We start from the raw sequence: 72089 nt of genomic DNA on the forward strand, positions 1-72089 counted from the left end.
AGTTGCTTTTAATTATGAGTATGCAAAATAACTCCTATCCATGATATCCAATTGGTATATCTTTTATGTTTGCTATATTAAGGGGGAGTAAAACAATAAGCAATTAAGAAACAACCAATAAAGAAGGAAGCTAAAGAAGTAACATTAATCCCATCAAAAGGAAGGAATAGAGAAAATGTATTCAAAAAGGGGGAGTAAAGAATCTCAATTGATGCTGTCAAAAAGGGGGAGTAGAGAATCAAATGAGCAATATAAGTAAATTTTTAATATAAGTAAATTTCAATTATTAAGCAAATGAGCATAAGCAAATTATTAAGCAGATGAGCAATAAGCAAATTGTTAGGCAAATGAGCAACATAAGCAAATGGGCACATGTGTCATATGCCAAAGAATCAAAATCATCAGCCCTTCTTTCCAAGCAAATGCATTTATAAGCAATTTTCAAATTGGTAGCAAATTTCACATTTATCTTCAAACTATCTATGATGCATTTCATTCCAATGCATGGCTATAATACTTAAATGATGCATCTTCATAAATTTGAAATTCATGCTCAATGTCTTATATATGCTTTTGCTCAAGTATTTTATCATCATCAAAAAGGGAGAGATTGTTGCTCCTTGGATTGATTTTGATGATTACAAAGTATTTGAAGGTGTTACTAATGATTTTCATTTGAAAAAGATCTATTGCAGTTCAGGGGCAAAATCATAATTTTATCAAATCATAATTTGAAAGCATCAAGAGCAAGAACAAAAGATTTGTGATCCATTAGAGAAAATTTTATAGTTTTTGGATGTTATTTTGAAAGATATTCATGTTTGAAAAATTGAGTCGACCCCATGAGTCAACTCATGGCACAAAAGGGCTGATTGGCATGTAGAATTCTCTGACTAGCACAGTCTGTGAGTCGACCCCATGGGTCGACCCCCAGGCATGAGTCGACCCCTACTGTTTTTAGGCCAAAATTACAGAACATTATTTTCTGTTGTTTTCCACAGAGGTCGACCCCATGAGTCGACCCCATGAGTCGACCCCTGTGACGGAAAAGTTCCACAACGATTAGTTTTTAACCCATTTTAAGTATATTTAATGCTCATTTAATATGGTCTAACGGCTCTATTTCAGCCCAGATTGCACTCCACCATTCCTTAAAGATATAAAAGGGACTAAAAAGGTGGGAATCAAGCATAAGAGGATTTTTGAAAAGAGGATTTCAAGCATACTTTTCAGCCCTAAGCAAGAGCCCACTCAAAGCATTCAAGAAGCTTTTAATTCAAGCTCACCAACTCTTCAAGTGCTCATTCAAGTCTCCAACCACCTTGAAAAATCAGAAAGAGGGTTCTTCTATTTGAGTAAAGTGTATTTAAAATCTCATTCGCTCATTAAAGGAGCTTCTATTGTATTTTCTGTGCTATTAACTGTAACACTCCTTTTGAGTTATTATTTTTGTTTTGGAAGGGATCCAAAACATAGGAAGATTGATCCAAACCTTGAATGAATTGTATTGGATTTGCTTGTACCCAAAAATAAGTGGACTAGCTTGGGATAGCTAGAGTCGGAGGTTCCGACGTGTGTATTCAAGTTGAATACAAGTTAGTGGATTGAAATTCCCAAGTAGAAGCTTGGAGAGTGGATGTAGGTGCAAGGTTGGCACCGAACCACTATAAATCTCTTGTTTGTGCCGTGTTTAATTACTCTCCTTTTTAGACCTTCTTTATTCTCTTGCATTCTTGCATTTAATCATTAGCCTTGAATCAACTATCCTCTTCTTATTTATCTTGCTATTGCTAAACAATCTTCACAAGGTGTAAGCTAAGTTTTAAATTTTTAGAAACCTAATTCACCCCCCCTCTTGGGTTGCATAGCTGGGCAACACCTTGGATGGCATGAGGTGTTGATATGTGGTGGAGGAGGGCGCCACAAATTGATGCTACGCAACTCTTTGAAAACACCGATAAAAGACCGTGTAGACTCCTGCTTTAAGTCTCTTAGACACCACTTATATCAGATAATCTTTTGATTTTTATATATTTAAGGAAAGAGTTTCTACATGTAAAAATTTAAAAATAATCTGATTAACGAAAAGATGCTTATCGTATCTTTTATTGGGCGTGTGCGAAAGAAGAATAAAACATCGTATCTGATAAAAGAGTTTCACCTGCAGAAGGACTCTTATCAGATATGACTTTTCCTCTATTTAAGATGTGGAAAGACCTCTGAAATTTGATTTGGGGCATGTGGATTGGATAACACCCATTGATAGGCATCTCCACACTAATTATAAATAGCGTGGAGTCTCCAGTGTTTTGGTATTCAGAAGTCTATCTCTTCTTTCTTACATTCATCTCTAGTTTGTCCAATTTCTTTCTTCCTTCCCTTGTTAGGATAAGTTCAAATATAGTAAGGGCAAGTTTGAATTAGGACAAGAGCTTAGGAAGATAGTAAAGGAAGACAAAGAGATAAGAAAGGTAGAGAAAGATAAGCCAAGAGAGGAGGGTGTTCAAGAAAACACAAGAAGAGTGTTGTGCTACCCAAATTAGTGAAGAAAAGTCTTGAAGGAGCTTGTGTCTTGATCCAGTCTCTGTGTAGATCACCATTAGAGGGTGAACGCTTGGACACCTAGTGGAAGCTCTGTTAAAATTTTTTTGGATTTAGCGATACAGGTATTCTTCTATATCTTCTGTAGTGTCATGCATGTTTAGATATATGATTGTTAAACACCAAGGAGGTCTTGACTTAGGATTTGATAATTATAATTTCATTATGCAAAGTTATGAAATAAATACCTTCACTATACTATCATAACCCAATAGGTTATACAGCAGAAAATTAGAGAAGAAAAATTTTTCTCAAAGAGAGTTAGATCAAGGAAGAAGAAGGGTCTTCTTTCTTATACACGCCTTGAAGAAGGAGTCCTTCTTTCAAATTTTTTTTATTTTATTCTAAAATAAAAAAAATAGATTAAATTTAATTTTTAATATAAGAATTTTAAGAAGAAATATTAAAAAAATTTAGTTGGACGTTTGGGACTTTCTAGAGTTCTAAATCAAGAAAGAAGATGGATCTTCTTTCTTGTGCGCAGCCTTGAAGAAGGAGTTCTTCTTTCAAATTTTTTTTATTTTTTTAAGATAAAAGTTAAATTAGATCTGATTTTTAATATAAAAATTTAGAGGAGAGATGTCAAAAAAATTTGATTGGATGTTTGGGACTTCCTGAAGTTCTAGATCAAGGAGAAAAATGGAGAAGAAGAGAGAAGAACGATTCTTTTCTTGGATCTCTTCTTTAGATTCTTTTAGGACTCAAGATCTCTTATGATTTTTAATATAAAAAATTGGATTAGATCTAATTTTTATCATAAAAAATCAGAGAAGAAAAGTTCTTCTTAAGGGTGTGAAAGGAAGAGAGAAAGGTCTCTCTTATGCATGAAAAATTGAGAAGAAATGATTCTTCTCTTGATCTCTATTGTAGAGATTAGATGTATGAATTCAGGAAGAAAAAGAGAGGGACTCTTTATTTTTCATCTTCATTATGTTCCTTTTAGATCATCAAAGGATGGTGTCTTTGCGAGCTAGCACTCTCGAGGAGATCGATCAGCACAAAGACTTCGTATGGATTCCGTAGAGGTAGGATGCGTGTGCGGCTGCCAAGCATTATGAAGAACCAACTACCATGAATTTTGAATGCGGTGATCTACTATCCATGCTCAGATATGAGATTTTGATCTCAATTAATTTTTAGATGTGATCTAAATATGAATTAGATATGATCTAATTATACATAGATATAATCTATACTTGCTAAATTTTAGATTTCAGTTTTGAATACATGCATATTAGTTCATGTCATAGATCCTATATGATGATTTTAGATTTGATCTATGCATACATTATAGATTAAATTATTTAATCTATGTATATTTTGCTATAAAATTTTTAAAAATATATGCATCTCACCCACCACACTTTCCTTCAAATGGTATCAGAGCGAAGGTTCATTATGACATGAACATATATATATGTAGAGTTGAAATCTAGATTTAGAAATGTATGAGATGTATTATGAACTGATTTTAGATATGATCTAATATAAAATTAATCTAATATAATTTAGATTAGATCTATATTTTTACATATATAATATGTAAATTAGATTAGATGTTCTGAGTAGCAAAGTACTCAGATTGGGTAATCACCAGACCGTCCAATCATAGAAGCAAGTAGGGTTATATGACCCTCTCTTTCCATTCAATGGGGTGCTCTTCATGGCATGTAAGGGTGCCACTATGAGGTCCCATGAAGAAGAAAGCGAAAGGAGAAAATTTACTTTTCTGCAAAATCCTAGATGTTGAAACCCTAGAATTTGTTGTATATAATACAAAGCATGAATTGTATGAAAAGTAAAATATCTAATCTATATGATTAAAATTATTTTAATCATAAAAATAATTTTAAAATCATAAAATATTTAGATATGATCTAAAGTTTATTATGATTGATTTTATTTCAGTTTATACGAGAATTTTCAGATCTGAAACTATGTGATATCTATTAGCATACCAACTGAGCCGACTAGTTTTGAACTGAATCAACCCAATCTCCTGCTTTAATCGATTCAGTATTGACTAACTCGACCTAGTTGTCTCAGGCCAAATAGTAATGGTTACTGTTCATGATCAATTAGTCGATCGAATATCAGACTTAGTCGATCCACTGAAATGAGCCAACTCAGTTCAGGAGTGAGCCGATCTAGTTTTCAAATTATAAAAATTTTACATAAAATTGATGTAAAATTATTTTATAAAATTAAAATTATTTTAATTAATAACTTTAATCCATGTTAATGCTATAGTTAATTAAGAATTAAAAATATATTTTAGATCTATAATTATGATTAAAGATCTAATGATATTGCATAAAACATGGGGCATGGATTAGCTCAAATCAGGTCTTTTTAATTTGGTTAGACCTAAGATTAGAATCAAAGACTTAACGGGCTAAAAGGAGTAGTTGATTCAAATCTAACCAATAGTTGATTTAGATTAGATCAAGTGTACTCTAGATCAAACATAATAGTTGTAGATGGTCAAGTTCATATCTTTGATTAGACCAAATAGATCTTGATTGAGGCTTAAAGGTTGAACCAAGTCATTAGGCTGATTAGATCACTAAGTGACTCAAATTGACCTATGTCATTAAGGTCAATCAATACGACTGATTTAGGTGCCCTGGACCGACTTGTCTCTAATACTTCTCATGACTTGGTAAAGTCAGTGAGAGGAACTAGGACATGCCAGTTGGACCTACTAGTCACTAGTCCTTTTCATGACTTAATGAAGTTAGTGAAAAGATTTATGATTTGTAGATCGACTAATATTTTATAAAATAAATTAACCAAAATTTTTAAATTATTAGGTCTATAAAATGAGCTAGTTATAGGGATAACTAGATCATAGCCTCCCATTAAGGTGTGTGATAATGAGTCTAATATTCTAAATAGGTATTGGAGGCATTACATGTCTGGTGTCTATTACGTATTAGAATTATCATCCATTTTATGACCATCTTATTGCACCTTCAGATCAATGCTCAAGTTGGTCAAGCCACACTCGGATCTGGACATCCATTTTGTTGGATATACTTGATGTTGTCATGTTAATGGTTGGACCTAATCAAGATTTTTAGTGGATGTGCCACACGCCTACTGAAGGGATGCTTGGGGCAAAATCTGATTGTTAGAAATTATTTGAAAAAATAATTAGTTATGAATCTACCCATAGATGCACTAGGGTTGGCCAAGCCACACTTGGACCTGAATGCAATCTGTGTGGATTCTAGCACCTGCTAAGAAATTAAAGTAATTTTTTAGATTAGAGATAGAGGCTACCAATTCGTATAAAATAATGAGAAAATCTATAGACTAAAGTCTAAGTCTTTAGACTTAAAATAATTCATATACTGATAGGTCAATTATTCTCTCTTCAGAAATGGCTGAAAAATTATTGCTCTCTTCACTGTTAGACAGTAAAAATATTATCAGACCTAACTTTGATAGCCAGTATCATAACTTAAGTATAGTTTTTGGATAAATTGATCAAGAAGTCTCAGACTAACTCAAACAAGCTTAAAAAAAAATCAGCAAATGATTGCTGGTCAAGATAGTTATATGATAACTCCTTGAAGATTCTCTATTGGTAATCCTAGTATCAGGATATAGGATACCGACAGTATAAGTCATATTTGCAAATAGTTGTAAAAGACTTCAGGATAGTAGAAGATTTAAAAATGGTAAGAGAGTCCTAAGTACAAGACATGAAAGTCTATTTCAGTCTTAACATTGGGAATCATCAAGCTTGTTCTCAATCCTGAAGATGTCATTTTAAGTGATTGTCACTATTGTCCAATCTTATTGATGGTGTCAATAAGTATGATTATTGTAATATCATTATGAATGATACTACAATAATGAGTGGATAATTGAAAATTGCATAAACTTAGTATCATAGTCTGTTAGTGTAGTGTACATGTCTGACTAGCACCCTAGATTAGATAATATCACTAAAGCCTGCTTTTAGCATAGTTGACTGAGTCATCTTTTATTGGAAAGGGTGAATGAGCCAGTGATGTTCTGAGTTTAGTACATATTGATGCATTTACACTCATGAATATTAGTGCCAAAAGAGACTTTACTACTTCATTAAATCTCTGACAATCTATCTTGATATAGGTGCATCTTGCTTATGAAGCATAAATCCGAGTCGATTGAAATATTCAAATAATTCTATAATGAGGTAGGAAAATAAACTGCAAAGAGTATTAGAATTCATCGGTTTGACTGATGAAGTGAATATCTTTATAGTAAGTTTTGACATATCTTGAAGAAAAATAGATTCTCTCTTAATCGACTTCTCTTGGGATATTACTCTTTCAAAAGGATGTCTGAAAGGAGGAATTGAACATTGTTAAACATGATTCGATCCATTATGGGGTTTGCTAATCTGTTTGAGGTTATGTTTCAGAGTACTTGATATGTATTCGAGAACATTCTGAGCAAATCGATCACCAAAACTTCATATAGGATATGGATTTGGGTAATTCGATACTCTCTTACTTTGATGTTTGGAGTGTCGAGCTTATGTGAAATATTCACAAATCGACTAGCTTGCATCTTGGTCTGATAAATATTATTTTAGAGATATTTTTTTTACCTTTCAAATGGATATGAGATGTTCATGAATCTTAAGGCATTCTTTTTGAAAAAGAAGTTCCTCAGTGAAGGGACTGATACTGTTAAGAGCAAGCTTGGTAAAGCTTGATAGGTAGAGGAACCGACTTTGACATAAACCGACAGAACTGAAGTTGATTAGATCAAATCTAGAGTCCGATGTAAAGGCATCTCTGAGTAGATACAATAGAGTACCGTGTTAGCCGAACAGATACTTTGATTTCTAAGTTCAAAAAAGAGATTTGATCTTCCATACGGATGCTGTACAGGGATCTAACTTTAAGAAGTGGCTTGGAGTCATTAAATCTGAAATAAATTCCATCAAGATCGATGATGTATAGACATTCATTGATTCACCTAAAGGGATAAGACCCATAAGGTATGAGTGGATTTCAAATGGATAAGAGGTGCAAATGGAAAGATAGAGACCTATTAATTCTGTCCGATTGCCAAAGGATTTCATCAAAGTTATAGTGTTGACTATGACGAGATATTTTTTTTGCGGCAATCCTCAAATCCATTTGGATTAAATTAAACTTCTCGAAGTTGGAATATACATTTTGAACGTATGGTTTCATTGAAAATGAAATAAAATCCTATATGTACAAATGGACTGATAGTTCTGTAAAAATATTCTTTGTATTATTTGGATGAAATTCTCTTAATCGAGAATGACATCCCTACACCACAGATAATAAAAGTTTGGTTGTCATCTCTGTTCTCCATAAAGGTTTGAAAGGTTATTAAAATCATCCTTAAGTATTTATGAAATACTAAGGATCAATGACTCATTTATGAAGAATCTGACTTAAAATCTGTGGAATACTGATTTCAGTTTCTAATCAGATCGAAATGATAAAGTTGTATCATGTTATATTTTTATCCTAAAAGGAGAATGACATGCTGGAAAGGTTCCATGCAGTATTCAGTGACCAATTTTATTTACGATATGGAGTTTTTTATGATATTTGATACTGGTAAAAAAGTTATTTGATTATGGAAGTTCATCAACGAGCATAGAGTGGCACCCTCCATTGATGGTCCAGTCTTTCTGTATCGACAGCAATACTGGAACCATAGCTCAAGCTAAATAATTGATGTTCTATCTAAGAACCAAATACTTTCTACATTACAATCACCTTATTCAATAAGATCGAAATAAAATCAACCTTAGGAAGATCGATCGAAAGGAGAACTTGATCGATCCATTGACTAGAGCAATCGAATCTAAAGAGTTCGATAATCACAAATAAAAGATAGGTATTTGATACCAATCTGATTGACTTTAGTCCAAGTGGGAGTTATTAGGAATTATGTCCTAAAGTCAATCATCTAAGTTGTAGATGATTATACTCTACGTATGTAAATGAATTATAAAATGATAAATATTATCTGACAGATTCATCATAAAGAATATATCTTTCAAAATAGAACTCATATGTTATGATGAAGTTCTTAGAACTACTACCAAAATGATAAAGGAGAATTTATCATGTGGTTCTTAAATCCTGCTCACTACCAAATGATACAATTGTTACAAGGATGATAATTGTATTGAGCATAGGTCATTGTGTGCCATATTAGTTGGCTATCCTCTTAACCAAGATGTGTGGTGACACGGGTATAGCATATGGATGATTTGTAAGAGTATATTTCACTGAGCGTGATCACTTTCAGAGCACCCTATTATCAAGGGTTGCTCTGATGGGATATGGGTATAAGTATCTCTCTGATCTGAGACTGCCTCGGTGACTTGGAAGCAACTCACTGTGCTTTGATGCCGGACTATCCAAATTTTTAATTTGATGATAAAAATTTTTAGGCACACTCAAGTACTTGTAAAGTCTGAGTGCGAGTCAAAATAGGATTGATCGCTCCAAGTAAAATTGAAGATGATGCATCACTATGTCTTAATTTAGCAAAATTTTGGTCAAAATAGTCCTAGTGAGGAGTCACAAAATTTTTGAAGTTGAGACACAATATGGATCTCTCATCTTGGGTTGACAGTTTAACCCAAAGTCATCCTTGAGCATCGAGTATCAAAGGGATAAATTATACAGTAACTATATCCATATGGGTTCTAGAGTGTTGCTGGGCATACATTCGGCCTATCTGAATGTCGGATCCCATTGCTAGATGGTTACATCAATTAGTACAGAAATTATTCTTGTGCTACCGACTTAGGTTTGAACTTATGGGATCACACACATAGAAGTACCTGTCTGATCAAATGGCTGATTGACGATTATGAATCATTGAAGGATTTAATTATCAACTTGATTGATGATTAATCCTATATAAAAATTATAATAAATTATTTATTAATAATTAATAAATTAAAAAATAATTAATTAATAATATAATTATTAATTGACTCAAGTTGATTGAGCAATGGAGATTAGATTAGATCTAATTGAATTAGATTTAATTAGATTGGCTTTGGATTGATTGGATGCATCCTTGTTGAATAATAAGACTTGTTCCAATTAATCTCAGGACTGCATGAATATGATTCAATTATTTTTATATAGACTTAGATTGGATCTAATCTTATTAGATAATAGGCTTGATTGGATCAAGCTCTATTATCACATAATTTCTCTGATATCCATCAAGAATCAATCCTTGGATCAATGAGATTTTAATCTAACTAATTATAAATTCAATTGGAGCCTAATAATTGGGCTAGGACCTAATTAGTTAGTTTGTTATAACTAATTCCTATGTTAGTTAGGATTTGATCCAAGAATTAGTTAGAATTTGACTAAGATCTTGAATCCAATTTGGAATAGGACTAAACCCAAAACATCCCATGTGATTTATTCCCCACACCACATCTTTTCACCATGAAAAAAAGGATCTCATGCCCAAGAAACCTCATGCCCCTCTCCTCTCTTCCTCCCATAAAAAAAGGAGGCATCCCTCCCTTCTTCTTGCCGTCCAAAAATAAGGAACGGGCGTCCAAGAGTTGGACGCCCCAACATCCCTCACGCCAACATCCTCTTTCTCCTCTTCTTCTTAGAGATTTTTATGAGGCTTTACTTACTGATTTTTGGGTATCAAAAAGAGACTTCTCTACTGGTTATACAGTAGAAAATTAGAGAAGAAAAATTCTTCCTAAAGAGGGAAAGATCAAGGAAGAGAAGGGTCTTCTTTCTTGTGCACAGCCTTGAAGAAGAAGGAGTTCTTCTTTCAAATTTTTTTTTTAATTTTTTTTTAATATAAAAATTAGATTATATTTAATTTTTAATATTAATATTTAAAATAAAAATATCAAAAAAATTTGGTTGGATGTTTGAGATTTTCTAGAGTTCTAAATCAAGGAAGAAGATGGATCTTCTTTCTTATGCGTAGTCTTGAAGAAAAAGAAGTTCTTCTTCTAATTTTTTTTTATTTTTTTAAATAAAAATTAGGTTAGATCTAATTTTTAATATAAAAATTTAGAGAAGAGATGCTAGAAAAATTTGATTGGATGTTTGGAACTTCTTGGAGTTCTAGATCAAAGAGAAAAAGGGAGAAGAAGAGAGAAGAACGGTTCTTCTCTTGGATCTCTTCTTTGGATTCTTTTAGGGCTCAAGATCTTCTATAATTTTTAGTATAAAAAATTAGATTAGATCTAATTTTTATCATAAAAAATTAGAGAAAAAAAGTTCTTCTTAAGGGTGTGAAAGAAAGAGAGAAAGATTCTCTCATATACGTGGAAAATTGAGAAGAAAAGATTCTTCTCTTGATCTCTATTGTAGATATCAGATGCATGGATCCAGAAAGAAAAGGAGAGGATCTCCTTATTCTTCATTTTCATCATGTTCCTTTTAGATCAGTCAGAGGATGGTGTCTTCGCGAGCTAGCACTCTCGAGGAGATCAATCAGCACAAAAACTTCATATAAATATCCGTAGAGGCAAGATGCGTGTGCGGCTGTCAAGCATTATGAAGAATCAACTATTATAAATTTTGAATATGGTGATCTACTATCCATGCTCAAATATGAGATTTTGATCTCAATTAATTTTTATATGTGATCTAAATATGAATTAGATATGATCTAATTACACATAGATATGATCTATACTTGCTAAATTTTAGATTTCAGTTTTGGATACATGCATATTAGTTCATGTCATAGATCCTGTATGGTGATTTTAGATTTGATCTATGCATGCATTGTAGATTAAATTATTTAATCTATGTATGTTCTGCTATAAAATTTTGAAAAATGCACGCACATTACCCACCACGCTTTCTTTCACCATCTAGCAATGATTTCTGATGTCCAAATAGGTTAAATTATCACAAAAAAATATTTTAAAACTCATACACATAGTCACCACATAATTCATCTTTTTGATCCTGAATATCCTAGGATGGTCTCAGGTTAACTGTCAACCGAGATTGCTTCATCCGCATTGTATTTCAACCTTTCAAATTCATCTCATGGATTATCCTAGCCAAGACTTTGCTAAATTGAAATACAGTGATACATCAACTCTAATAATTTGGAGGGGTCAATCCTATCTTGATCTATACACAGACTTCATAAATACTTGACTGTATCCAGTGGCCTTCCGTCACTGTATTAGAAATTCAGATAGTCCGATACTAAAGCACAGTGAGTTGCTTGCAAGTCAATATGATGATCTCAGGTCTGAAGGATACTTATACCCATATATTTCGCAAGCAACTCTTGACAGCAGAATGCTCAGCAGGTGAGTCACTTATTCAGTGACGATGTACCTCTACATCTCATCTGTATATCATACCAGTGTCACCATACTCCTTGGTTAAGAGGACAACCAATCCATATGGCACACAACAACCTCCACTCGATCAACGTCATCATCCTGTAATGACATATTATTTGATCGCGAACATGTTTAAGAACTATACGATAAATTTTCTCTTTATCGCATACTAGCATAGTTCCAAGGACTTCATTACAACATAAGAGTTCTAGGAAGATATTACTTTATGATGAAAAATATCAAAATAATTTTTATTCAACAATCAATAATTCATATACAAGGATGAACTCAATCATTATACGATTGGTTTTAGAATATAATTCTCAATAGGATGCATAGAACATAAATCAGATTGAGAGAAGAGAGAAAGAGAGTGGCATGAGGTTGAGGCACCCCCTTTCTTCCTTGGCGCCACCTCTTCCTTGCCGCCCCTCATCTCTTGGTGTGGGCCCTCCCTTGGGAGTCCCCTTTGCTGGTGTGAGGCATCACACTAGCACCTCTTCTTCCTCTTTTGGTTGGATTGCAAAGGTGATTTGATCAAAGGTCATCTCACTTTTCTGCATTGCCTGACGTCTATGCAAAGTAGAGGGCCTGCAGTTCCAGACCTACGTGAAGGATGAATCCAGATTCTAGATATTTGATCCTCAATTCTACTGTAATCCAGGTAAGGATTTGATCCTTATTCATATAAATTTGTAAAAAAATTTTAGATGCAACCCTAGTTATCCACGAGAAATAGTTTTCCTTCCCTTCACTCCCGAATGCCATTTCCTTCGAGGGTCCTGGGCGAGCGATCCTCCATCTTCGGGGCAGCGATCTGCTAGGAGACCTCCATGGAGGCCTTCACTGAGACCCAGCTTTGTTGCATCATAGAGTGCAAGGCCTCAGAGGCCTTCAAGGGGGAGCTCTTCGATGCCTCCACTGTTGGTTTTATATAAGGCTTCAAGAACTGCAAGGTCCGCCTGCAGTATATGATGCCACAGCTAGACCTACATCGTGTTCGTCCGAAGAATAATATCGAAGAAGTGGAGGCATTCTCCTCATATGAGGATTGAATCTTCATCCTTTTCTCTTTTCTCTTTCTTCTTCTTCTCTTCTTTTTTTTTCATCTGATGCCTATTTATCATGCATACCTCTTTCATGGTTGCACCCTTCCTCAAGGACACAGTCTTTTGTTGAAGCCTTCGATGCCATGTGATTGCGAAATCACTAGGTTGTGGACTTTGGGGTATGTCCGATCTCCATTGTTGAGTAGACCTTTAGGATAGTTAGGTCTCTAGGAAGTCATTATCTACTCAACAAAGATTTGCAAGGCAATCCCTAAGTAGATTTTTTGACTATGCTGTCATCGAGCTATCTCTTTTGATTATTTTGACCTTGATCATTTATTGTTAGATTGCTTCTGAGATTTCCATCCATGGAAATTAAGTTCCATCTCAGATTAGGGTGTCCCACCATCTTTGGCACCTCGTCGACCTATGTTTAGAGGATGTTGCATCTAGGTCGGGGTGTCTCCAAGTTATTGACTTGCTGATCTGGTTGCTGGCATTCATGTGAGGGCCCGAATATGCCTTATCCTATTTGGGGATGTGTTGGACACCTTCCCCCTATTTCTTTCAGGGTTCTTAGTCGAAAATAGGTCTTCTTTGGAAGGCTGTGCACTGGCAGACTATATTCCTCCAGGCATTTAAGATCGGGCATCCTTTTGATAGTGGCAATTAATTGAAAGGGATAGTTGGCGCTTCGATCTCTGATGGTATGGCTTTCGAGACCTCTCTCCTAGTGACATGCATCCCATATCCAATGGGATAGTTAGAGGCACTGGGGTGTGATTCTTCTATAAATTGGAATCTTTTGGTGCTCGAAGTTGAAACCATCTGATTTTCTCTCCAAGACACTGACTCTTCGGTTACCTGAGCCCCTCGTCGCTTGATCCAGCTGGATGTAGCCTTCTTGGGCCTCTGTGTAGCCAAAGTTCACCTTAAAGGAGCACACTGGAGGGGAGCGCACTAGGTGGCATCTTCATTTGGCATGGGAGGTTTTGAAAATTTTCACCTCTCCACTAGCTGAGTGGTGGTGGCATCTGTCGGGGCTGTTCTAGGATGCTACTCCATGGGATGGTCTTGGATCCTTCTGGGGGTGGTCCGACCCTCTCCGATGGATGTAGCCTTCCGACCTTCCTTCGAGATTTATCATGAAGGCAAATATATCTCCAAGGGCCATGAGCTTGGCATCATCAAGCTCCGTAGCTTTCATCACATCAATCCTGTGTTGGGTTCGGATGGTGGCTGCATTTGTAAATCTTCTTCTTTTGCTGAAACGGACTTCATCCAGTTGAAGTTATCTTATAATAAAACTTTTTTCTTAATAAAATACTCATTCATTCTCTTTTGTGTCTCATGTGGCCATCCCGATATTATGACGAAAGGCTCTTTTGAGCCATCATCTAGTATTGATCCGAAGTTATCTTTGATTCTTATCTGATTTATCTGCAGAGAAGAAGTTGTGTGTGGTCTTCGGAGGTCTTCAGCATTTGTTTTGATAACTGTGCTCTATTTTGTTGAATCTTACGATCGTGCTTTTCAATAGAGGGGACAATCTTATTGATAATGAAGGTATAAGAACTTGCATCGCGTACTGGTAGTGTTGTTGAAGTCTTTTGGAGTTCTAGGTCTGTGGAGGCCAGATGCTATCAAAAGTTATCGATGTATAGGCTCCAGGTTCGGTTACTTTCGTCAGCTGACATGGCACTTCCCAATTCGGAGTTCGCCTATCATGTTTGATGGATTTGGATGCTTCAGCTCGTTCAATTACAGGATCTTTGGGTCAAGAGGCATTGGCTTTAGCAGGGTGCTGTAGTGATTAGTCACTCACTACCAGCACGATGCCACTCCATCCTGATCTCTTGCCCCGATGACTCATGAGGGGTACTCGGCTTTGATCCATTTATTAATGTGACTGGTCACCATGATTAAGGTTTTCCCTCATCCCGACATCATCTAGGATGCTCACAGTCGTATAACTGAACCTCTTGCATCCTTTAGCACTGAACATTGATAGCCTCAGAGCTTGTTGCTGTTGGGAAATGTGTCCCAAAAAGCCAATCGTCAAGCTGTTGACGGTTGAGCAACCAAGTATTGTAATTGATTTGTTAATAAATAAAATATATTTGGTATTTTCATCATAAGCTTTCATCTTCTAATGAACTCCGTTGTTATGATGAAGTCCTTAGGACTATTTAGGTTCGATAAAGAGAGGATTTATCGATTAGTCCTTAAAACTATTCACGACTAAATGATAGACTGTTAATAAGGATGACAGCTTCTATCGAGCATAGGTCGCTGTAGGCCATATGGGTTGGTTGTCCTCTTAACCAAAGAGTGTGGAGACACTGGTATGGCATACAGGTGAGATGTAAGGGTACATCATCATTGAACGTGACCAACTCCAGAGTATTCTACTGTCGAAAATATCTCTGATGGGATATAGGTATAAGTGTCCCTTAGACCTGAGATCGCCTCAGTGACTTGCAAGCAACTCACTGTGCTTTGGTACTGGACTAACTGAATTTCTAATTCAGGGACGGAAGGCTTCTGGACACAGTCAAGTACTTGCGAAGTCAGAGTGTGATCGAGATGGGATTGACCACTCCAAGAGTTGGAGAAGAATGAGTCACTGTATTTCAATTTAGCAAAACCTTGGCCAGGGTAATCCATCAGATGGATTTGATATTTTGAAATACAATGTGGACAACCTGATCAGAGTTGACAGTTAAACTCTGGGGTGTCCTATGATCATTTTGGTCAAGGGGATGAATTATATGAAAACTATATCCGCATGGGTTCTAAGGATGTTGTTCTACACATTCGACCTATCCGGTCGTCGGGTACCATTGCTAGATGGTCACTTCGATTGGTATAGAAATTTGTTCTTATGCTACCGACTTAGGTTCGGACCTATGAGGTCACACACATTAGAGTTCATGATCCGATCAGATGGTTGATCAACGATTAAGAATCGTTCTAGGATTAAATGATCAATACGATTGACATTTAACCCAGTGCAAGTGTTGCAGGAGGATCGATTAGCAATTCGATTGCTAATTGGCTTAATTTGATTAAGCCAATGGGCTGAGATTAAGTCTAATTAAATATAATTTAATTAGATTTATTTTGTTTTTGATTGGATCAAGTCCAATTGATTTATTGGATAAGCCAAGTGCAAGGAAAAACTAGTCCTAGTTCAACTAGGACTTGGGTCAATCTAATTTCTAATTTGATTAGAAAATTAAATTAGATTTAAATCTAATTTAATATGATTAAATTAGGTTCTTAATTGGGTTAAGACCTATTTTAATTGGGTTGATCTAATTTTGATTTGATTTGGTTTGAGAAACCAAATTAAAACAAGTCATAAGACAGAATCCTAGTAAGACTAGGATTCCACCTTGCGCCACATAATCCTTCTCCACGTCCTCTCTCTTATTCAATGCCAATCTCCACTTATTTTGTGTGATAAAAGCCCTCTCCCAGATCTCTCCCACGTTCACAAAAGGTCTCCTCTCTTCTTTCTTACATGGAAGGTGGTTTGGATCAAATCTAAAAGGAATAAGTTTGGATTTCGAATTCTATGAGATAGAGTTTTAGAAATCCAAAACTCTTTCAATTTTGCACCGAATTTATCCAAATTTTTTTTGAAATTTTTGTGGATTTTAGGATATACATTGTGCAACCTTTTTTGGTGATCCATATATGAAAATATGAAGGAGGTGCTCAAGAGTTGGGCGTCCCTTAACTTGCCATGTTTGGATAAGCCTTGACTAGGTGTTTGACCTAGATAAGGACTCTATCATATCTCTCTATATAAGATGATTTTCTTCATTAAATTTTAAGAGAAATTAGATATTTGAGAGAACTTTGTGCCATCCAAAAATCAAAGAGAAATACCTTTGGGTCATGGAGATATAAAAGACACAAGTTTGGGTGTTTAGAGAGAAAAACGTGAAGAAGAAGAGGGTCTTCTTCTTGGGTTTTTGTTTTCATATCTTTCCTCCCTCCATCTTGAGAAAAATCAAAGAGAGTGTCTCAGATCTGAAACTCCTCCTACTTTCTATCTTTGGAAGAGTCTAAATCAAGAAGAAGGAGGCACCTGATCAACCATCAAAGAAGGATCAGCGCAGTACTAGCATACTGTGCTGATTTCCTGAAGCAGGACTTCTGATCGAGATTCGTGGGCTCGTGTGGATGACTCCTAGAGGCCGGACGTGTATGCGGCTTGCAACATCATCCTCAAGCCCAGATCAACAAGGTTAGAACATCTAACTTGCAAGGTAATAGATCTGATCTATTGTTTAATACATACATTAGATGTAGCTAGTATAGAAACATGTTGATATGATCAACATGTAGTTCATGCTATATTTATATATTTTAATTTTTGATTTAATGTCATGTAATAATCATGTAATAGGATCTTAGATCTAGGGATTTTCTGATCTTAAAAAATAAATTTTGATTTATTTTAGTCTTCCGCTGTATGATCTTGAAAAAGTTTCAAGATCTAACCCTCTTTTTCAAGATCTAACCCTGAAATCCTAGATCTGGTTCCTTCAGTTGCTTGATTCACCATGCTTTCTGCACACCCTACCGCTAGTAGGTATTGAGGTCATATCTATAGCACTAGCCATCAGGTTGTCGTTGAGATTGTCCTCCACGTCGATGGTCGTCTGATGTGGATTCTTTGTGGGGCTCTCATTTTGATAAGGTGCCCTCATCAGACAGGGTCTCTATTCCTATCCTTCAACTGATGACACTCCTCAGTGACATGGTTGTGGTTGGGATGGGTGTGGTGGTATTCCCGATCTCTCCGACTTATGGGCCCTTTAATCTTCCAAGGTCGATAGGTGAAGTTTCATCTTCAATCTCTATGATGATCTAAGCACGTGAAGTGGAGAGAAAGATGTGGTCATTGGAATGACATAGAGGATTCTTCTCCCTCTATTTTTGGGGGCAATTTTCTCCTCCTTTCAAAGCTCCACGATCATCATCGCAGGGCCATTTTTCATTGCCATTCTTCCTCCCTTCCTCTCCTCGATGATGGGTTTTACCTTCATCAGCCCAGGCATATTTATTGGCTTGGGCTCAGAGGTCGGCATAATCCTTTGAGGAGTTTCTATTGAGGAAGAAAATCAGGCGCTTATCCTTGAGTCTTCATTCCATCATTGAAGTGGCAGCGGACTCATTGAAGTTTCGGACTTCAAGTGCGATCGCATTAAAATGCACCATATGGTCTCTTGACAGCTCGCCTTCTTTTTGCCTAATAGAAAAGGAGCTATCACTATTCTTCGACTATGGCCTTCGGCTATTGAAGTGCATAACGAACTGCTTTCTCAGCTGCTTAGAGGAGTAAGTGGATTCTTGCAGAATGCTAGAGAACTAAACTTTCGCACTTCTATTGGGAGTCACTGGAAAAGCTCGACAGATGAGGGTGTTGGATGCCCCTGCAGCATCACAAGGGCTCTGTGACCCTCTAGGTGGTCGAGCGGATTGGTCACATCATCATGCGGCCCAACTCGTGACATCTTGAACTGATGTAGAATCGGCTCTTCTAGGACCTCTCGAGAGAATGGAGGTTAGGTGTTGAAGCAATAGCCATCATTCTATCAATAGCCAGCTTCTTGAAACTCACTGATTCAGAGTTTCAGTTTTGGGACCTTCCTCTCAAATTCATCTTCTCACCAGTAATGATCTTGGGGTTGACTCGAGGTGGAGTCCCTCTTAGAGGGCTCCAGCATTCGATCTCATCGATCGCTTCTTCTCGAGCTTTGAGGGTATTAAGGTGAGCACTGTGGAGTCATTTCTGTCGATTGTGATAGTCGGTGGGAGGCTTGAGCCATGTCGGAATGCCGGCACCCTCATTCTGACCCGTCTATAGGGGCCCGATGGCTATGCTGACATAGAGCAACCGACAGAGCTTGGGTCCTTACTGCACTGTGTCACAGCTGTTATGCAGCAGCTACGAGCACTTGAACCTGCTCCGTCATTGTGTTGGTGGGATCTGGTCGAAGAGGCTGGTCTCCAGCATCTCGCATGTCCAGTGCACTGCGTAAGGAAGCATTATCGGTAGGACTTCACTCGCATCATCTTCTTCAAAAAAATATGATCCACAACCTTTTCTCTAGCGTCAATCTATTGCTGCTCTTATCTGACTGGGTCAACATGGCAAAAATGATTGGAGGGTGCTCGTCAAGCTGGAGTGGCTGGACTCTGATTGGGGGTTGCACGTCGCTGGGGCAAGCAAGAGCCGGTTGGACCCATGCACCTACAAAGAATATCCGATCGTCGGAGAATAAGGTGGGGGTTCTTTGATGGGATACCCTCTGATAGTTAAGTCAGTGGCAGTCGAAGAGGAAGAACAATAGAAGAAAATGATGAGAACAAGATTCTCGAGTTGAGAAGAAGAACATAATCCTTGTTTTTTCCTTTCTCTCCCCATTTATAGGAGAGAGTCTGCTAGACAGTTAGCACCTACCAGTGTTAGGGTCGTGGCTATTAGAGCCAGAGTGGTGGATGCCGTCAGAGTCAGAGTAGTGGCCGTCAGAGCTAGGGAAGTGGATGTCAGCAGACAGCCACGGGGTTTATCATCTATGTTTGGAGAGATCGTGGGTCTGTGCAGTGGGATGCCGACCTAGCAAAATCCGTTCACCACATGTTTCTAAGAGCATCCGATCTAGGGGATCACTTATAGGGAGCCCAAGCAGAGGTGGTATGGGATCGATGGAAGTCCAACGATGCTGGCATCACCATGTTACTGATCTCATGCGGTCATCGGTTTGGCACCAATGTCTGTGAGATTGTTTAGGTTATATGAGGTTGCTCAGTTCACGTGCTTTAAAATGTTAGGTCATAATGTCACGTGTCTGCCATGCCTTCAAAAATTGGACACGTCGACAGAGGATCAAATATTGTATAATAGAACCTATTTGGGTCATGCCTCTCATCAATTGTGTTTGTTAGAAAATGATTGGACTAAGTCGGATTGTTGTACTCTAGAAATAAGATCACCGTATATCTATTTGTAGGAAGCGAATTATGTTCTTAGGGCAGTGTATATCACACATCTGAATCCAAGCAAGATCTTTTTGGTCTTCAGATTTTCTTTTAATAGTTTATTTCTTTTATAATATTGTTCCAAATCTTTTAAAACAGTAATATAGTAAAATGTAGGCAAAAATTTTTTCCAACAAAATAGCTGGCTCATGATTCAGAATGGAGAGATACATAGATGCCACTTATTACATTTGAACATTCATGCGAATCGCTTGAGACCGTTGTACAGGAAACTTAAGTTGGTTTTTGGCATCTACAATCAGTAGAAATTTGCATGTTAATGGAGGCCAGACAAGGTCATTTGGTTGATCGGAAACATGTCTCAGTGATAGAATCAAAATCAATTGAATAAGCTTCTTGTCGATAACCAATCCCAACTCAAGTTGGCATGCTTAGGAACTTCTGCATCTAGGCTACTTATTTGCATGTTTGAAGGGAGGAGACAAAAAAAAAAAGATAAAAAGAAGATAAAACCTAATTTCTTTAATCAAGAAGTAAAAGAAAGATATCATTTCTCCAAGGAGATGAGCTTTTGGATGCATGGAGTAGCAAAAAATGTGGCAAAGGAAATACGTTAGCCTAGCTGAATAGCAAGCAAAAAGCACTATATCAAAGTTTCAATGTTCCCATCATTGATGTAGCAAAACCAGGGACCAACCAACCAGGGACCGTATAAGGTTGTGCATACACTGCTTTAGTTTCTTGATTAAGTTAGATTACAAATTAAACAAGAGGACTTGAAGGACATATAACTAATAGGCCCTTTTGTAGATTTATCATCCCGTTCAGCAATGGGCAAGAAAAACAAGCTAAAAGCAACTACGAGACCTATACAAACTTCTCAATGAATTATTTTCATAAAAATGCATTTCCTCTGATTCCTATAAAGCTACCAAATTCATAATTTGATAGAATGGCAGTTCTGGCATTTTCAGATCACTTTATTTTTTCAGATTCAAGCCAGATTTTTTTTATAAACCTTTTACATTCATCAACCTATTTCAAAATTTTTCAGATGTTCTAAACTCTGACCATATGGTTACATTCTTGTCGTATGTACATGCGATGCCGGAACAAGAGTGCATTAGCATTCAGAATATGCACCAAGTACTAAAATTTAGTGAAAACACATGCTTGTAATATTAAATCCATGTATTTCTTGGGTGCTAGAATTTATGGCTAGACTGTATTAAATAACACGAGGGGCAAGAAAAGTAAAAAAAAAAAAAAAGATTATTATTTCAAAAAAATTGCTCTCCTAAATTTACACTATATCCAAAATAATTTTTGAATTTTGCTATAATTCTCTTTGATCGGACATTTTCTATCAACTTTGAAATGAAAATATTCTTTCAAAATTATTGAACTCTTTTTGATGCTTCTTATCTTATTGGAAATCTATTTTTAGACAAATAAATTAGGTAGCATATTAGCTTTCTTATCTTTATTTTTCTTTCTTACTTCAATCGCCTGGTTAGCGCATCTCTTTAACTACCAAGCAATTAAACTATTCTAGATTGATTAACATTTAGATTTTAAATTTTAGATTTATAGAGTTAGTTTAGTTTAGAAACATCCATGTCTATATATTCATCTTCTCTCTCTCTCTCTCTCTCTCTCTCTCTCTCTCTCTCATTCACACTCACCACAATTCATTCATGTTACATCATTCTTTTACTCACGGTCCATGCATTGCTGGTGTATGGGAGAAAAATACACCAGCAATTTAGCATGCTGCACAACATACTTGACTTGTCTTGGCATGCATGAAGTTATATTGTCCGGCCAATTGTTCAGATCATTAAGATACTTCATAAGATGCTCTGGGTGGGGAATCTTAATTGGATACTCTAAGTTACCTGTCATCATTTCTTTTTCTTGTTGTCAAAATTGATGTTACATTGACCATTAACATATTCTTAATTAAGAAAAACCTGCTCATCCAATTGTATGCAACCTTGCATTCATGAAAAGGCATTTTAGCTGGAAAAAAAAATAAAAAACAAAAGAATCTTCTAGTTTATACAATTTCAAGGTGAACCAATTTCGGGCAATGATTGGTTTGTGAGACGGCTTAAACATAAGCTGATATTAATGTAACTTAAAAACTTTATTTATAATTGAGATCCACATAAAAATGCTCCTCAATAATCGATCTATACATCATTTGGGTTCATGATTGTCCAGCTTAGGATCACTTGCAAGTTTTAGATCCACATGAATTCTTTAGGATCATATATTTCAATTTTATACCACACTTAAGATCCACATCTATCCATATTTTTTAATAAACTATAAAATATCCAAGTATATATGATTATAAGTAAGCATCTAATTATGTTAGTTAATATTTATTTATTTTTTACAGATATCACCAATAGTCTATGATAATTGTCAATCATATCAATTAAGAATGTCACTTCTTGAGCCTAACATTCAAGGTCAATCATGCAACGATTGCACGCACCCCATTGCAAGGTCTTAAAGAATATGTAAAGTCTTAAAATTTATTACAATTTCAGAATCATATGAGTATTATTGATTTTAATTCATAACAAATATTTCATGCTAACAAATATCCAACTTCGTACAATTTATAAAACTCAATCATTCAATTGATAATGATGATGCTCTATCTAATCAATCCTTTTAAATCAATATCTGAACTTTAGTCAAGTATAATCATCTTTTAGCTCTAAAAAGAAAGAAAAGGAGTTGTGAGCTTTATAATCCAGTAAAAATTTTTGGATATCGATACCAATGTAATAGTAAAATTTAAAAATAGTAATAAGCTTAAAGCATGAAATCTCATATTAAATATGCAGAATAACTCAAACATCTATACAATATGTCTGTCTTGTCAAAAAAGATATATCATGATATGCTGATGAGTGAAATTCTTTATTCAGCATTAGTTTTACATATCTTATTATTGGGATTTCATAGTTTCATACATGTAAAAAAAAAAAAATTAAAACAAGTATCCAGCAAAAATTAAGAATTTAGATTAAATCTAATTTTATCTAAGCATGCATAAGATCAAATCTTAAAACTATAAAATAAGATCTACATATGTGAGATAGGATTCAGATATAGAAATCAAATAGAGAAGAATAAATGGAGAAGATCTAATCTTCATACCTTGACGCGGGTTGATCTACATCGCGAACCAATGATCGTGGATATCTTCCGAAGGTTCTTTGAAACCACACAAGCATCCGGCTTCTACAGATATCTACACGAGACTTTGATCTGATCAGAACATTTTTAATCTCATCAGAGTGCTAGCTCCCTTACAGAGATTCCATCTTGATATTTAAAAACTCTTCATTTCTCTCAAGACCTCTTAGAGAAGAAAAAGAGAATATGAAGATGAAGATCTCTACGCTAGAGATCATGAGAAGAACCCTTTCTTTTTTTTCTTTCTAAAACTCATGCACAAAATCTCTACGTTAGAGATCTAAGAATTATGTCCAACTCTTGGACAAAGGGAAAGAAAAATCCATGTCCAAAATTTGGACATAAGAGGGAGAGACAAGACTCTAACAACCAACCTTTGGTTGTTTGTAAGAAAGAAGGGATAGGGCCAACAAACCTCACACCTAGCCCCTTGTCACCGTACCTCTCCTCTCCTTGATTTTCCATGCACGCCACACTCCTTTTGGCATCCAAAAATCTGATTAATATCATCTTGTTGCTGCCCCACTTTATCCCCTTGTTTAAATAGGAGTAGATTAGGGTTTTAGTTAAGAGTCCAACTATCCTAGGACTCTTGTATATGCCGCCCACTCTTCTCCTTTTTGCACCAATATATCCCATGAAAAGAGAGGCTAGTGTGAACTCCTTTCATGCCAAAATATATCTCGATCATGGAGAAAAAATAGGCGCTAAATATTAATGGGCGTGGGGCTTTCTTGATGTGGCGCAAGGGAAGGAATCCTAGACCACTAGGACTCTTCTTTAGGTGGCTTATTTAAACCAAATCAATCTCAATTAATTAAGGTTTAATTGCACCTAATTAGAGGAGGATTTCTAGTCCAAATAGGAACCCAAAATCTTTTAGTTAGATCCTAATCTAATTAGAAATTAGGTCAAACTCAAATTCTAATCAAATAAGGAATTATTCTCTCATGCAATTGGATTATCTCATAACTCAATTAGGCTTGATCAAATCAAACCCATGTCAAGTCAAATTGAATCTAATTCAATTAGACTTGATTCAAGCTCTATTGCTCAATTAAATTGAGCTATTTAGCAATCCAATTGCTAATTAATTCTCCTATAACTCCCTAACTTTTTAACGAGTTATCTAATTGCAACTTTTGTATTAGATTAATCATCAATCATATTGATGATTAAATCTTATAGTGATTCTTAATCGCAATTCAACTATCTGATCAGTCAAAAATTTTTTGTGTGTGATCTCATAAATTTTATTCTATCTGATAGTGAGATACATTGTGATTCCTATTACAATATCAATGAAATTCTTTTCAATAGGTTGAAACCATTCCAACTCTGTCCATCAAAGATCATCGATCATCGAGATGATGCTCATGGGTCTCACAACCACCAGTGACATCTAGCAATATGTAGTGATAACATAGGAGAATAAAAGGTGATAATCTCTAGGTACAGTTAACGTATGATACAGTCCCTCTATCGTAAGTCCCGACCAGATGGAAGGTCATGGATAAATCATCAAATTTCAATATCAATCATTGATAGATTCAATTAGCTGGAGTCCATGTGTGATTCTCATGGAAACTCTTTTTCATCAATCACACTACTATGGCCATAGACTTAAGGACTTAGCTTCTTAAATCCTATAGGACTACTATCTTCTGCTAGGATCGATAGATTCTATCTAGGTGCGCACCTACTCCTACAGTGGATCAACTATCACCAACATCTATACAAAGACTCATTGAGTCAATATTTATATATAATCAAACTCCAGCAGTCTCACTGCGAGCAACTACAGTACCGTAGGTCAAAGGATCAGTCACACTACTACAGCATCGAGAAAGTCACTAATGAGTAAGCAGATATCCATATGATTTCTCGTGTTGGTCACGCTCAATGCTAGTTATTTTTAACAATTATCTACACTCTTGCTCCAGTGTCACTACACCACAAACTCGAGACTCATCTATCCGAATGAAGCAATCCGTGCACCGATCTATCTAGATCAATCACCATCCCATGATGATCTTATAACCAGGAGCAATTTAGAAATTAATCGTCAATGACATATACCTCAAATTCTCAACTCTTTGAGAATATATATCATCATCTTATTAATCCCTTGAATGATTCATGGACACATAAAATATGAATGGTAATATAAATGCCACTAAGTATAAAATCATGTCCTAAAAATATGATATGCGTCAGCCAAGATTGACTTCTAGGGCATACATCTAACAATCTTTCACTTGCACTAAAGCCATCTGCCATATAGCAAGCCCCATCTTCTCAAGATAGGTTTTAGTATTCGGCTAGCTTAAGTGACTCACTGGTGGGTTTACCATATCTCACGTAGAGTTTACTCTCTGCATCTCAATGTTTTCTACTTGAGGTATTGCGTATACTGTTGCTCTATGTGTTTAGATATCTGGTGAGACTTTGGCTCCTTAATGAAGGCTATGGTGCTATTGTCTTTGCAGTATAGTACCATGGCATCTGATGGCATGATATCCAGTTCTGTAATTAACATTAGAACCAAATGCATCCTACACATCTACAGTGTATTCAGCTTCTATCGATCGATTGCTTGAAATCCTTCCAAATATCGAATCATGATTATACAAGAACACACCCATGATGTAGACATTCTACTATCAACATCAGACATAAAGTCTGAATTGGTGTATCCTCCTACTCCTAGCTTGACCCTTCTCTAAAATTTAAGAATAAATTTTAGTTCTTCTCAAGTACTTAAGGATATTTTTACAGCAATCCAGTGCTCCTAGCCTAGATATGACTGATATTTACTCGTGATATTCACAGCAATGACTATATTAGTTGGTACATAGCATGACATACTTTTATGCCCAAGAGGGTAGCCGACCTCTCTCTAAGGATTCTATGCTGAATCCTTTCAGCATCTACTCTTTATATTTTCTATGAAAACACAAGCATCCAATTAGATCTATCTCTATATATCTTTATATTCTCAGAATATAGGATGCTTGCCCTAGATCTTTCATAAAAAATTTATATCAATCATATTTTAACTGATGTCAGTATAGGACACTGCCAATCAGGAGGATGTCATCCACGTATATTACGGAGAACTTGACAGCACTTCCACTAACCCTTTTGTAAATATATAATTCCTCATTTCTGATCAAATAATTTGATCATATCATCGAAATGAATATTCTAACTCCAAGATTCTTACAGGCTTTGTGATCTCTATCACAATGAGTGAAATTCATAGGCTACTCCATTCAGATATCTTTCAAAGATATCTAGTTAGGAAAGCAATTTCACATCCCTTTCTTGGGGTCGATGTCTAACATCGCCTCGTTGTAGTTTTGGATCATCTCTATATTTCATCTCCCATGAGTAATTTTTCTCTACATCCTTTGTTAAGCATACCTAGTATCTTTCGAGAGAATGGGAGATCCTACTATGTCTACAAGATGGAAGAGTTACATACATGCACTGGCTCATCATGAATAGTTCTTTAGATCCTATGACTCGCTGCTCTTCAAGACACTCTCTTTGAGCTTAACTTTCCTCCCACTACTTCATCTTGGATAAACTACTTTTCAAGAAGATAGTATGATGAGTAACAATCACATTATGATCCTTTCAGAAGAAAAAGTAGCATCCTAATCTCTTTTAGAATATTCTTTAAAATGAGTTTTATAAACCTAACCTTTAATATATCCGCTTGCTATCCTTGACACAAGCTAGACATTCCTAAATCTTGAAATAACAAGATTCGATTCTCACCATGCTATATCTCATATAGTATAGTAGGAACAGATTTAGAGAGAACCCAATTTTATAGGTAAATTTTAAAAATAAAGTATGTCTTTAAAAAAAATAAATAAATCAGTGAAGTCCATCATGGATCGGATCATATTTCATACATTCTATGATTTTTTAATTACCTCATTGAGCTGATATATATAAAAGGGGTCCATATAAAATTATGCCATTTTATAGATAACTCAGAAATTTCTTACTATAGTATTGTATCCTCCATCTTATGAAGTATCTTTAATTTTTTTGGTTTGCTTCTTTACTTTACATTTAATTCTTTAAATTTTTAAAATTTTAGATTTATATCTTATATACTTACCTATACTATGACTGATTATCGTAAAGGTAACGAAGTAGAGACAACTCCATGTTAGCACATCAAATGGGCTGCACACATCAAATGTATATCAAGATAAGTATCTCAATGGTCTTTTCCTCTTGTCCATAAAAGTAGCTTGATCATTTTTTTTCAAAGAGATAATGCACAGACTAGATATGACTCAGCAATTAATAGTCTAAAAGTCATATTTCTTTAGTCTTTAATCATTTCTTCTCCTATATGACCTAGCTTAAGATGCCACATATTCTTAAGGTTTATCTCAACTTTAATCTCTCAGATCCAATAGTATTCACTGCTTGCTCAATTAAGTTCACAGATGCATCACCATGAAATAATAGAGACTATCTCTAAGAACTAAATCCAAATGATAATCGCAAAGGATAGATGTCACAGCCACAATAGCAACTTTTTCCCTATTACCGACTTTAAGGGTTACTACTCAGCCCTCTACCTTTCTATAGACTCTATACTAAAGTGCATAAAAAGCACTAGAGTCTAAAACTTAACTGGAAGAAGAAAAATCGTAAGGATAGTATTAAGTAATTTCAACATGCCTATTCAAGGTGTTTCTTGTTTCTTTAGGCTCTCCAGGTATGTACCTCTTAACTTTTCAAGGTTTTTTAGTTACCAACATTTTGATCAATTCAGGTAAGATGCTATGATAGTCATTCATATGATAGTTTACATAAACTATTCATACAAACTAAAAAAGATCGTAGGATCAAATCTACAAGCAATTTCTTTGTATGGTCATGTTAAGCCTTTTAAGCTCCTTAATGTCCTTGATTATTATCAAATAATGATCATAAACTGACTGCCATCATGCATCTCATATGCTGTACGACTCTGATCATCTCATAAGACTTGTAGATGAATCAACATTTGTTGGTAGTGTATATATGCTCATGCATACGTTGAAGTTCATCTAACATGGACTTCAACATACAGCATTACCTTTATTATCCTTATCCATCCACTTATCAAGTATCGCTGATTGACTTTAAGTTAGATAGGCTGTTAATATTAGAATAACCTAATAGAGAACATAGCTTAATTTTTTAAAAATTAAGAATATTCTTAAGTTTGTAAGCCAATCTATGTAATTGGTTTGGTTAAACAGTTGATATCTAAGATTCAAGCTAGAGGATTAAAACTGACACTTTAAATAGTAGAGATTAAAGATTCTAGTTAAATTTTGTACTTATTTTATAATTTACTTTAAAAATTTTAGATACAAAAAATTTTCACTATTTTATCAAATCTCTCACACTCTTCAAGTGGAGAAATAAAAATCCTAACATGACAACTAGATTTCTAGTGGATGTGCAGTCTCATGATATCGTGTACCTCATCTAACAGTTATTGGTAACATGCATATCGATATGTGGACAATCTTTTGTCCAGATACTTCTCTAAGCATATTGTAGTGACTTGTCTCAAGTCATGTGGGCTCACCTAACAGTTATTGCACACACTCTTAGTAAGTTAGACCCATCGTTCACAAGTAGGTGCAAAGCCATCATTGGATCCCTTACCTAATAATTATTGAGCCCAACTCTATCTTTACTCTGGAGCGACTCTTTACTAATAGAGTGGTGCGTATTTTCCGATACAACTGAACCACTATAATTAGTCATAAACAATCAACGTCAGTAGCACGTCCGTACATCTACAATGGTGGAAGACCATTAGACTTCATATTTATAGAGAATTTGAATTTAAGTCTCATCTAATCAGTCATTGCATGACTGATCTAATTGATATAGGCTAAACAAACCATCAAGCAACCATATTTGAGACTCAATCTTTAAATTGATCAGATAAGTGGAGATCGGTGGAGGTCCCCCATTGCTTTTTTAGACATCAATAAATTGATCAGGTCAGTGAATGAACCAATTAAATAACCATCTTTCAATTACTTACCTTAGACATCATTGGTCAATTGGTCCGAATAGGTTAGTTTAGGCGAATCTGACTCAAGCTATAAAGCGAATTAGGTCCTTAGGTTAATCATTCTACATATAGATGTCAATTGATTTGATCAATAATAATTGTATGATCTTAAGCTCTATTGACCTAATCCTAATCAATACTTAACTCAGTTTGATTAACTGTTAAATCGATTTTGACCGATTACGATCAAATCAAAAATCCTAGATGCAATCTAATTATATGACCTAATTTAATCTATCCATGTCAATCCCTCATGCACAAACATTAATTTCAGATCTTAAATCTAAATTTTTAGATCTAAATTTTTTACATGAAAAGTAATTTTGATCTCAAATAATTTTTAAATTATACATACAATTATATATCATATATGTGAATAAAATTCATATCATAGAAACTAATTTCAGCCCTAAACATACTTTCATATATCATATATACGAATCAAAATAGATCTCAAAATTCTTTTTAGATCTAAATAATAAAATATATATCATATATATAATTAAAAATTAGATCTAAAATTTTATTTTAATAAAAAATTTTAATATCATTCTAAGACAATCATACTGCATAACAAGTTATACCAGGACAATCTTATGTCAGAATGACATCAAAAATTTTTAGATCTGAAATTTTCTCTATATATTTAGATCTAAATCCTAATCTCATACATATAATATAGCTCTGTATCACTGTTGAATTTCATAATTTTATGCATGTAAAAAAATTAAAATAAGTACGTAGTAGAAATTAAAAATTCAGATTAAATCTAATTTAATCTAAGCATGTATAAGATAAATTTTAAAATTATAAAATAAACTACGTATATGAGATAGGATTTAGATACAGAAATCAAATAGAGAAGAATAAATAAAGAAGATCTAATCTTCATGTCTTGGTGCAGATGGATCTACACCATGAATTGATGATCGTAGATATTTTCGAAGGTCTCTTAAATCAAGAAGTATCCGATCTCTACGAATATCCACATGAGATCTCGATCTATCAGAAGCTTTTTGATCTCATCGGAGTGCTAGCTTCCTTACAGATATCACATCTTGACAGTTGAAAACTCTTCATTTCTCTCAAAACCCTCTTAGAGAAGAAGAAGAGAATAGGAGGATGAAGATTCTATACTAGAGATCATGAGAAGAACTTTTTTTTTTTTTAAAACTCATGACAAAATCTCTACATTAGAGATCTAAGAATTATGTCTAACTTTTGGATAAAGAGGAGAAAAAAATCCATATCCAAAACTTGGACATAAAGGGAGAGAGAAGACCCTAACAACCAACCTTTGGTTGTCTGTAAGAAAGAAGGGATAGGGCCAACAAACCTCATGCCTAGCCCCTTGTCATTGTACCTCTCCTCTTGATTTTCACACACGCTACACTCCTTTTAGCATCCAAAAATCTGATCAATATCAGCTTGTTGCCGTCCCACTTTATCCCCTTATTTAAATAGGAGTAGATTAAGAATTTAGTTAAGAGTCCAACTATCCTAGGACTCTTGTATATGCCGCCCACTATTCTCCTTTTTGCACCAATATATCCCATAGAAAGAGAGGTTACTGTGAACTCCTTTCACGCTAAAATATTTCTAATGATGGAGGAAAAATAGGCGCTAAATATTAATGGGCGTGGGGCTTTCTTGATGTGGTGCAAGGGAAGGCATCCTAGACCACTAGGATCTTCTTTAGGTGGCTTATTTAAATCAAATCAATCTCAATTAATTAAGATTTAATTGCACCTAATTAGAGAAGGATTTTTAATCCAATAGAAATCCAAAATCTCTTAGTAGATCCTAATCTAATTAGGAATTAGGTCAAATCCAAATCATAATCAAATAAGGAATTATGCTCTCATGCAATTGGATTATCTCATAACCTAATTAGACTTGATCAAATCAAACCCATATCAAGTCAAATTGAATCTAATTCAATTAGACTTGATCCAAGCCCTATTACTCAATCAAATTGAGTCAATTAGTAATCCAATTGCTAATTAATCTTCCTGTAACTCACTAACTCTTTAGGAGTTGCTTAATTGTAACTTTTGCATTGGATTAATCATCAATCATATTGATGATTAAATTCTATCATAATTTTTAATCACAATTCAACCATTTGATCAGTCAAAAATCTCTTTACGTGTGACCTCTAGATTCTATTCTGTCTATAGTAGATACATTATGATCCTTATCACAATATCATTGAAACTCCTTTCAATGGGTTGAAATATTCAACTCTGCCATCAAAAATCATCGATCATCGAGATGATGCTCGTGGATCTCACAATCCATCATGACACCTAGTAGTATGTAGTAGTAACCTAGGTGAATAAAATATGATGAACCTTTAGGTGCAGTTAACGTATAATACAGTCCCTCTATCGTGAGTCCCGACCAGATGATAGATCATGAATAAATTATCAAATATCAACATTGGTCATATGATAGATTCAATTAGCTCGAGTCCATGTGTAATTCTCATAAAAACTCTTTTCCATCAATCACACTGCTATAGCCATAGACTTAAGAATTTAGCTTCTTAAATCCTATAGGACTACTCTCCTCTGCTAGGATCGATAGATTTCATCTAGATGTGCACCCTACTCCTACAATGGATCAACTATCACCAACATCCACTAAAAAATTTATTGAGTCAATGTTTATGTGTAGTCAAACTCCAGCAGCCTCACTATGAGCAGCTGTGGCACCGTAGGTCAAAGGACTAGTCACACTATTGCAACATCAAAAAGTCACTAATGAGTGAGCAGACATCCATGTACTTCTCATATTAGCCATGCTCAGTGCTAGTTGTTCTCTAACAACTACCTGACTCTCGCTCAAGTGTCACTACATCACAGACTCGAGACTCATCTGTCCGAAAAAGCGATCCGTGCACCGTCTATCTGGATCAATCATCATCCCTATGATGATCCTATGATCAGAGCAATTTAGGAGTTAACCGTCAATGACACATGCATCAAATTCTCAACTCTTTAAGAATATGTATCATCATCTTGTTAATCCTTTGATGATTCATGGACATATAAAAATAAATGATAATATAAATACCATTAAGTACAAAATCATTTCTAGAAATATGATATGTGTCAGTCAAGATTGACTTTTAGGACATACATCCAACACTTATCATCTATTTCTTTATCATAATTTCAGATTTCTTAATCCTTTTCTTTCTAGATTAGACTAGCTAAGATCATATCCAGTCCATGACAGATCAAATTCTCACACGTAAGCTTGTGGTGACAATCTCAAGCAAAAGCTCTTGGAGGTTATCTCATGTGTAAACTAATAAGGCTATTCTAGATATAAGTTCTATTGGGTGGATGTCTGGCCAGGACACCACCTCCCAAGATCTTTTCGATACTATGTGATGCAGTAGAAAGAAAAAAAAATAAAATAAAAAATAATTAAATACATGGATCAGCCAAAAAAAAGCTCGCCTCTACGGGGCATGCAAACTTCACTATGAGAAAAGAAATATTACACGAGGAGATCTCATCTCAACCCTCGTACATCCAATTTCTCTCTCATAAAAAGTTTTTCTCACAAAATCTTTCCTTTGGAAGATCCCCTGAACCCTTGAAGCTACCGATGTCCGCTGTCCAGGAGCCCTGCTCCTTCTCTCAGCATCCTCGTGCCTCTCTCTTCATGAGATTAGTTTTGCTGTGCCTCCACGAGATCACGGGTCCTCTCCCATAAACAATCAAGCCCAAAGACCACACAGTCACTATTTCACGTATATAGGCCCTTTTAAAGGCTTAAATAGCAATTAGATAAAAGGAGAATCCAACTTCATCTCCATCTCGACTCGATATTCGGTCTCCTCCTAACTCCGAGAGCTTTTGGATCTCCTCACCTCTATACCTAGGGCAATGCCTTCTAATCATTGATGGCAAATATGGAGTTGAGTGATAGGTGTATAAATTTGCCCATAAAGTATTAATTTATAGATCAAATTATTTTTATTCTTTTAAAATTAATATTTTTTGTATATTTTACAGAAAAGAGCTACACCAATATGAAGAGCCAATCTGCAGGCTTAAGAGGATCAAACGAGATCAAAAATTGAGTTAAAATGGAATTTAAATTCAAAGCCGAAAGTCAATCCAATCAATACGCAAGTTGGTGGTCCACCATGGACCACTTGGTCTATGGAAAGTTGATGAGCCGTGAAATGCTACAGTAATTTTCACATGGCTCACACAGGTTCTGGTGGATCTATGGATTCAAATCAAAAATAGGAGCCTGGGTTTTTGAAACAAACAAACTTGGATTCAAATGAGCTTAAGAGGAGACTTTAGGCAGTTTTGGCACGCGAGCGTGGAGATAGGACTTGGCTTGGCATGTACATGGAACTAACCTTGGTGGTATGAGAACACAGAGCGATTCAAATTGGACAACAGGAGTTTGATGGCATGCGAGCAGCATGGGGAGGTGGCGTACAGGGCCTGAGACTGGATCTCCTTGGGTCCTAATCGAGACAGAGGGGAGGGGTATTAAAATCAAAAGAGTTCTTCCTTTAATCCCACATCTAAAAAAATAAAAATTTTCTCCCTACCAACACCGATAAAAAGCCTCTACATCTTCTTTTTGAAGATAGCTCTCTCCACTCCATAATTTTTGTAAAATCTGTGTGACAGGCAGACATATCCACTTTTAAACTTTTTAGCCACTTATTCTCACTTTCTTCCATCCTTCCAACATACGAGAAGTAGAGTCAGCTAGGGAGGTTGGTCACAAGCCAAGAGAGAGAAGCTAGGTTCTATAAGAAATTTTATTTTCTGTTTATTTTTTATTTCAACTCCAAGTCTCGTTAATGGCTTAGGAGTTAAAATTTTTATAATCAAAATTTTTATTCAGCAATAAATTAGTTGTTCTTTTCTATTTAATTTCTGTATTTAATTTATGTAATAGGTAGTTTAAATTTTTACATCTTTTAATTCTATATTTTTAATTTGCCAAGTTAAATTCCAGCAAATGAATTAGATTTTATTTTAATTTTTCTTCAGATTTAAATAACTATATCTGGCTAAGCAATCCCTCTGGATTTGCGATGAAGCTAGATCATGAATAGAAGCCTTCTCCATTGAATCTCTCTTTTGAACTTTTAATTTTTAAAATCCTTCTCCCTTCATCTCTCTTGTCAAGAGACTTGATGGTCTATCATTGGATCAAATTCTTCATAGTTCATACTTGATTCGGTGCAAAAGTGAATGATTAGTAGAAGGCTTACAATTTTTAAACCATTTCTTCTCTTTTCTTATGAAATCTTGATGGGTTATAGTTGGGTCAGAATCCTTCATAGCCTATACTTAGACAACACAAGAGAAGAGAAGAAAGGAAGAGTCTCTTAATTAGGGTGAAAACAAAATGCTTGATGGATCATAATTGAATTAAATCTCTTCATGGTCTATGCTTGTTCATATTTTACACCTTAATCAAGGACATTATAAGAGAAATCATATGAAGGCTCTCTAATTCATTGGTCTAGTGGATTCAAAAGCTCTAGATCTTTGAGATAATTTATATTTAAAATTGATTAGTTTACTATTTTGATCGTTCATAATTCAACAGTCAATCTCTCTTCTTTTCCTTTAAAGCTCGCCTGAGCAAGTATTTAAATATAGTTTAAAATTCAATTTCTCATGGATCGATCCTACTCGTCAGAGGTGCTACATTGACACCGTGCATTTACGATAAATTTAAGACACATCAAGTTTTTGGCACCGTTGTCAGGAATTGGCGTGTTTAAATTATATTTCAGATTCTTGTTCTTCGTGCTTTTAGTTTTAATTTTAGTAATTCTTTTTTATCTTATTTTAGTTATTTTAGTCAAATTAAAATCTACCCTGATATAAGGTTGCCCTGACGTAACAGGAAGTTACGTTATATGGTTGTCCTAGGATAAATTTTGATTTGCATCAAAAAAAAATCATTACTTTTAATTTTAATTTTTTCTTTAATTTCTTCTTTATTTGCTTAGTTATTTTTTACTTTTAATATAGATTAGATTTTTTCATTATATTTAGATTGCATAAGTTTCATCTTCTTATTAGCTGATTTAATTCCTTGTTAGTTGGATGTTTACATTTCTTTCATAACTTACTAATCTAAAACTCAACATTTCTTTAGTTTTTACAATTTGATTAACATAAAAAGAAAGAAAACACTAATCACATAAGATTTAATTAATATAAAGGAACATCTAAACTTTAAAAATCTTTCACTTTATTTGGTCACCTTGCTTTCTTTGCATTACATTTTCATAATATATCTTAAGGGTATCACCCATTAATCAGATAAGGTAGAGATATGATCACCTTTCTTAGCCCACAAATCACTCCCTTGCATCTACATAACCTAATCCTTAAATAAAATTAATTAGACGCCAATCCTAGGGACATCCGAGCTCATTAAGACAAGAAAATCTAAGAGTTAGATCAGATTCAAGTGGATTAGCCTATCGGTGTCTAGGAAAGTGGTTCAGAAACTACATTCTGAAGAAAGGTGGTTATCTAATTAGGTTTGTTATGAAAGTATGGAGAATCTCCCACCAATCTTATACTTACCTAACTGATTCGGTTAGCCAATTTTGAATTTAGAGTGCTCGAAAGTAATCTTGACAGTTAGGAGCTGTCAAGAATTAGAAAAACCTTAGTTATAATTCCTCTTCTTTTCTTTTCTCTTCTTTTGATTGAAAACTTGATTGAAAATATAAAAAAAATATTAAACAAAAAAAATAAAAAAAAATAGAAGAAAAAGTATTTTTTAACTTCCTTCGTGAAGAAGGATGTTGGGTCGACTAGTAAGAATTAATTGGATTCCTGTTTCAAACCCAAAAAATTCTACAATGGTAGAACCCAATCAACCCCAAATCCTTAAGAATTTATGTTATCCAATCGGTTCCATCCAACCTTCTTACATCAGGTTGCTCCAACCCACTATAAATAACTTTGAAATTAAACCTCAAATTATGAACATGCTTCCAAAATTCATGGAATAGAGGATGCATACATATTCATTAGAGAGTTTGAAGAGGTTTGTGCAACCATGAGGCTGCAACAACTGTCAGAGGATGAGGTTAAGCTAAGACTGATCAATTTTTTCCTTAAGAATAATGCTAGAAAGTGGCTCTATAGTCTTTCAAACCAATCTGCCACAACCTGGAAGGATTTTGTAAGAGTGTTCCTAAAAAAGTTCTTTCCCCATCACAAAACAGTTAGGATTAGAAATGAGATAAATCAATTTTACCAACTAACTGGAGAATCATTCTGAAAATACTTTGACCGCTTTAAGAATCTCTTAACCTAATGCCCATACCATGGAATAAAAATTTGGAGGCTATGTCAGATAATTTATGAAAGGCTAGATTCAAATTCTAGAACCATATTAGAGTCCATGTGCTAGGGTCAATTCATGTACAAAGAACCCACTGAAGCCTGGCAATTTCTAAAAGACCTAGCTGAGAAAAATTTACAATGAAAAATAACTAGAGAACTTGAGAGACCAACACCTTCAAGAGGAGGAATGCATCAAATTCAAACTTCCCTAGCTGTAGAGGCTAAAATTGTAACTTTAGCACGTAGGTTAGAGGCCTTAGAGCTACAGAAACAAGCCAAAGTAAATCAAGTTTCTGCACCCATGTGCAATGCATGTAGTGAACCCGACTATGTCCTTGAGGAATGTCCCTTCCTGATGAATCCAATAGAAAATGGATGTGCACAGGTAAATACCATATACCAGAGATCAGTGAACAATCCCTATGCACCCACATATAACCTAGGAAGGAAGAATCATCCAAACTTTTCATAGTCACAAAACCCAAATGTAGGTGGTCCTAGCTTCAACCAGCAAAATCCAAGGCCTAACCCTGTGATAAACAATCCACCATGCTTCAATAATAATGAGAAGAAACTTAATTCTCTAGAGAAAAGCTTAGAAGTCCTGGTCAAATTCAATGCTAACACCAATGCCACACTGAGTAATTTCATGCAAACCACAGGCCAACTTATAAACACTAGCACCCAAGCCATTGTCCGTTTGAAAATGCAAATGGGTCAGCTAGCCTCTACTACGAATGAGCGAGAATGAGGTAAGCTACCTAGCCAACCTGAAGCTAACTCGAGAAACCAAAATGGTCCATGACCCCAACAATGAAACCAAGTCAATCATGTGAATGCTATTCACACCTTAAGATCTGGAAAACAAATAGATAATAAGGTAGGTACATCTAATGATAGAGAGAACTCATTTGTTGAGTCACCTTATAAACAACCTATCTTACAAACTTAAGCTTCCAAAACTGATAATACACCAAGCTCAGAACCCACAATCCCTAGAGCTCCTTTTCCAAATCGACTAAGGTCTAATAAAAAATCAAAATATTTAGATAAAATTTTAGAGGTGTTTAAGCAAGTCCAAGTGAATATCCCTCTTCTAAATATGATTAAACAAGTTCCAACATATGCTAAATTTTTAAAAGACCTTTTACTAAGAAAAGAACTACCAATGTACCCAAGAGAGTATTTTTAGCAACAAGTGTGAGCTCATACTTATCTAGTCATATGCTAATAAAATATAAGGATTCAGGATCTCTAATAATTTCATGTGATATTGGAGAAACCCACATTGAGAAGGTCTTGCTAGATTTAGGGGCTAGTATAAATATTCTTTCATTTTCAGTTTACAAGCAGTTAGGATTAAGAGAACTTCTACCAACAAAGATCATGTTATAATTAGCAGATAGATCTCTAAGGATCCCTAAAGGATCCCTAAAGGATCCCTAAAGGATCCATAGAATGATGGGAACATCGATGGATTATGGTGGAAGGAATAAAATATTCCTTCATCTGTCTAGGTGGTTCTTAGAATTTCTAACCATTTGATTATCATGTTTAGCATGGATCAGTTGTTTAATTTCAGAATTAGGTTCAACTAGGTCAGAAAAAATTATACCGTGCATGTATTAGTGCAAACTCTATTATGTGTGTTGTTGAGATTTTTTTTTTTTTTTAAGAAGAAGGAGGAGAAAAAGAAGAGAAAAGAAAGAAAGAGAAAAGTTTTAAAGGTGAGATCCTTAAGAAAAATCTTAGACCTAAAGACGTAAGATGAGAAGAATTAGTTGTAGTTAAGTGTTAATTGCAATCAAATTAGCAAACAATTAAACCTAGACACCTATGGGTTTCTTAGACCTAACAGTTTGATGTAGAATGGCTTAGTCTAAATATAAATTGGATTTGTTCTCACTTCCTTCAACTAGCCAAATAGAGGTGAGATCGTGGGGGTCCCCCCGTTGCTTGCCTTAAACACCAATTGAATTGGCCAGGTAAGCTAACGGAACCAATTAAATAACCATAAATCCACTTAAGCTGAGCCTTTATAACCTCTAGCCTTAAACACCAGTTTCAGAAGTGAGTCCAAACTTACTTTGCACTTGACTTCAACAAAATACTCAAACTGAACTCAATTGATCTTAAGGGCCAATGTCTACTTGATTTTAGTTAGATTTGGGTTAATGCGGGATGCTGGTTGGTTGTTTTTGGACAAAGAAAGGGTGATAAAATCTCGACCTTATCTTGTTATGGGTTTTGCCCTTAAATTGATTTGAGATGAATATGCACAACCAATTTCAAACAAGAGGTTCTATGCAACTAAATTAGATGCATGAAACTAATAAAACTTGAAAGCTTACCTTGTCTCCAGCGATCATCAAAAATAAATCTACAATGATGAATGCTCCTAAAAATTAAGTTTCTACTCTTGTCATGCAATTTTTATTAGGTTTATATGGATGAATTTCAAGTTAATTAAAAAAATAGTAATTAATACAAAAAAAAATAGTTAAAGCTAGGGTTAAGATTGATCTCACCAAGCAAAATTGAAAGCTTTCTATCTCTTTTTTAAATTTTTTGATTTTTTTTTTGCACAAAGATAAAAAATAGAAAAGTTAGTAAGTTAAATTTACAAAAAAATTAAAGAAATCAAACATTAAAATTGTTGCCTTCTCCGGCAACGACGTCAAAAATTGATGCGATCGCGATGCTGTTGTTAGGATACCGTGATTATCAATCAAATTTTGACTTCAATAAAAATTAAAAATATGTAGAAAGTAGTGAGTCGGGTCGAATCCATAGAGAAGGCAGGATTTTGACTTGAAATCTTTGATTTTATAAAAAGAAAATAAAATTTTAGAGAAAATAATTTAAGTCAGAAAATAAAAATTAAAAATATAAAAAATAAATCAGATACTAAGATCTACTAACTAGATCCTAGTATCTACTTGCAATAAAAATAAATAATAAAAATTTTAAAAAAATATAAAATAAATCATGTACTAAGATCTACTAACTAGATCCTAGCATCTATTTACAATAAAAATAAATAATAAAAATTTAAAAAGTATAAAAATAAATTGGTACTAAGATCTACTAATTAGATCCTAACATCTACGTGCAAAAAATAAAATATAGGAATTTAAAGTGCATGAAAATAAATTTTGCATTAATTAAAATTAAAATTCAAGTACAAAGAATTTAAAAGAAATAATAAAATAAAATAAAAATAAAATTATAACAAAGATCTGAAGTTGATCGGCCAAGCCTCGTCGGAAAGATGGTTGATGACCACTCCATCTTTCATCGTACTCCGTAGAGCGAACCAACTTCTCTCCTTCTTTTTCTTGGATCCCTAAAGTTATTTTATTTTTTTCTATACCTTCTACTCAATTTTTTTGCTTCCAAAGCTTATTCCCGGATCCCTTATTTATAGATAAATTTTTCATAATTTTTTGATAGGAAAAGGAGTCCTAAAATCCTTAGAAATCATATTAATCTCCTTAAGAATATTCCTGGCCATCGGATAAAGCTTGAACCACCCAGATCTGATCAAAAATCATAGTTTTAATCCTTATCAAAGTCGGATCGAATGTCAGCCATTGGATCTAGGTTCTGATGAAGTTCTGACTGTCGGATCGTGCAAAAGAATCCTATTCAAAGTCGGGAGCGATAACAGTCGTTGGATCGCATGATGGATTGCTTCTGGACCGTCGGATCGCGCAAAAGAATCCTATTCAAAGTTGGCAACGAGTCTGAACCGTCAGATTTGGGTCGGATTGAATCTCAATCATTGGATCACGCCCAGAATCTTTTTCTCACTGTGAACCGCGCCTGTGGACCGCATGAAGTTTCCTGTGGACCGCGCCTTGGCTTTGTAGATCGAGCGGCCGGTCCACCGTACATCGAAGGCTATTTTCTTTATTTTTTAGGGTATTTTGGCTCCATTTTGGCTCCAATTTTTTTGCCTGAAAAATTAAAAAAAATATATTAAATTCTTCTAAAATTTTTCTTCATTTTGATGCTTAAATTGCTCAATTAAATTAATATCTATTTTTTATAAATATATCTAATTTTATTTTTTTTTAATCATTTATTTTTTAAGAAAATTTAATAAATTCATGAAATTAGGATTTTTAAGAAGATATTAGCACCATAAATTATCAAAAATACCTTCAATAAATATAAAAATATATTACTTATCACTTACGAGAATTTTGGGATGTACAATGAATGAATCAAAGTATTCCATGATCAAGTACTTATGAGAAAATCTTTTACTCTTGGACAAAAAATTCTTTTGTACAATTCTAGATTACATCTATTTTCTGAAAAGCTTAGGTCTAGATGGATAGGACCATTCTTAGTTAAAGAAGTCTTCCAACATGGAGCTGTAGAAATTGAAAATCTAAGTAATGGTGCTGTGTTTAAAGTTAATGGTCAAAGATTAAAATTATTCTTGAAACTGTCCAAAGAATCTTTTGACGAAGCCATGGTTCTCTATGAACCAACTTATCATGATTAAATTACTTGAAATATTTTGTCTGGCTGAAGACATTAAACTTAGCACTTCTGGAAGGCAACCCAATTTTTTTTAAATTAATATCTTTTCTATTGAATAAACAGAGATATCCATCTTTGGGTTTCGAACTTTCAAGCCAACATCGCACCAAATCATCTTCAACAAAGAACACATATTTACTAGATGACATCTTTCTTTTTCTTTATTACATTGTATTTTCTTTCCTCATTCATTAGAAATAATGATATTTAAGTTGGGGAGGGTAGAAAAAATCTTCTATAAATATTTATGAAAAATTTTGAAAAAATATATCTTGAAAATATTTAAAATAATAATAATTATTATTATTATTATAAAATTGAATAAACAGAATCTTAAGTAAAATAGAGTAGGAAAAGAATAATAAAAGTTAGAAAATATTTGTTAATGACCATAGCGAGTTAAGAAGTAGATTAGTAAACAGACTTTTAGCAACTTACTTAGATCACCTAAAGGCTATTAGCACTTCTAATTGCACATGCACACTGACAGGGCAAAATAGGTGCTGATTAAGAGGCCAACTAAGGACTCAATTATGACTTAAAATTGATGATTGATATACACTCTAATTAAAAATTTTAATTTGAGGAAAGAGCTACCTGCCTAAAATAAAAGTGCAAAACATAAAGTATATATGAATTATCTTAAGCTTAGTAACCGAATTTTTGCACCTAAGACAAGTGTAGAAGTTTGCATCAAATGATGAAGGGAAGGTCAGGATGCTCAGCACTAAAAAAAAAAAAAGATAAAAATGAAGGCAGTGTGAAAGCTACCTTAGTTTATGAACTTTATTTGGGAGTGTATAGAAAATTAACCAAAATAAGGTGATAAGAGAAGATACATTTGTTCTTTACAAGTCGGTACTTAAATGCTAAGTTGGTTATTACAAACACAAGTGCTGTAGATCTTTCGACGTATTCTAAAAAAGTTTCTAAAAATGCTAACTACGAAATTTACTTCTAAAACTCAACATTTAATTAGTGATACTTGCTAAACTCTTTGACTTTCAATTCTAGATCTATTTTTGTAAAGGATGATCTTAATTTTTAAAAAAAAATTATATATTGTATTGCTAAAGAACTAACAATAAATAAGTTGGGGGGTGTGATAGGTGTATAAATTTGCCCATAGAAGTATTAATTTATGGATCAAATTATCTTTATTCTTTTAAAATTAATATTTCTTCATATATTTTACAGAAAAGAGCTGCACCAACATGAAGAGCCCGATCTGCAGGCTTAGAGGGATCAAACGAGACCAAAAATGGAGTTAAAATGGACTTAAATTTAAAGTCGAAAGTTAATCCGATCCAATACGCAAGTTGGTGGTCCACCATGGACCACTTGGTCCATAGGAAAGTTGATGAGCCGTGAAATGCTATAGTAATTAGGGTTCTGGCGGGACCTATGGGATTCAAATCAAAGATAGGATGCTTGGGTTTTTGAAACAAACAAAGCTTGGATTCAAATGGGCTTAAGAGGAGATTTTGGGCTGTGGAGATAGGACTTGGGCTTGGGTGTACACGGAAGCTAACCTTGGTGGCGCGAGAACATAGGAGCGATTCAAATTCGGCAACAGGAGTTTGATGGTACGCGAGCAATGCAGGGAGGCAACGTACACGGTCCTGAGACTGGATCTTGCTTGGGTCGCTAATCAGGACAGAGGGGAGGGGTATTAAAATCAAAAGAGTTCTTCCTTTAATCTCACATTTAAAAAAATAAAAATTTTCTCCCTACCTACACCTATAAAATGGCCTCTACATCTTCTTTTTGAAGATAGCTCTCTCCACTCTATAATTCTTGTAGGGGATCTGTGTAATAGATAGACATACCCATCTTTTAAACTTTTTAGCCATCTTGTTCTCACTTTCTTCCACCCTTCTAACACACGAGAAAAAGAGTCAGCCAGAGGGAGGTTGGTCACAAGCTAAGAGAGAGAAGCTAGGTTCTGTAAAAAATTTTATTTTCTATTTATTTTTTATTTCAACTTCAAACCCCGTTAATGGCTTAAGAGTTAAAATTTTTGTAATCAGAATTTTTATTCAGCAATAAATTAGTTGTCTCTTTCTATTTAATTTCTATAATTTTAATTTTTACAATATGGTAGTTTAAATTTCTGCATCTTTTAATTCTATAATTTTTAATTTCTGCAAGTTAAATTCCAGCAAATAGAATTAGATTTTATTTTAATTTTTCTTCGAACTTCAAATCAACTATGTCTGGCTAAGCAATCTCTTTGGGATTTGCGATGAAGCTAGATCATGAATAGAAGCCTTCTCCATTGAATCTCTCTTTTCCAACTTTTAATTTTTAAAATCTTTTTCCCTTCATCTCTCTTGCCAAGAGACTTGATGGGCTATCGTTGGATCAGAATCCCTTCATAGTCCATACTTGATTCAGTGCAAAAGTGGATGATTAGTAGAAGGCTCACAATTTTCTAAATCATTTCTTCTTTTTCTTATGAAAATCTTGATGGATTATTGTTGGATCAGAATTTCTTCATAGCCTATTCTTGGACAACGTAAGAGAAGAAAAAAAAAGAAGAGTCTCTTAATTAGGATAAAAATAAAATGCTTGATGGATCATAATTGCGTTAAATCTTTTCATGATCCATACTTGTTCATATTTTACACCTTGATCAAGGGATATTATAAGAGAAATCATATGAAGACTCTCTAATTCATTGGTCTAGTAGATTCAAAAGCTTTAGATCTTTGAGATAATTTAGATTTAAAATTGATTAGTTTACTATTTTGATCATTCGTAATTCAACAATCAATCTCTCTTCTTTTCTTTTAAAGCTTCCTTGAGCAAGCATTTAAATATAGTTTAAAATCTAATTCTTTATGAGATCGATCCATACTCATCGGACGTACTACATTGCACACCGTACGCTTGCGATAAATTTAAGACACATCATCGAGCCAGACCACTCGATCCCATCTCCATTGTATACTGTGCTCCTTCTGACCTGAGATCTGGTCGGGGCATCATCTTACAGTAATAAGAATCTCACCTTGCGACGTCGCCTCTCGTCTTCCCGAATCTCCTGTCTCGTGTCTGATCCACCTCCATCTGGAGCTCCACCTCGCTCTGGGCTCCACCTGGCTCTTGAAGCTCCACGTCACACTGGGCTTCCTGTTAGATAATAATATCCTCTCCTCCCCTTCTTTCCCTCCAGAGCAATCCTATCGCCGCATAGCACCTTCACGATTCCTCCACCAGCTACCGTCCTATAGTCTTTCGAATCTAGTTTGCTCAGTAAGATAAGATTTTATCTGAAATCGGATATGTATTAGACCTCCCCCAATCTCCTCACTGCACTATCATGTATCCTCCAGCTGACCGTCCCAATGCCTCTGATCACACAGCTCGATCCATCTGATAGATATACAGTGCCCTCACTATTCTCCAAGGAGTCAAACTGCTCCTCTTTGCAATATACATGATGGGTGCATGCAGAATCTAATATCCACTACTGAAAAGAAGTAGATACCTCGTCAGATATCTCCAGGACATCTCCATCTGAATCACTGCCGGCCGTCACCACAGCAGTCATCGTTCAATTTTTGAGTTGAGGGCAATCTCTGGCTAGATGCCCCAACTCCTCACACCGGTAACACCTGATTTTTCTCAAGTCCTTTCTAGACTTAGACCGCCCTCATTGCAATCTCCTGTCGCTCCGTCTATCACCTCCTGCTCCTCCAAAAGCCACCAAAGCTGAGCTACCGCCACCTGAGCTCAAAGTCAGATTCTCCCTCTTGAGAACCTCGTTCTGGAGTATCGCCACGGTGACCTCGTCCATCTTGATGATGTTCTTCTCCACTAGAAGAGCAATCACTAAGGACTCGTATGAAGGAGAAAGTGATGCTAGTAAAACCAGTGCCCTGGTCTTCTCCTCAACATTCTCACCAATGCTGAGAAAGTCAGTGAGAATCTTCTGGAAGTGACTTAGACACTCCTGCACACTCTGTCCCTCAGTCATCCACAGCTGGTAGAACTGCCTCCAGAGGAAAAGAGTGTTGGTGAGAGACTTTGCCATATACAACTCTTCAAGCTTCGACTGTTGGGAAATATATCCCAAAAGCCAATCATCAAGCTGTTGATGATTAAGCAACCAAGTATGATAATTGATTTGTTAATAAATAAAATATATTTGGCATTTTCATCATAAGCATTCATCTTCTAATGAACTTCGTTGTTATGATGAAGTCCTTAGAACTATTTAGATTCGATAAAGAAAGGATTTACCGATTAGTCCTTAAAACTGTTCACGACCAAATGATAGGCTGTTAATAAGGATGACAGCTTCTATCGAGCATAGGTCGCTGAAGGCCATATAGGTTGGTTGTCCTCTTAACCAAAGAGTATGGAGACACTGGTATGGCATACAGGTGAGATGTAAGGGTATATCATCATTGAACGTGACCAACTCCAGAGCATTCTGCTATCGAGAATGTCTCTGATGGGATATAGGTATAAGTGTCCCTTAGACTTGAGATCACCTCAGTGACTTGCAAGCAACTCACTGTGCTTTGGTATTGGACTAACTGAATTTTTAATTCAGTGATGGAAGACTTCTGGACATAGTCAAGTACTTATGAAGTTAGAGTATGATCGAGATGGGATTGACCACTCCAAGAGTTGGAGAAGAATGAGTCATTGTATTTCAATTTAGCAAAATCTTGACCAGGATAATCCATCAGATGGATTTGATATTTTGAAATACAATGTGGATAACTTGATCAGAGTTGACAGTTGAACTCTGAGGTGTCCTATGATCATTTTGATCAAGGAGATGAGTTATATGGAAACTATATCCATAAGGGTTCTAAGGATGTTGTTTTACACATTTGACCTATCCGATCGTCGAGTATTCTTGCTAGATGGTCACTTCGATTAGTATAAAAATTTATTTCTATACTACCAGCATAGGTTTGGACCTATGAGGTCACATACATTAGAGTTCATGATCCGATCAGATGGTTGATCAACGATTAAGAATCATTCTAGGGTTAAATGATCAATACGATTGACATTTAACCTAGTACAAGTGTTGCAGGAGGATCGATTAGCAATTTGATTGCTAATTGGCTTAATTTGATTAAGCCAATAGGCTGAGATTAAGTCTAATTAAATATAATTTAATTAGATTTAGTTTGGACTTGATTGGATCAAGTCCAATTGGTTTATTGGATAAGCCAAGTGCAAGAAAAAAACTAGTCCTAGTTCAATTAAGATTTGGGTCAACCTAATTTTTAATTTGATTAAAAAATTAAATTAAATTTAAATCTAATTTAATCTGATTAAATTAGATTCTTAATTGGGTTAAGACCTATTTTAATTGGGTTGATCTAATTTTGATTTGATTTGGTTTGAGAAATTAAATTAAAATAAGTCATAAGATAGAATCCTAGTAAGACTAAGATTCCACCTTGCGCCACATAAGCCCCCCCCCACGCCCTCTCTCTTATTCCATGCCAATCCCCTCTTATTTTGTGCGACAAAAGTCTTCTCCTAGGTCTTTCCTACGTCCAAAAGGTTTCTTCTCTTATTTCATACATGAAAAGTAGTTATGGATCAAATCAAAGTAGGAATAAGTTTGGATTTCAAATTATATGAGATAGAGTTTTAGAAATCCAAAACTCTTTCCTTTTTGCATCGAATTTATCCAAATTTTTTTTAAGATTTTTATAACTTTTAAGGCATATTGTGCACCCTTTACTAGTGGTCCATGCATGAAAATAAGGAGGAGGCACCCAAGAGTTGGGCGCCCCTTATCTTGCCATATTTGGATAAGCCTTGACTAGGTATTTGACCTAGACAAAGACTCTATCATATCTCTCTCTATAAAATGAGTTTCTTCATAAAATTTTTGTAAAACATAGAGATTTGAGAGACCTTTGGAGCATCCAAAAATCAGAGAGAAAGATCTTTAGGTCGTGGAGATATAATAGACACAAGACAGGATGTCTAGGAGAGAGTAAAGAGAAGAAGAAGAGGGTCTTCTTCTAGGGTTGTTAGTTTCATCTCTTCTCTTCCTCCATCTTAAGTTTTTCTGAGAGTGTCTCAGATCTAAAACTCCTCCTCTTACTTCTCATCTTTGAAAGAGCCCAAATCAAGAAAAAGGAGGCACCTGATCAACCATCGAAGAAGGATCAGCGCAGTACTAGCATACTGTGCTGATTTCCTGAAGCAGGACTTCTGATCGAGATTCGTGGGCTCGTGTGGACGACTTCTAGAGATCAGACATATGTGCAGTTTATAACATCATCCTCAAGCCCAGATCAGCAAGGTTAGAACATCTAACTTGCAAGGTAATAGATCTGATCTATTGTTTAATACATACACTAGATGTAGTATAGAAACATGTTGATATGATCAACATGTAGTTCATGCTCTATATATTTTAATTTTTAATTTAATGCTATATAATAATCATGTAATAGAATCTTAGATCTAAAGATTTTCTAATTTTAAAAAATAAATTTTGATTTATTTTAGTCTTCCGCTATCTGATCTTGAAAAAGTTTCAAGATCTAACCCTGAAACCCTAGATCTGGTTCCTTCAATTGATATCAGAGCCTAGGTTATTTATTACATGATTATTTATACATATTTAGATTATCTCTTAGATTAGATCTAATTTATAATCTGATTATTAAATCTAAAATTAAAATTTTAGATCAATCACAAACTGCAAGGTTGTCCTGCTGTAAGGTTTATCCCTTACAGTGCAAAGGTTGTCCTAGTTCGTGTAGATCTATCTTTAATCATAAATTTGTTAGATATAATCTAGATAAAATTTATAATTTATTAGATTTAAAAAATATTTAAATCTAAAATAAAATCTTTTTATTAATAATTTTTATGCAAAAAATTTATTTAAAGTTAAAATTGTTTCAATTACATGAACCTGTTTAGATTAGATCTAAAGTAGTTTCATGTTTAGTTTATTTGCATCTTGATTATGAATCAACAAACAATATGGTTGATAGAACCATATTGTAAAATTATTTTACAAACATAAAAATTATTTTCGAAAAGCCAAACCCAACCCTCAGCCCAAAACTTAATTAAGAATTAAGAAGTTGTTTGATTAGGTTCTAGGATTGTGAATTGAAGAACCTAAGACACAAACCATAACACATTGGGTTAATGGGTTAGTAGGAATTAGGTCCATTAATTGGGTTAGACCTATGGTTAAATTAAAGATGGACTTAATTAGAGAATTGACTAAAACTAATCAATTGTTGTCTTAGATTAGATCAAGGATTCTCTAAATCAATTACAATAGTTGTAGTTGGTCAAGTCCATGTCTTTAACGAGAACCAAATGGACTTGATTCTTGGCTAAGCGGTCTAGCACGAACTGTTAGGTTGATCTAATCAAAACTAATTAAATCAGTTGGTGTCTAAGGTAAATCAAACCGGTGGTTTTTAATTGGGAGCCTGCTTACCTGGCCATTATTGATGGTGTCTAAGGTAAGCTTTGGCCGACCCTCTCATTGATCGAACTTACCTGGCCTCTTGGTGAAATTATGTTTTGATTGGATCACTTGACTATTCGAGCTGACCCATGTCAGCTAGGTAAATCAGTGTGACTGATTTAGGTGCTCCTAGACCAGCCCTTTTTAATGGTCTCCCTTAAGCTGACTTGGTGAAGCCAGTGGGAGGATCATGATAAGCTGGTTCATCTGACCTCATCCTCTAAATCATTTAAATTTTTTAAAATTATTAGGTCCTTAAAATGACAAAGTTATGGAGATAACTGAGTCATAGCCTTCCATTAAGGTGTTTGATAATGAGTCCATTAACTCAATAATCATTGCAGACCCAAAGGCCTGGTGCTTATTGACTAATGGAATTATCACTCATCATAGGATGACTTGAAAGTGTCTCTCTAATGGTGGTTAGGTGAGCCAACCAAAGTTGGACTTAATCATTCGTTGGTTAGATGCACCAAGTATGGTCATGTTAATGGTTGGACCTAACCGAATCCTTCAGTGGAGGCCAAAGCCTACTGATTAGGTTTCTGGGGCAAAATTAAAATTATTAGAAATTATTTAGAGAAATAATTGGTTATGAACCTACCCTTAGATGTATATGGGTTGGCCAACCAAAGTTGGGCTTGTGTGCAATCTAAATGGATTCTAGTACCCACTAAGGAATTAGGATAATTCCTCGAATTGGAGGTAGAGGCTACCTGTTGGGTATAAAATACCCCCAGCCGAAGTTTGTAAAAGGCCGACCCTTCCAAGGCTCTTCCAGCTTCCGACCTTGTGTGGCGTCTTTCTGAACTCCCTCGACCGTCCGAGCTTCCATAATACCATCCAGACTTCTCCGATAATGAGCTCCTCCATTCATATACCGGGCTGCTCCAAATACTTTCCGAGCTTCACTATCAGCTGATTTTCTACAGTGATCTACTATTCTCTGAATCTCTTCCAGACTCCTTCCAGCCACGAATGACTTTACTCCAAACTTCTTTCGGACTTCGTCAATATCCGAGCTTCTCCAACAACAGGACTTTTACAGTAACCAGACTCAATCTAAGTTTTTACGATGGTTGACCACCTTCCAGATTTCATTCGAGCTCCTACAAAAGCCGAATCCCAGCCGAACTTCTACAGCGAATGGATTCTAGACGAACTTCTACAACGGACGGGCTCCACCAGCTAGATTTCTATTTCGAACTTCTTTCGAACTTCATCAAGGATCGAGCTTCTCCAGCAGTGGAACTTCTATAATAAGAAGTCTCCATCCTAGCTTCCACGGTAGCCGGTCTTCGTCCAAGCTTCTATAATAAGAAGTCTCCATCCGAGCTTCCACGACAACTGATCTTCGTCCGAGCTTCTACAATAAGCGGCCTCCTTTCAGACTTCTACAAAAGTCAGACTCCTTCCGAACTTCTACAGTAGAATTGAATATTGAATCCCAGACTCCTCCAACATTCGGCCTTCCACAGTGTCCTCAAGACTCCTCCAGCGGACAAACCTCCACAACGCCATCCGAACTCCACTGTCGGACGACCCCCTGCCGGATTCCTCATGAGATTGGTGTTGTGATCCAGGTGGTGTGCCCAAGGCTCAGGGGACCAAGGCTAAGGCCAAGGTCCATCATTCATGAGGGCTTCATGGAGGCTCTAGGGCTAGTTGGGCCCTAGGTTGAAAGGCTGTGGGCCTTTCGGGTTCTTGAGGTCTAGGTTATGTGGGCCTCAAGGGACCAACTCTATATGGGCCAGGTCTGGGCTCAGGATAGGTGAGATTAGGTTGAGTCATGGGTGTACATGGGCTTGGGTTAACCTAATCTCTCATAGAGTTGGTCAAGGGAGTTTTGGGTTTGGGTCACTTGACCATGTGTTTATATATACATGTACTTGTATAGGTTGATTAAGCCAAAAGGAATACAAGAAACTATTTCTCCCAAGTCTCTCTCTCTCTTCTCCCTCTCTCTCCAGCTCTTCTCCACACCCCAGGAGCAAGAAATCCTAGGGTTTCTTGCCGCCAAGCCCAAAAAGGAAAGAAGAGCAAAGGAGGCGCTACCCCCTCCTCTCTTGCAGCCGCCAGCCATTTTCTTCTCTCCCTCTCTTGCAGCCACACAAGCACCAAGTCCAGGACTTGAAATCTCTTGTGAAGAGGTTGATACAAGTCCCTCTCAGATCTAGAGTTGATCTGAGGTCGTTTGAGTTACGGGTGAGATCTCCATCAACAGATCTACAGGAAAGGCTGCAGCAGGATAGATCTGCGAGGTCTGTCTCCATCTACCTTCTTTCCTATCTAGAATATCCTAATTTGAGATCTATAATTTAGAAAACCTCGGTCCAGGTTTGATCTGGTAGGGTACCAGATATTAGATTTTTTAGAGGTGATTTCAGAGGCGTTCTTCATCTAGAACGAAAGGCTGACGAAGAAAACAGCAACCAGGCTGATTTCATCAAGGGCCTTTGATCGAGTCCAGAAGTCTCCAGATCTGTTCGTTGCTGGTTCTGCTACACCCAAGGTCTGTGGGAGGAGCCAGGATCGTGCTTCAATAGTTGGTATCAGAGCCACAGTGGTGAGGAAGCGGTTCCAAGTGCGAGAAGTTAAAGATCTCAAGTGCTAAAAATTTTCAGCAAGGTACCATCATGGATCTTCTGGTGCAAGCAGATCTGGATCAGGCTTTGGATGAGAAGCCTGAGGGAATGACAAATAGATAGTGGGCATCGTTGGAGAAGAAAGCATGCTCGGTGATCAGAGGATGTTTGGCGGATGCGGTGTTGTATTCGATGCTGGAAGAAAAGACCCTGAAGGGCCTTTGGTCGAAGTTGCACACCATGTATATGGGGAAAAATATGTGCAACAAGCTGATGCTGAAGAAGAGATTGTACAATCTTCGGATGCAGGAGGGATCTGATGTGATTGGCCACATTCAGAGGTTCGACCAGTTGTGCATGAAGTTGATGAATATCGGGGTGAAGCTGGATGAGGAGGATAAGTCCCTGTTGCTTTTGTGTTCACTACCAGGATCATATGATTCTTTGGTAACTACACTGCTCTATGGCAAGGAGACTCTGGAATATGAGGACATGATCTCAGTGCTGAGGTCTAATGAGCAGAGGGAAAAGTTGACCAGAGATCAGGCTCCCCAAGAGGGTTTGGCAGTAGGGGAGAGGACAGGTAGAGGCAGAGGTAGAAGCAAGTCTAGGGGGCGGTCCAAGTCCAGAAAGAGAAAGAAAGAGATGAAATGCTTCAAGTGCAACGAGTTCGGGCACTTCAAGCGAGAATGTCCACTATGGAAGAGCAAGAAGGGAGAAAGAAGTGGCTCAGAATCAGTGAGTGCAGTTGCTGGGCAGCAGATGGAGGATGATCTACTTGTGGTATCAGATGGTCACAGGCATTACACAGAGGAGTAGACACTAGACTCTGCGTGCTCACATCACTACACACCACATAGGTCTTGGTTTGCGACATACACCAAGACAGACGAGGGATCAGGGACTCTAGGCGACAATCATCCTTGCAAGGTGGTTGGGATAGGGACAGTCAGGGTGAGGATATTTGATGGGATTGTGAGGACATTGACAAATGTAAAGCACATCCCTGAGCTGGAAAAGAATCTGGTGTCACTAGGCTACTTGGAGCGCAGTGGATACAGCTTCAGTAGTAGGGCTAGAAGCGGAGTACTGAACATCTCCAATGGAGCTATGGTGGTGATGAGAGGCAGGAGGTTGGACAATAACCTCTATTGCATGGAGGGATCTGTGGTGATCGGAGAGTCTGATGCAGCAGCTGCAGCACAGGACCAGCAGGGGGCTTACAGGATGTGGCACTACCGCCTAGGCTACATGGGTGACAAGGGGCTGAGGGAGTTGAGCAGGAGAGGACTCATCTCTGATCTGGAGGATGGTGCTACAGGAGAGATCTGTGAGCCTTACCAGATGAAAAAGCAGAGGAGAGTTCAGTTCAACATCAGTACAGCCCGCAGTGTAGCCCCTCTGGAGTTAGTACACACGGATGTGTGGGGACCAGCCCCAATTTTAGCTAGGAATGGGGCCAGATACTTCATGACCCTGATTGATGATTTCTTAAGGAAACTCTGGATTTACTTCATGAGAGAGAAGTCAGAGGTCTTCATCAAGTTCAAGATCTAGAGAGCTGAGGTGGAGAAGGAGCAGGGAAGGAGCGTGAAATGTCTGAGGTCAGACAATGGCAGGGAGTACACCAGCAGAGAGTTCCAGGATTACTGTGAGGAGTGTGGGATCAGGAGACACTTCTTAATTAAAGGGACTCCACAGCAGAATGGGGTGGCCGAGAGGATGAACAGAACACTTCTGAAAAAGGCACGATGCATGAGGCTGCAGGTAGAGCTTCCAAAGGAGTTCTGGGTTGACACAATTGACGCAGCGGGTTACTTGGTCAATCGGTCACCTCACACCAGGTTGGATGGCAGGCTTCCAGAGGAGGTGTGGTCTGGGAGGACAGTTGGGCTGGGCCATCTACGGATATTTGGGTGCACGGTCTATGTGCACATTGGAGCTAGTGAGTGGAGCAAGCTAGACGCCAGATCACGTAAGACGGTGTTTCTAGGCTACCCCCTCCTCTCTTGCAGCTGCCAGCCATTTTCTTATCTCCCTCTCTTGTAGCCACCCAAGCACTAGGTCTAGGACCTAAAATCTCTTGCGAAGAGGTTGATACAAGTCTCTCTCAGATCTGGAGTTGATCTGAGGTCGTTTGAGTCACGGATGAGATCTCCATCAACAGATCTACAAGAAAGATTGCAGCAGGACAGATCTGTGAGGTCTGTCTCCATCTACCTTCTTCCCTATATAGAATACCCCGATTCAAGATCTATGAATTGGAAGACCTCAGTCCAGGTCTGATCTGGTTGGGTATCAGATCTTGAATTTTTTAGAGGTGATTTCAGAGGTGTTCTTCATCTGGAACGAAAGGCTGACGAAGAAGTCAGCAACCAGACTGATTTCGTCAAGGGCCTTTGATCGAGTCCAAAAGTCTCCAGATCTGTTCGTTGCTGGTTCCATTGCACCTAAGGTCCATAGGAGGAGCCGAGATCATGCTCCAACAACTGGACCTCTCCGACGGACAATCTTCAGACGAGCTTCCACATCAGGCAAATCTTAGACGGACTTCTCTAGCAATCAGACTCCTATCGGACTTCACCAACAGAAAGTCCCTGTCCGAGCTTTTACAGTAGATGACTTCTGCCTGCAGCATCAGCGCCCAAGGCACCCGACAATAGTGGACTCATCAGTAACCTCAGAAACACTCGAGCCTCTCTTAGATTGCTGAGACAGAGAGCCATTCCGCTCCATCAGACGTCCCAGCCGAGCTTCTGCCGTCAGGCCCGAACTCTCTGGCAAGTCACGACAATGGCCATTACCCTACTCCACTCTCTGTAACGGATTCCACGTGGCTCCACCACTCTTTGATAAGTCACGACAACGGACACCACTCCACTCTCCATAACAAACTCCACGTGGCCCTGAACGGCCCCCTAACGCCACTACTCTCTGTAACAAACTCCGCATGGCCCTGAATAGCCCACTACCAGGCAGTTAAAGCGTCGCTGTCAATCAGTTACACTCTCTGTCTATAAAAAGAGACTCCAGATACGTTCTTCTCTAAGCTTTAAACTCTATCCCGAAACTCTGTTAAAATCCCATTTGAGTGCTCCATTTCTGTTGAGGCAGAGTACTGACTTGAGCGTCGGAGGGTCTTGCCGGAGCACCCCCAACTCCGGTTTAGACTTCCTTGCAGGTCCCGATGGCGGACGTGATCCCCTCGACTCCAGCTTCTCCGACATGGAAAATTCTGCACCAATAGAATTGGCACTAGAGGAAGGGCCTGTGACTTCACAGTACCCTTGTTCTTAAAGGAGTACTCAACGGGACTGTCTTCGGTCATCTTCTTCGATATTTTCTCCTTCTTCTCCTGTCAGATCTCCACCTGATGCCTCCCCGAAAGGCATCCACCAGGCGATCCACGGCCTCCCGATCGATCTCAATGAGCCCCACAAGCTCCGGCCTCGTCTCTAGTTTTCAGGCTCCTCCTCCGAAACGACAGTCGGCATGGAGCAGTTCGACTTGCTGGTTCAGCAGGTCAGGGGCTCACCGAAGCAGTGCAGGCCATGCAGCAGCAGCCGCGCGGTATCAGTGTAGCTGGAAAGAGCATCGTCGGAGTTCAGAATCCGACGATCGGGCGGGCCACTTGGGCCAGTCGCCCTGTCTTCCCTAAAAGGGAAGCAGAAGGCAGAGAGCCCTCCGTCCGATCACGATTCCACCCCGGAGGGTCCCTACCTCCGTTCCACCAGAAGACCCTCGAGACTCGCAGTCGAGAGGACCTCCTGGATCAAAGATTCCAAGAGATGAATCGGTGGATCGAAGAGCTCCGCCATACTCCCACTACTTACGGTGAGGACATCTGCACTGACCCTCCTTTCTCTCAAATGATTATGCAGGAACCAATCCCGCCGAACTTCAAGCTCCCCCAATTCAGAGCTACGATGGGATCTCAGATCTGGTTGACCACCTGGAGGCCTTCCGGACAATGATGCTGCTCCATGGTGCGCCAGACGCCATCCTGTGCCGAGCTTTCCTGTCTACCTTGAAGGGAGCAGCAAAAAATTGTACTCGATACTGAAGTCGGGTACTATCTTCTCTTTGATCAGATGAGCCACCAGTTCATTGCTCATTTCATCAGCAGCGGATCTCCGGAGAGGTTCGGAGTCCCTCATCAACATCAAGCAAAAGGAGGAGAATCCATCCGAACTTACGTCAACCGTTTTAACGCCGCCACGTTGGAGGTCCAGAACTTGGACCAATCGGTTGCAATGGCCGTCCTGAAGAGCGATCTTTAAAAGAACGATCTTCTGTTCTCCCTGAAAAAGAAGTATTCCAGGGACTTCGCTGATCTGCTGGCTCGGGCCGAAGGATATGCCGAGCAGAGGAAGCCTTCAAGCTGAAGATGAGGAGGCCGCGAAGGAGCGGCAGGCGGTGACTCCAGCAAGCTCGCAGTTGAAAAAGGTCGAGTGAAGCTCGGCCACGTTCTCAAACTCCCCCCAACACAAGCGTTCTGCACTCCTCCCGAGCTCGTAGGCAGAGGAGCCCAGACCGTAGGGTTCGGCGAGCTCTCCCCAGGAAGATTCCACAGCTACGCCCCCCTCAATGCTCCAAAACTCAGTGCTGATGGAGGTCAGGGAGCAGCTGCCAAGGCGGAAAGGATGCGCACACACCCAGAAGCAAACCCTAACAAGTTCTGCCTCTATCATCGTGACCATGGCCATGACACGGAGGAGTATTTCAGCTCCGAGACGAGATCGAGGAGCTCATCAGACGAGGTCGGCTCGATAATTCATTCGACGTCGGCCTGAAGGTAGGAAAGATCGCCGAGGGCCCTGCCACAACCGGAGCCGCCAAGGAGGGAGGAGCAGCCTGAAGATCGACCTCCAATCGGGATCATCAACTCCATCTCTGGAGGACCCGATGGGGAGCAGACCTTCCACGACTATGGGATTCGAAAAATCTATGAATGTATTACAATAACTTTGCCTTAAATAAAAGTTTTTTTCATATTCGCACATCTTTTCTTTTGGCATGAGCTTGTAACGACAGGAGTAGCTCCTTCAGACAATCGAAACTAAGCATGTCAGGAATAAGAGGAGGACCTCATCCCGACACAAACGAAGGCCGATTATTTAAAGATTGGATGGGGGGAGAGGCCCTTGCAACGGCCTTATGCACCCCCACAGCCATGTTAGGAACAGGAGGAGAACCTCATCCTAACATGAGCAAAGTCGAAGGCCCGATTATTTAAAGATCGGATGGGGGAGAGGCCCTTGCAACGCCCTTATGCGCCCCCACAGCCATGTTAGGAACAGGAGGAGAACCTCATCCTAACATGAGCAAAGTCGAAGGCCCGTTATTTAAAGATCGGATGGGGGGAGAGGCCCTTGCAACGGCCCTTATGCGCCCCCACAGCCATGTTAGAACAGGAGGAGAACCTCATCCTAACATGAGCAAAGTCGAAGGTCCGGTTATTTAAAGATCGGATGGGGGAGAGGCCCTTGCAACGGCCCTTATGCGCCCCCACAGCCATGTTAGGAACAGGAGGAGAACCTCATCCTAACATGAGCAAATCGAAGGTCCGATTATTTAGAGACCGGATGGGGGAGAGGCCCTTGCAACGGCCCTTACGTGCCCCCACAGCCCTGTTAGGAACAGGAGAAAAATCTCATCCTAACATGAGCTGAAATTGACTGTGTCGGAACAGGAGGAGAACCTCATCCTGACACAAATGAAGATCTGATCGTTCAAGATCGGATGAGGAGAAAGCCTCCTCAATGGCTCCTCTACACCCCTACAACCCCATTAAGAGCAGAGGAAAATCCTCACTCGAACACAAAAAAAAAGGAGGAAGAGAAAAAGGAAAAATGACGAGCCACGCCAGTGATAAGGGAAAAACAAACTACATCAAAGACACAAGGAACCTCGTCTCAACGAGGAAGGAGACTCTTGTCAAAAACCTCAGTCTCTAAGAGGGAACCCAACACTGGCAGGAGAAAATCGACTTCCTCAAGGTAACGAGAAGTTGGGCCCCAAGCTCGAGCACCGGGAGGAAGCGTCAAACTCGAGTGGCCTCGAAAAGACCTTCGATCATGAACAAAAGGGGCAAATCAATACGGCGACGATCAGGAACCTTCAAACAACATCGACATCGAACAAAAAAAAGAAAAAGAAGTTCGGTAAATGACAACTTAATGCAAGAATGGACAAGGTAATAAAAAATTTCTTTTCATTTCATTAGTGAAGTGTACATTACAAAGCCTTTGAAGGCCAAAAAAAAAATGACAAGAAAAGAAAGAATACATAGAATAAAAGGTAAAGAACTCTAAGGAAGCTCGGCTTCTTCAGACTTTGAACTCTCGGTTCCAGCCATCATCGAGGATTGCTTTAAGTTTTTGACTTCTTCTTCCAGTTCTTTCTTTCTTAACAGCATCTCCCGATACATTTGGTGGAACCGCCGACTCTCACCCTCCGACTCCCGAAGCCTCTTCCTCAGAACTTCGGACTCCGCCTTGGCATCCTTGACCGCCTGCTGCTCGTAGGCCAGCTGAATCTTCAGCCGCTGTAGTTCGCCTTCTCCTGCCCAAGGGCCACGGACAGTTCTTCCATGGTCCCCTCAAGGAGCGGAGCTCGTCGGAGCCTTGTGCAGAGATGGCCTGGACTCTCTCAGACAACTGCCTCTGAAGGCGGGCAACCTCGTCGGTCACGTCTTGAGCTTCCTTCGGTAGTCGTCTACTTGCCCACACCAGCCGACTCGGTAGGCGTTGTAGTTTGCCTCGACGTCCTGCAGCTGCTTCTGAAGGTCGGAGAATTTCTTCGACAGTCTCGATCGCGTCGGCCTGAGTTGTGAGCCAGGATGAGCTCCCTTCCAACTGACCGATCTTCTCCCGTGCAGCCGCCAGCTCGACCTCAAGGGAGCTGATCTTGGAAGCCTGAGTCCAAGATCGATCGCTGGCACATTTTTGGAGTTCCTCAAGCTCCTTCACGAAGTCAGCCTTCCTCCGGTGTAGTCCATGAAGCCCTTTTTGTGGAGGTCCTGAAAGCGAGCAGCCTCCGCAGTGACTTCCGAATGGCTCTTCCTCAGTCGGTGAAGTTCGTCATCCAGCTTCTTTGATTTCTTCGTCAGGTGACGAACTTTCCTTCTGAGGTCCCGGACCATCGACTTCAGAGGAATCTCCTGTGGTAGGGGAAGAGCTTCGGGGACACTGTCGTTGGAAGATAAGAGCGCCACAACACAAATCAGTGCCAGAAAATAAAAGAGAAGAAAAAGAATGCAGAGTAAAAAAGAGGAGCCCTCTGTAAAGAAGAATCTGATTTCATTGATTAAATAGTTCTTAAGTACAAGAGAAGAGAAAAAGTTGCAACAAAGAAAAAAAAAGAGAGAATACAAAATTAGAGGTTTCGGACCTCTGGGCAGAAGTGGGGGAGCTCGGCCCCCGGAAGGTCGGCCGGAGCCGCGACAGTCGAGGAAGTCTCGACTGGAGGAAGACCGGCAGCAGCTTCAGAAGGCCCGGCTTCATCATCGGATGCCTCATCCAGGAAGCCGAGGTCCAGCTCGAAAACTTCCTGACCACCTTCTCTTGGCAGAGCTCAAAGCCCTTGATGAAGGCGGCCTGGCCGAACTCGACCTTCAGATCCCTCATCTCGAGGAGGTTTTGAACTCCTCCACTGCCCGGACCATTGCCTCCGAGACAGGGTCGGGATCTGTGCCTTCAACTTGGAGACCTCGGCCTCTGCTTTCTTTCTTTCCTCCTCCAAGGTGGCCCTCAAGTCTGCCGAGGTCTGCCCTCCTTCTGCAGTGCCTCTTGGAGACTCGCGACTTCGCGATCTTCTCCTTGAGGGGGCGCCTCGGCCAGGCGACCTTCCTCCCTGGGCAGCCTCCTTCCTAGCATTGTTCATCGCCTCGATGTTGGCGATGAGCTGGTGTCCAATCTACAAGAGCGGCAGGGAGTCAATATAAAAGCTGAGGAATAAGCTAAGCAAAGAGGCGAGAAGAAGAAAGGAGTAAATTGACCTACCTCGAGAAAGGACCCCAGAGAGTCCCAGACCCGCTGCTCAGATCGGCGTGAACGGTCCTGTGGACGACCTCGGGCAGGATGCACCCATCGACCAATCTCTTTATTAGATCCCTATTGTTGAAGGATTTTCCCTCGATCTTCTTCGAGCCATCGGCCTCCTCGATGGCAGCCCTGCTGCTGCGGCTCTTGCGGCCAATGTCTTCTTTCTCCTTCTCCGTTCGGCCCCCGGTGCCTCCTCGAGCGGGCCTCTGGAGCAGGAACCTCGACCGGGGGCTCCTTAAGAGGCCCGGGGACTGCGAGCTCGACGTCGGAGGGAGAGTCGACGGCAATGGCCGCCTGGCAGGCACGGTCGAGCTGGTCTCTTCTCCCTTGCCCTCTTCGCCACCCCCGAGGATGCTGCACCTTTCCTTTTGTGGGTCTTGAGACCCTGGGCTAGCATTCGAGCTGCGTCAGCATCCATATCTGCAGTGAATGAGGATCGACATAGCTTAACAAAAGAACAAGAAGAAAGGAAAAAAAATATATAATATATATACCGGCAGGGTTGAGAGGGCTTAGGCCGACGTTAAACAAGAGTTGTTCCTTCAGGAGGTTGGAGAGAAGAGGGGCTGGATAAGCCTCGAGTTTATTGGAGGCTTCAAGGTCGTCCTGTCCCAGGCTAGAAGCCCGACGGACGGAATCCCTCAGGGAGCCCCAGGGGGCAACCCCAGCTCCAAGGACGGGCATCGGACGTAGAAGTACCTCTCCTTCCAGTTGTGGATAGAAGAGGGGGCACCTTTCAGCAACCTCTTTCTACCGAACTGAGGAGAGAAGTACCATCAGTCTTTGTGAGGGATGACGCTTGAAGGTATAGAAATTCTAAACAAAGAAAGAGTCGGCCGAACTTCACTAAACTATAGAGGAAAAGAAATCCTATCAGAAACCTAAAGGAGTTCGGCGCTACAAAAACTAAAGAAATGTTTAAGAAGCAGAAGAGACAATAACAAAAGTGGAAGCGAAAGTCGAAGCCCGGCATGGAAAGTTCTTGGTATAAAAGAAGCAGTCGGGGGGAGGAGCGCTAGCCGGTCGTCGGCCCGGAAGCTCCAGCTCGTACTCTGGAGGAACCCCGTACTGAATCCTAATCAGTGAGAGTTCCTCCAGAGTCAGAAGCTGGGGATGGTGTCTGGTACAAAGATCGGAGAGGTTCATCTACAGAACTAAGATTTTGGGGGGTTGGAACGGACGAACTCCTAGAACTGCTAGAGGAGGAAGTGCTGGAAGATATTTTGAATCGAGTGAAAATCCTAAAAACCTCAAAAAAATTGGAAAAAATAAAAAAGGACGTTCATGAAAAATCGAACAGGTGGAATGTAAAGGAAGAAAAATGGAAGAAGAACAGTAAGAGAAAAAAAAGGGGGAGTTCAGAACTAACCTAGGCTGGTCCGAAGGATGCAGAGATGCAGAGATGGGGATGACTCGAAGAACGCCTAAGGCCGAAAAGGATGCTGGGGAAGAACGGAACTCTCAAAAAGGAGGGACCAAAAAAACTCCAGACAAAGTAGACCCCTGAAGGAGGGAGGCGGGTTTAAATAGGCGATGAGGTCCGACGAATAATGATCATAGATCTCCTTGACCGATCTACAACCGCACGTGTCCCACTCATCATGGCAGGCGGCTGAAAGTGACCGACAACTGACAGAACCATTATTGCACCATGCCTAGAGCAATGCTCCAGGAAATCTCGAAAAAAATCTTTTCGGATCGCCTCGATTTAAAAGGCTCCAGCACCAGCGGCCAAATGCCAAAATATCTGGAACAATCGAATACGAAAATCGAGGGAGGCAACTTCGACTGTGAAAATTTTTCTGTGCTTCCTTCATTCGAACCCGAACTCGAAAGTAGGGGACTGGTGTTGGGTATAAAATACCCCCAGTCGAAGTTTGTAAAAAGCCGACCCTTCAGGGCTCTTCCGGCTTCCACCTTGTGTGCATCTTTCTAACTCCCTCATCGTCCGAGCTTCCATAATACCATCCGACTTCTCCGATAATGAGCTCCTCCATTCATTACCGGGCTGCTCCAAACACTTTCCGAGCTTCACTATCAGCCGATTTTCTACAGTGATCGACTATTCTCGAATCTCTTCCAGACTCCTTCCGACCACGAATGACTTTACTTCGAACTTCTTCGACTTCATCAATGTCTGAGCTTCTCCAATAGCAGAACTTCTACAGTAACCAGACTCCATCCAAGTTTCTACGATGGTCGACCGCCTTTCGATTCATCCGAGCTCCTACAAGAGCTGGATCCAGTCGAACTTCTACAGCGGATGGATCCAGACGAACTTCTACAATGGACGAGCTCCACCAGTCGGATTTTATTCCGAACTTCTTCTGGACTTCGTCAAGGATCGAGCTTCTCTAGCAGTGCGACTTCTATAATAAGAAGTCTCCATCCTAGCTTCCACAGCAGCGATCTTGTCTAGCTTCTATAATAAGAAGTCTCCATCCGAGCTTCCACGACAACTGTTCTTCGTCCGAGCTTCTACAATAAGCGGCCTCCTTTCAGACTCTACAAAAGTCGGACTCCATCTGAACTTCTACAGTAGAATTGAATATGAATCCCGGACTCCTCCAACGTTCGCCTTCCACAATGTCCTCAAGACTCCTCCAGCAGACAAACCTCCACAACGTCATCCGAACTCCACTGTCGGACGACCCCTACCAGATTCCTCATGAACTGGACCCTCCGGTGGACAATCTTCAGACGAGCTTCCACATCAGGCAAATCCTAACGACTTCTCTAGCAATCGGACTCCTACGGACTTCACCAACAGAAAGTCCCATCTGAGCTTCTACAGTAGATGACTTCCGCCTGCAGCATCAGCATCCAAGGCACCCGATAATAATGGACTCATCAGCAACCTCAGAAACACCCGAACCTCTCTAGATTGCTGAGACAGAGAGTCATTCTGCTCCATCAGACGTCCCAGCGAGCTTCAGCCGTCAGGCCGAACTCTTAGCAAGTCACGACAATGGCCACTACCCTACTCCACTCTCTGTAATGGATTCCATGTGGCTCTACCACTCTCTAGCAAGTCGTGACAACAGACACCACTCCACTCTTCATAACAAACTCCACGTGGCCCTGAACGGCCCCCTGACGCCACTACTCTCCGTAACAAACTTCGCGTGGCCCCGAACGGCCCACTATCAGGCAGTTACAGATGTCACTGTCAATCAGTTACGCTCTCCGTCTATAAAAAGGGACCCCAGATACGTTCTTCTCTAAGCTCTAAACTCTATCTTGAAACTCTGCTAAAATTCTATTTGAGTGCTCCATTTCTATTGAGGTAGAGTACTGACTTGAGCATCGGAGGGTCTTGCTGGAGCACCCCCAACTCCGGTTTAGACTTTCCTTACAGATTTCGATGGTGGACGCGATCCCCTCGACTCCAGCTTCTCCGGTGTCAGCAGAATTCTGCACCAACACTTCCAATTTGAATAAAATAGTAGGAGAAACTTTTTGATTAAAGTCCAAATCTTTAGGTTTAATGAATCAATTACTAATTAAGTTATGGTTTTCTTTTGTGCAGATAGGGCCACTTCCCTATCGCTCCGATCATTGTTGGATAATGATAAGTTGGTGGGACCCAACTTCGATAGCTGGTACCAAAAGTTGAAGATAGTCCTGAAGCATGAATGGATCCTATATGTGATAATGGATCCTGCACCTGAGGAGCCAGCTGCTAATGCACGTGGAACAGTCAGAGACATTTACCAGAAGTGGCTCAGTGACCGAACCACGGTGCGCTGTATCATGGTGGCTGCCATGAGCGATGAGTTCAGTCATAGATTTGAGATGGCTCAGCCAAAGGACATGCTTCAAGTGTTGGAGGATGCCTTTGGCACACCCGATGATGTGGAGAGGCACAAGACTAGTTGTGCCATCTTTAATGCCAAAATATGGGATAGTGCCTCTGTCACTGATCATGTATTGTACATGATCGAGCTGATGGAACGATTGAGCAAGCTCGGCTTTTTCTTGCATGAGTAGCTTGGAAAAGATGCAATACTAAACTCGCTACCCAAGTCTTATCTCCCATTCCTCACTCATTATAAAATGACAAAGCCTGAAGTAAACTACCATGGGTTACAGGGATTGCTTCAGAACTTTGAGAAGGATCACCAACTCCACAAGGAGTCGGTGAACTTAGTGGGAGGTTCGCCTTCTAGTTCTCGACCCTTTAAAAAAGGGAAGAAGAACAAAAAAAGAAAGTAAAAAAGGTGCAAGTTCAGGCTGGGACATCAATGCAGGGCCAGACCAAAAAGATCAAGCCCAATAAGAGTCAAGCTGAATGCTTCTTTTGCAAGAAGCGGGGGTACTGAAAGAGAAACTGTCCCCAGTACATTACCTCCCTAGACCCGAACAGGCAGAGAAAGCAGTAAGTTGTTGCTAGGTAAGGTATTTATATGATAACTCCTTGTAATTTCTCTATTTGTGATATAACTGACTGGGTATTAGATACCGATAGCCCTTACCATATTTGTAATTCATTACAGGGATTGCAGGTCAATAAGAGATTCGAGCAAGGCGAGAGATTCCTGAACGTTAGAGATGGAAGATCAGTTTCAGTTCTAGCATTAGAAATCTTGAAACTTGTATTTGAATCCCATATCGTTGTTCTTAATGATTGTCATTTCTGTCCCAATTTCTTTTTAAATATCATTTCTGTAGGCCTTTTGGCCAAAAATGATTATGAAATTTTAATAAAAAATAAGTTTGTAATATCATTATGAATGGTGTTACTATTTTTTGTAGATATTTGAACAATGATATATATATGTTATCACAACCTGTTAATATAGTCTATTCAACTAGCAAGCACCTTAGATTAGATAGTGTGTCAGATATCTACTTATGGCACTGTAGGCTAGGTCATATAAACAAGAACAGAATAAACAGGTTGACTCAAGAGGGAATCCTCGAAGTCAGTGATTGTGAATCACTTCCAACCTGTGAGTCCTGTCTTCTTGATAAAATGACCAAATCATCTTTTACTGAAAAAGGTGAGAGAGCTACTGAGCTCTTGGACCTAGTACATACTGATGTATGCGGGTCCATGAGCACAAGTGCTAGAGGTGGATATTTCTACTTCATAACTTTCATGGATGATCTATCCAGATATGGATATGTCTATCTGATGAAACATAAGTCGGATTTATTTAAAATGTTCAAATGATTCTGAAGTGAAGTAGAAAAATAAACTAGGAAGAGTATTAAAACTCTTCGATCTGATCGAGGAGAGAAATATCTTTCTAGTGAGTTTCTCACATATCTAGGAGAGAATGGGATTCTCTCCCAATGGACTCCTCCAGAAACACCACAGCATAATGGTGTGTCTGAAAGGAGAAATCGGACTCTGTTAGACATGGTCCGATCCATGATGGGTTTTGCCAACTTGTCGATATCCTTCTGGAGATATACACTCGAATCAGCCTATTATCTGTTAAATAGGGTTTCAAGAAAGTCTGTAATTAAGACTCCATATGAGATATGGACAGGACGTAAGCCAGCACTTTCACACCTTAGGGTCTGGAGGTCTCCGGCCTATGTCAAACGATTAGTCACAGACAAACTTGAACCTATGTCTGACAAATGCACATTCATCGGGTACCCCAAAGAGACCAAAGGATATTTTTTCTACCATGCTGATGAACAAAAGATGTTCGTGAGCCTTAAGGCAATCTTTTTAGAAAAAAAATTCCTTGGTGAAGGAACTGTTGCCTCTAAGGTTAAACTTGATGAAGTTCCACAGGTAGAAGGACCAACATCAATAGCTGAACCTGAGTCGGATTTGATTAGATCAGATCCGGAGCCCAATGTACCTACACCATTAAGGCGATCCAGTAGAGTACCGCATCAGCCGGACAAATACTATGGTTTCTTGATCTAGGATAGTGATCCCATCGAACTCGATGAGAATGATGAAGATCCGATCACCTATATGGATGCAATGCAGAGACCTGATTTCGAGAAATAGCTTGAAGCCATGAAATTCGAAATGGAGTTCATGAAGGTCAACGATGTATGGACATTGGTTGACCCACTTGAAGGGGTTAAACTCATTGGGTGTAAATGGGTGTTCAAAAAGAAAAGGGGCGCAGACGGAAAGGTGGAGACCTATAAAGCCCGTCTGGTTGCCAAGGGGTATCATCAACGTTATGGTATTGACTATGACGAGACATTTTCTCCTGTAGCAATGCTCAAATCTATTCGAATAATGCTTGCAATAGCTGTCCATCTGGATTATGAGATCTAGCAAATAGATGTAAAGACAGCTTTTCTGAATGGAGAGCTGATTGAAGAGGTGTATATGATACAACCTGAGGGGTTTACATCCACAGATAAGTCCAAGGTGTGCAAGCTTCAGAGATCCATTTATGGATTGAAGCAAGCTTCTTAGAGTTGGAACATGCATTTTGATAAGATGATCAAAACGTATGGCTTCGTTAAGAATGGAGAAGAGCTCTGCATCTATAAATGGGCAAATGATCCTATTATGGTATTCCTTGTCTTGTACGTGGATGACATTTTCTTAATCGAAAATGACATCCCCGCACTACAGGGAATAAAAGTTTGGTTGTCATCATAATTCTCCATGAAGGACTTGGGTGAAGCATCCTATATCCTAAGGATGAAGATCTATAGGAATAGATCTAAAAAGATGCTTAGGTTATCCCAGTCTACATACATAGACACTGTGCTGAAGAGGTTCAGTATGGAGAATTTCAAGAAGGGCTATCTACCGATAGGCCATGAAATTTCTCTTTAAGAAGGATTGTCCGACAACTCCTGAAGAAAGAGAGCATATGAGTAGAGTCCCATATGCTTCGACCGTGAGATCTATCATGTACGCCATGATATGTATAAGATCAAATATTGCATACTCACTAAGAGTAGTGAGTAGATACCAATCTGATTCTGGAGAAAATCACTGGAAAATGGTTAAAGCCATCCTTAAGTATTTGAGAAATACTAAGGACCAATGGTTGGTTTATGGTGAGTCAGATCTGAAACTTGTGGGGTTCATAGACTCCAGCTTTCAATCTGACCATGATGACAGTAGAAGCGTGTCGAGTTATATCTTTACTCTGAATGGTGGAGCTATCTACTGGAAGAGTTCCAAGCAGCATACTGTGGCAGACTCTGTTTGTGAGGTAGAGTACATCACAGCATCGGATATCGCGAAGGAAGCTGTGTGGCTGAAAAAATTCATCACCGAGCTCGGAGTAGCACCCTCCCTCGATGGTTCGATCCTGCTCTACTGCGACAGCACTGGTGCCATAGCTCAGGCGAAAGAACCCAAAGCACACTAACGGATGAAGCACATTTTGCATCGCTTTCACCTGGTTCGGGAGATCTTAGATCGAGGTGATGTCGACCTTCAAAAGATCGATGGAAAAGAAAACCTGACTGACCCCTTCACTAAAGCCCTGGCAATAAAGGAGTTCGACAACCACAAGTCGAAGATGGGTATTAGATACTGTATCGAGTGGCTTTAGGACAAGTAGGAGTTGTTGAAAAATATGTCCCAAAAGTCAATCGTCAAGCTGTTGACGGTTGAGCAACCAAGTATGGTAATTGATTTATTAATAAATAAAATATATTTGACATTTTTATCATAATCATTCATCTTCTAATGAACTCCGTTGTTATGATGAAGTTCTTAGGACTATTTAGATTCGATAAAGAGAGAATTTATCGATTAGTCCTGAAAACTGTTCACGATCAAATGATAGGCTGTTAATAAGGACGACAGCTTCTATCGAGCATAGGTCGCTGTAGGCCATATGGGTTGGTTGTCTTCTTAACCAAGGAGTGTGAAGATACTGGTATGATATACAGGTGAGATGTAAGGATACATCGTCATTGAACGTGATCAACTCCAGAGCATTCTACTGTCGAGAATGTCTCTGATGGGATATAGGTATAAGTGTTTCTTAGACCTGAGATCACCTCAATGACTTGCAAGCAACTCACTGTGCTTTGGTATTGGACTAACTGAATTTTTAATTTAGTGACAGAAGGCTTCTGGGCATAGTCAAGTACTTGCAAAGTCAGAGTGTGATCGAGATGGGATTGACCACTCCAAGAGTTGGAGAAGAATGAGTCACTGTATTTCAATTTAGCAAAATCTTGGCCAGGATAATCCATCAGATGGATTTGATATTTTAAAATACAACGTGGACAACCTGATCAGAGTTGACAGTGGAATTTTGAGGTGTCCTATGATCATTTTGGTCAAGGGGATGAATTATATGAAAACTATATCCACATGGGTTCTAAGGATGTTGTTCTACACATTCGATCTATCCAGTCGTCGGGTATCATTGCTAGATGGTCACTTCGATTGGTATAAAAATTTATTTCTGTACTACCGACTTAGGTTTGGACCTATGAGGTCACATACATTAGAGTTCATGATCCGATCGAATGGTTGATCAACTATTAAGAATCGTTCTAGGGTTAAATGATCAATACGATTGACATTTAACCTAGTGCAAGTGTTGCAGGAGGATTGATTAGCAATTCGATTGCTAATTGGCTTAATTTAATTAAACCAATGGGCTGAGATTAAGTCTAATTGAATATGATTTAATTAGATTTAGTTTGGACTTGATTGGATCAAGTTCAATTGGTTTATTGGATAAGCCAAGTGCAAGAAAAAAACTAGTCCTAGTTCAATTAGAATTTGGATCAACCTAATTTCTAATTTGATTAAAAAATTAAATTAAATTTAAATCTAATTTAATCTGATTAAATTAGATTTTTAATTAGGTTAAGACCTATTTTAATTAGATTGATCTAATTTTGGTTTGATTTAGTTTGAGAAATCAAATTAAAATAAGTCATAAGATAGAATCATAGTAAGACTAGGATTCCACCTTGCGCCACATAAGCACCCCCCCCCCACGTCCTCTCTCTTATTCCACGTCAATCCCCTCTTATTTTGTGCAACAAAAGTCCTCTCCTAGGTCTTTCCTACGTCCAAAAAGTTTTCTTTCTTCTTTCATACATGGAAAGTGGTTGTGGATCAAATCAAAGTAGGAATAAGTTTGGATTTCAAATTCTATGAGATAGAATTTTAGAATTCCAAAACTCTTTCCTTTTTGCACCGAATTTATGCAGATTTTTTTTGAGATTTTTATGGCTTTTAGGGCACACATTGTGCACCCTTTGCTAGTGGTCCATGCATGAAAATAAGGAAGAGGCACCCAAGAGTTGGGCGCCCCTTATCTTGCCATATTTGGATAAGCCTTGACTAGGTATTTGACCTAGACAAGGACTCTATCATATCTCTCTCTATAAAATGAGTTTTTTCATGAAATTTTTGTAAAACATAGAGATTTAAGAGACCTTTGGGGCATCCAAAAATCAGAGAGAAAGATCTTTGGGTCGTGGAGATATAATAGACACAAGACAGGGTGTTTAGGAGAGAGTAAAGAGAAGAAGAAGAGGGTCTTCTTCTAGGGTTGTTAGTTCATCTCTTCCGTTCCTCCATCTTGAGTTTTTCTGAGAGTGTCTCAGATCTAAAACTTCTCCTACTTTTCATCTTTGGAAGAGCCCAAATCAAGAAGAAAGAGGCACCTGATCAACCATCGAAGAAGGATCAGCGCAGTACTAGCATACTGTGCTGATTTTCTAAAGCAGGACTTCTGGTCGAGATTCGTGGGCTCGTATGGATGACTCCTAGAGACCGGATGTGTGTGCAGTTTGCAACATCATCCTCAAGCCCGAATCAGCAAGGTTAGAACATCTAACTTGCAAGGTAATAGATCTGATCTATTATTTAATACATACATTAGATGTAGTATAGAAACATGTTGATATGATCAACATGTAGTTCATGCTCTATATATTTTAATTTCTAATTTAATGCTATGTAATAATCATGTAATAGAATCTTAGATCTAGAGATTCTCTAATTTTAGAAAATAAATTTTGATTTATTTTAGTCTTCCACTGCCTGATCTTGAAAAAGTTTCAAGATTTAATCCTGAAATTCTAGATTTGGTTCCTTCATCGACCACAGCACTGTCGGAGAAGTCTCGCCAAGCACATGGATTACTACCTCATCTGTTAAGTACATGCGGATGGTACTCACTGTCTACATCTGTAGCCATTTTCAATCTCACACCTCCATGGTGGTCGGCTTCTCCTCGCACAAGAGAGCATCGATCAATCCTTGCTGGATGAGCACATCCTTCACCTTTATCTGCCACAAGGAGAAATTGCTCTTTCTATCAAACTTGTTGATCTCCATCTTGATTGATCCTGTCTTCTCCATCTTCAGTCTTGCTCACCACTACTGCAATCTACATCTTTGTACCACCTCACTCTGATACCACTTGTTGGATGGATGTCTGGCTAGGACACCACTCCCAAAATATTTTCGGTACTGTGAAATGCAGCAGAAAGAAAGAAGAAATAAAAGAGAAAACAATCAAATATGTGGATCAATCAAAAAAGGGCTCGCCTCCACGAGGCATGCAAATTTTACTATGAGAAAAGAAATATTACAAGAGGAGATCTCACCCTCAACCCTCGTATACCCAATTTCTCTCTCACAGAAAGTTTTCTCTCACAAAAGCTCTCTCTCTTGGAAGACCCCCCTGAACCCCTGAAGCGACCGATGTCCGCTGTCCAGGAGCTCTGCTCTTTCTTCTCTCAGCATCTTCGTGCCTCTCTCTTCACGGGATTAGTCTCTGTTGCACCTCCATGCGAGATCACGGGTCCTCTCTCGTGAAAAACCAAGCCCAAAGACCACACAGCCACTGTTTCACGTATACAGGCCCTTTTAAAGGGCTTAAACAGCAATTAGATAAAGATTAGGACTCCTAATCACACTTAAAAAACCTCTCCGACCGTTGGATCAAGATCGTAAGCCACCCACGCCGTCCGATTATATGCCGGTCCATGAAATAGTATCGTAGATTGTGCGAAACGCATGACAAACGCCCACGCGGTCTATGTGCCGGCCTGTGGACCGTCCGATCCATCGTGGACCAGAGAAAATGAGCTGTTGAGCCCGTACACTCGCATGCGTGGGCCTGGGCCAGCCCACGTGCTCGCGCGCCTGAGCTTAGGCCTTGCGTGCCTCGGCCTGGGCCGGCCCGCGCACCCTGCGCGCTTGGGCCTGGATCGGGCCTGCCCGCTGGGCCGCACCCTACACACACCCAGCCCGCACGCTGGCTCACTTGGGCTGCACCCTGCCGCATGCGGCCACGCTGCCACCGCTTCACCGGCCCGCCGCTAGCCATCCTCCACTGCCTCAAATTTCGTGCTGACTTTAAAAGTGCATATCTCCTCCATCCGAGCTCCATTTGGGGTGATCTTGGTCTCGTTGGACTCTATTTTTCATCACGAATCTCGTTGTGGGCTCAATGTGGATTAAATCTCGAGATATCAAATCTTAATAAGTTTTTGGCTGGCTATCTCATGCATAAGCCCATGAAGACTGTCTCAGGTATATACTCCTAGCTGGCTATTCGAGGCATAAGCTTCTGATCAGCTATCCCAAGCATAAACTATGAGAGGCTTTCCTATATATAAATCCATGGAGGCAATCCTAGACACAAGCTCCTATCTAGTTATCCCATGTATAAGCCTGTAGAAGCTGTCTCAGACATAAACTTCTGATCAACTATCTATATAATGAGGTTAGTCTAAACCATATCTTTTTCATTCAATTATTACATGTTGATTTTAGCACATTAATAATTTGTAGTATGATCAAAATAAGCATATCACAAGCATATAATCATACCATCAATCATTGATATACATATATTATCAACATATTGGGGGTGCTTGGTTCACGATTAGAATCGAAATTGGAATGAAAATTGGAATAGCTTGGAATCGGAATCGAAATGGCCAAATCCCCCAAAGTGCTTGGTTCGTGATCAGAATCAGAATCGGAATCGAAATTGTAATGAAAATTTGAATCCATAGAGGAGAGTAAAGATTGAGTTCTATATTGATTGGGCCATTCCTATTTCATCCCAGAATCAAAATCAGAAGGGACTTCTCTCAACTAAATAGTTGGAGTGGGAGTCATCCATTCCTATTTGTTTGGGAGTCATTCATTTCTATTCTGATTTTAAACCCCCACTTCCCTAACCAAGCACCCCCATAATGTATTTACGTCGAAAAATTATGTAGGAATAATGGTGTCTCAAACAAGACAAGTCTATCAATGCAAATTCAACGATAGAAATCTAATGGTACAAATCCAACGATATAAATAGTATATATAATGATAATTATATTTAGAAATTTTTATTTGTATTGTCAACCAAATCCAATTAAAATATCTATCAGTCCATGCGTAGCATGTCTAATCAATTACTATGATTCCAATTCATCCTTGATTAACCATCAACATAAGAATAATAAATTATTATTAGATTCTTATTTTCAAACTCTAATTCTAGATTTACTCTTAATCTCAAATTTTTCGACGCTATCTAAGATATGACTAATTAATAAATAAATCATTAGAAATTAATTTTAATTTAGAGATTAGAGCATAAATCATCCTGCTCACTATCTCTTTATCCAATTGATCATTTCATACATAACTGTAACCAATAACTGGAAAAATTTATAAAGCAACTAGATCGTAGTGAAAAGATTAAGAAAGAAAAAGAACATGACCATTCAGATGTTTGGTAGCCCAAGCAG

Source organism: Elaeis guineensis, chromosome 9 (genome assembly GCF_000442705.2).
Source record: "Elaeis guineensis isolate ETL-2024a chromosome 9, EG11, whole genome shotgun sequence".
Classification (NCBI taxonomy): Eukaryota; Viridiplantae; Streptophyta; class Magnoliopsida; order Arecales; family Arecaceae; genus Elaeis; species Elaeis guineensis.